This window comes from Triticum urartu, chromosome 7A, assembly GCF_056163025.1.
Source record: "Triticum urartu cultivar PI428250 chromosome 7A, HENAU_Tu73, whole genome shotgun sequence".
Lineage (NCBI taxonomy): Eukaryota > Viridiplantae > Streptophyta > Magnoliopsida > Poales > Poaceae > Triticum > Triticum urartu.
Window position 1 is genome coordinate 91,630,624 of NC_141879.1, and position 72,089 is coordinate 91,702,712.

Below are 72,089 nucleotides of genomic sequence, written 5' to 3' on the forward strand. Positions count from 1 at the left end.
GGCTATAGAGCTAGTTCAACTCTAGTGTAAAATTATTTTAACTAGCTTATAGAGCTAGTTCAACTCTAGTGTAAAATGATTTGTACTAGGCTATAGAGCTAGTTCAACTCTAGTGTAAAATTATTTGAACTAGCTTATAGAGCTAGCTCAACTGTAGTGTAAAATTATTTCAACTAGCTTATAGAGATAGTTCAACTCTAGTGTAAAATTATTTGAACTAGCTAATAGAGCTAGCTCAACTCTAGTGTAAAATTATTTCAACTAGCTTAAAGAGCTAGTTCAATTGTAGTGTAAAATTATTTGTACTTGGCTATAGAGCTAGTTCAACTGTAGTGTAAAATTATTTGAACTAGCTTATATAGCTAGTTCAACTCTAGTGTAAAATTATTTGTACTAGGCTATAGAGCTAGTTCAACTCTAATGTAAAATTATTTGAACTAGCTTATAGAGCTAGTTCAACTCTAGTGTAAAATTATTTGTATTAGGCTATAGAGCTAGTTCAACTCTAGTGTAAAATTATTTGTACTTGGCTATAGAGCTTGTTCAACTCTAGTGTAAAATTATTTGAACTAGCTTAAAGAGCTAGTTCAACTCTAGTGTAAAATTATTTGTACTAGGCTAAAGAGCTAGTTCAACTCTAGTGTGAAATTATTTGAACTAGCCTATAGAGCTAGTTCAACTCTAGTGGAAAATTATTTGTACTAGGCTGTAGAGCTAGTTCAACTCCAGTGTGAAATTATTTGAACTAGCTTATAGAACTAGTTAAACTCTAGCATAAAATTATTTGTACTGGGCTATATAGCTAGTTTATCTCTGGTGTAAAATTATTTTAACTAGCTCATAGAGCTAGTACAACTCTAGTGTAAAATTATTTGAACTAGCTTATAGAGCTAGTACAACTCTTGTGTAAAATTATTTGTACTAGGCTATAGAGCTAGTTCAACTCTAGTGTAAAATTATTTGAACTAGCTTATAGAGCTAGCTCAACTCTAGTGTAAAATTATTTTAACTAGCTTATAGAGCTAGTTCAACTCTATTGTAAAATTATTCGTACTAGGCTATAGAGCTAGTTCAACTCTGGTGTAAAATTATTTGAACTAGCTTATAGAGCTAGTTCAACTGTAGTGTAAAATTATTTAAACTAGCTTATAGAGCTAGATCAACTCTAGTGTAAAATTATTTGTACTAGGCTATAGAGCTAGTTCAACTCTAGTGTAAAGTTATGTGAACTAGCTTATGGAGCTAGTTCAACTCTAGTGTAAAATTATTTATACTAGGCTATAGAGCTAGTTCAACACTAGTGTAAAATTATTTGAACGAGCTTATGGAGCTAGTTCAAATCTAGTGTAAAATTATTTATACCAGGCTATAGAACTAGTTCAACACTAGTGTAAAATTATTTGTACTAGGCTATTGAGCTAGTTCTACTCTAGTGTAAAATTCTTTGTACTAGGCTATAGAGCTAGTTCAACTCTAGTGTAAAATTATTTTAACTAGCTTATAGAGCAAGTTCAACTCTAGTGTAAAATGATTTGTACTAGGCTATAGAGCTAGTTCAACTCTAGTGTGAAATTATTTGTACTAGGCTATAGAGCTAGTTCAACTCTAATGTAAAATTATTTGTTTTAGGCTATAGAGCTAGTTCAACTCTAGTATAAAATTATTTGTACTTGGCTATAGAGCTTGTTCAACTCTAGTGTAAAATTATTTGAACTAGCTTATAGAGCTAGCTCAACTCTAGTGTAAAATTATTATAACTAGCTTATAGAGCTAGTTCAACTCTATTGTAAAATTATTTGTACTAGGGTATAGAGCTAGTTCAACTCTGGTGTGAAATTATTTGAACTAGCTTATAGAGCTAGTTCAACTGTAGGGTAAATTTATTTGAACTAGCTTATAGAGCTAGATCAACTCTAGTGTAAAATTATTTGTACTAGGCTATAGAGCTAGTTCAACTCTAGTGTGAAATTATTTGAACTAGCCTATAGAGCTAGTTCAACTCTAGTGTAAAATTATTTGTACTAGGCTGTAGAGCTAGTTCAACTCCAGTGTGAAATTATTTGAACTAGCTTATAGAACTAGTTAAACTCTAGCATGAAATTATTTGTACTAGGCTATATAGCTAGTTTAACTCTAGTGTAAAATTATTTCAACTAGCTTATAGAGCTAGTACAACTCTAGTGTAAAATTATTTGAACTAGCTTATAGAGCTAGTTTAACTCTAGTGTAAAATTATTTGTACTAGGCTATAGAGCTAGTTCAACTCTAGTGACAAATTATTTGAACTAGCTTATAGAGCTAGCTCAACTCTATTGTAAAATTATTTGTACTAGGCTATAGAGCTAGTTCAACTCTGGTGTGAAAGTATTTGAACTAGCTTATAGAGCTAGTTCAACTGTAGTGTAAAATTATTTGAACTAGCTTATAGAGCTAGATCAACTCTAGTGTAAAATTATTTGTACTAGGCTATAGAGCTAGTTCAACTCTAGTGTAAAATTATTTTAACTAGCCTATAGAGCTAGTTCAACTCTAGTGTAAAATGATTTGTACTAGGCTATAGAGCTAGTTCAACTCTAGTGTAAAATTATTTGAACTAGCTTATAGAACTAGTTAAACTCTAGCATGAAATTATTTGTACTAGGCTATAGAGCTAGTTCAACACTAGTGTAAAATTATTTCAACTAGCTTATCGAGCTAGGTCTACTCTAGTGTAAAATTCTTTGTACTAGGCTATAGAGCTAGTTCAAGTCTAGTGTAAAATTATTTTAACTAGCTTATAGAGCTAGTTCAACTCTAGTGTAAAATGATTTGTACTAGGCTATAGAGCTAGTTCAACGCTAGTGTAAAATTATTTGAACTAGCTTATAGAGCTAGCTCAACTCTAGTGTAAAATTATTTCAACTAGCTTATAGAGATAGTTCAACTCTAGTGTAAAATTATTTGAACTTGCTAATAGAGCTAGCTCAACTCTAGTGTAAAATTATTTCAACTAGCTTATAGAGATAGTTCAACTCTAGTGTAAAATTATTTGAACTAGCTAATAGAGCTAGCTCAACTCTAGTGTAAAATTATTTCAACTAGCTTAAAGAGCTAGTTCAATTGTAGTGTAAAATTATTTGTACTAGGCTATAGAGCTAGTTCAACTCTAGTGTAAAATTATTTGAACTAGCTTATATAGCTAGTTCAACTCTAGTGTAAAATTATTTATACTAGGCTATAGAGCTAGTTCAACTCTAATGTAAAATTATTTGAACTAGCTTATAGAGCTAGTTCAACTCTAGTGTAAAATTATTTGTATTAGGCTATAGAGCTAGTTCAAGTCTAGTGTAAAATTATTTGTACTTGGCTATAGAGCTTGTTCAACTCTAGCATAAAATTATTTGAACTAGCTTAAAGAGCTAGTTCAACTCTAGTGTAAAATTATTTGTACTAGGCTGTAGAGCTAGTTCAACTCCAGTGTGAAATTATTTGAACTAGCTTATAGAAGTAGTTAAACTCTAGCATAAAATTATTTGTACTAGGCTATATAGCTAGTTTAACTCTAGTGTAAAATTATTTCAACTAGCTTATAGAGCTAGTACAACTCTAGTGTAAAATTATTTGAATTAGCTTATAGAGCTAGTTTAACTCTAGTGTAAAATTATTTGTACTAGGCTATAGAGCTAGTTCAACTCTAGTGTAAAATTATTTGAACTAGCTTATAGAGCTAGCTCAACTCTAGTGTAAAATTATTATAACTAGCTTATAGAGCTAGTTCAACTCTATTGTAAAATTATTTGTACTAGGCTATAGAGCTAGTTCAACTCTGGTGTGAAATTATTTGAACTAGGTTATAGAGCTAGTTCAACTGTAGTGTAAAATTATTTAAACTAGCTTATAGAGCTACATCAACTCTAGTGTAAAATAATTTCTACTAGGCTATAGAGCTAGTTCAACTCTAGTGTAAAATTATTTGAACTAGCTTATGGAGCTAGTTCAACTCTAGTGTAAAATTATTTATACTAGGCTATAGAGCTAGTTCAACACCAGTGTAAAATTATTTGAACGGGCTTATGGAGCTAGTTCAAATCTAGTGTAAAATTATTTATACCAGGCTATAGAGCTAGTTCAACACTAGTGTAAAATTATTTGTACTAGGCTATTGAGCTAGTTCTACTCTAGTGTAAAATTCTTTGTACTAGGCTATAGAGCTAGTTCAACTCTAGTGTAAAATTATTTTAACTAGCTTATAGAGCAAGTTCAACTCTAGTGTAAAATGATTTGTACTAGGCCATAGAGCTAGTTTAACTCTAGTGTAAAATTATTTGTACTGGGCTATAGAGCTAGTTCAACTCTAATGTAAAATTATTTGAACTAGCTTATAGAGCTAGATCAACTCTAGTGTAAAATTATTTGTACTAGGCTATAGAGCTAGTTCAACTCTAGTGTAAAATTATTTTAACTAGCTTATAGAGCTAGTTCAACTCTAGTGTAAAATGATTTGTACTAGGCTATAGAGCTAGTTCAACTCTAGTGTAAAATTATTTGAACTAGCTTATAGAGCTAGCTCAACTCTAGTGTAAAATTATTTATACTAGTCTATAGAGCTAGTTCAACAGTAGTGTAAAATTATTTGTACTAGGCTATCGAGCTAGTTCTACTCTAGTGTAAAATTCTTTGTACTAGGCTATAGAGCTAGTTCAACTCTAGTGTAAAATTATTTTAACTAGCTTATAGAGCAAGTTCAACTCTAGTGTAAAATGATTTGTACTAGGCTATAGAGCTAGTTCAACTCTAGTGTAAAATTATTTGAACTAGCTTATAGAGCTAGCTCAACTCTAGTGTAAAATTATTTGAACTAGCTTATAGAGATAGTTCAACTCTAGTGTAAAATTATTTGAACTTGCTAATAGAGCTAGCTCAACTCTACTGTAAAATTATTTCAACTAGATTATAGAGATAGTTCAACTCTAGTGTAAAATTATTTGAACTAGCTAATAGAGCTAGCTCAACTCTAGTGTAAAATTATTTCAACTAGCTTAAAGAGCTAGTTCAATTGTAGTGTAAAATTATTTGTACTAGGCTATAGAGCTAGTTCAACTCTAGTGTAAAATTATTTGAACTAGCTTATATAGCTAGTTCAACTCTAGTGTAAAATTATTTATACTAGGCTATAGAGCTAGTTCAACTCTAATGTAAAATTATTTGAACTAGTTTATAGAGCTAGTTCAACTCTAGTGTAAAATTATTTGTGTTAGGCTATAGAGCTAGTTCAAGTCTAGTGTAAAATTATTTGTACTTGGCTATAGAGCTTGTTCAACTCTAGCGTAAAATTATTTGAACTAGCTTAACGAGCTAGTTCAACTCTAGTGTAAAATTATTTGTACTAGGCTGTAGAGCTAGTTCAACTCCAGTGTGAAATTATTTGAACTAGCTTATAGAACTAGTTAAACTCTAGCATAAAATTATTTGTACTAGGCTATATAGCTAGTTTAACTCTAGTGTAAAATTATTTCAACTAGCTTATAGAGCTAGTACAACTCTAGTGTAAAATTATTTGAATTAGCTTATAGAGCTAGTTTAACTCTAGTGTAAAATTATTTGTACTAGGCAATAGAGCTAGTTCAACTCTAGTGTAAAATTATTTGAACTAGCTTATAGAGCTAGCTCAACTCTAGTGTAAAATTATTATAACTAGCTTATAGAGCCAGTTCAACTCTATTGTAAAATTATTTGTACTAGGCTATAGAGCTAGTTCAACTCTGGTGTGAAATTATTTGAACTAGCTTATAGAGCTAGTTCAACTGTAGTGTAAAATTATTTAAACTAGCTTATAGAGCTAGATCAACTCTAGTGTAAAATTATTTCTACTAGGCTATAGAGCTAGTTCAACTCTAGTGTAAAATTATTTGAACGGGCTTATGGAGCTAGTTCAAATCTAGTGTAAAATTATTTATACCAGGCTATAGAGCTAGTTCAACACTAGTGTAAAATTATTTGTACTAGGCTATTGAGCTAGTTCTACTCTAGTGTAAAATTCTTTGTACTAGGCTATAGAGCTAGTTCAACTCTAGTGTAAAATTATTTTAACTAGCTTATAGAGCAAGTTCAACTCTAGTGTAAAATGATTTGTACTAGGCCATAGAGCTAGTTTAACTCTAGTGTAAAATTATTTGTACTGGGCTATAGAGCTAGTTCAACTCTAATGTAAAATTATTTGAACTAGCTTATAGAGCTAGATCAACTCTAGTGTAAAATTATTTGTACTAGGCTATAGAGCTAGTTCAACTCTAGTGTAAAATTATTTTAACTAGCTTATAGAGCTAGTTCAACTCTAGTGTAAAATGATTTGTACTAGGCTATAGAGCTAGTTCAACTCTAGTGTAAAATTATTTGAACTAGCTTATAGAGCTAGCTCAACTCTAGTGTAAAATTATTTATACTAGTCTATAGAGCTAGTTCAACAGTAGTGTAAAATTATTTGTACTAGGCTATCGAGCTAGTTCTACTCTAGTGTAAAATTCTTTGTACTAGGCTATAGAGCTAGTTCAACTCTAGTGTAAAATTATTTTAACTAGCTTATAGAGCAAGTTCAACTCTAGTGTAAAATGATTTGTACTAGGCTATAGAGCTAGTTCAACTCTAGTGTAAAATTATTTGAACTAGCTTATAGAGCTAGCTCAACTCTAGTGTAAAATTATTTGAACTAGCTTATAGAGATAGTTCAACTCTAGTGTAAAATTATTTGAACTTGCTAATAGAGCTAGCTCAACTCTACTGTAAAATTATTTCAACTAGATTATAGAGATAGTTCAACTCTAGTGTAAAATTATTTGAACTAGCTAGTAGAGCTAGCTCAACTCTAGTGTAAAATTATTTCAACTAGCTTAAAGAGCTAGTTCAATTGTAGTGTAAAATTATTTGTACTAGGCTATAGAGCTAGTTCAACTCTAGTGTAAAATTATTTGAACTAGCTTATATAGCTAGTTCAACTCTAGTGTAAAATTATTTATACTAGGCTATAGAGCTAGTTCAACTCTAATGTAAAATTATTTGAACTAGTTTATAGAGCTAGTTCAACTCTAGTGTAAAATTATTTGTGTTAGGCTATAGAGCTAGTTCAAGTCTAGTGTAAAATTATTTGTACTTGGCTATAGAGCTTGTTCAACTCTAGCGTAAAATTATTTGAACTAGCTTAACGAGCTAGTTCAACTCTAGTGTAAAATTATTTGTACTAGGCTGTAGAGCTAGTTCAACTCCAGTGTGAAATTATTTGAACTAGCTTATAGAACTAGTTAAACTCTAGCATAAAATTATTTGTACTAGGCTATATAGCTAGTTTAACTCTAGTGTAAAATTATTTCAACTAGCTTATAGAGCTAGTACAACTCTAGTGTAAAATTATTTGAATTAGCTTATAGAGCTAGTTTAACTCTAGTGTAAAATTATTTGTACTAGGCAATAGAGCTAGTTCAACTCTAGTGTAAAATTATTTGAACTAGCTTATAGAGCTAGCTCAACTCTAGTGTAAAATTATTATAACTAGCTTATAGAGCTAGTTCAACTCTATTGTAAAATTATTTGTACTAGGCTATAGAGCTAGTTCAACTCTGGTGTGAAATTATTTGAACTAGCTTATAGAGCTAGTTCAACTGTAGTGTAAAATTATTTAAACTAGCTTATAGAGCTAGATCAACTCTAGTGTAAAATTATTTCTACTAGGCTATAGAGCTAGTTCAACTCTAGTGTAAAATTATTTGAACGGGCTTATGGAGCTAGTTCAAATCTAGTGTAAAATTATTTATACCAGGCTATAGAGCTAGTTCAACACTAGTGTAAAATTATTTGTACTAGGCTATTGAGCTAGTTCTACTCTAGTGTAAAATTCTTTGTACTAGGCTATAGAGCTAGTTCAACTCTAGTGTAAAATTATTTTAACTAGCTTATAGAGCAAGTTCAACTCTAGTGTAAAATGATTTGTACTAGGCCATAGAGCTAGTTTAACTCTAGTGTAAAATTATTTGTACTAGGCTATAGAGCTAGTTCAACTCTAATGTAAAATTATTTGAACTAGCTTATAGAGCTAGTTCAACTCTAGTGTAAAATTATTTGTATTAGGCTATAGAGCTAGTTCAACTCTAGTATAAAATTATTTGTACATGGCTATAGAGCTTGTTCAACTCTAGTGTAAAATTATTTGAACTAGCTTAAAGAGCTAGTTCAACTCTAGTGTAAAATTATTTGAACTAGCTTATAGAGCTAGCTCAACTCTAGTGTAAAATTATTATAACTAGCTTATAGAGCTAGTTCAACTCTATTGTAAAATTATTTGTACTAGGCTATAGAGCTAGTTCAACTCTGGTGTGAAATTATTTGAACTAGCTTATAGAGCTAGTTCAACTGTAGTGTAAAATTATTTAAACTAGCTTATAGAGCTAGATCAACTCTAGTGTAAAATTATTTCTACTAGGCTATAGAGCTAGTTCAACTCTAGTGTAAAATTATTTGAACTAGCTTATGGAGCTAGTTCAACTCTAGTGTAAAATTATTTATACTAGGCTATAGAGCTAGTTCAACACTAGTGTAAAATTATTTGAACGGGCTTATGGAGCTAGTTCAAATCTAGTGTAAAATTATTTATACCAGGCTATAGAGCTAGTTCAACACTAGTGTAAAATTATTTGTACTAGGCTATTGAGCTAGTTCTACTCTAGTGTAAAATTCTTTGTACTAGGCTATAGAGCTAGTTCAACTCTAGTGTAAAATTATTTTAACTAGCTTATAGAGCAAGTTCAACTCTAGTGTAAAATGATTTGTACTAGGCCATAGAGCTAGTTTAACTCTAGTGTAAAATTATTTGTACTAGGCTATAGAGCTAGTTCAACTCTAATGTAAAATTATTTGAACTAGCTTATAGAGCTAGTTCAACTCTAGTGTAAAATTATTTGTATTAGGCTATAGAGCTAGTTCAACTCTAGTATAAAATTATTTGTACTTGGCCATAGAGCTTGTTCAACTCTAGTGTAAAATTATTTGAACTAGCTTAAAGAGCTAGTTCAACTCTAGTGTAAAATTATTTTAACTAGCTTATAAAGCTAGTTCAACTCTAGTGTAAAATGATTTGTACTAGGCTATAGAGCTAGTTCAACTCTAGTGTAAAATTATTTGAACTAGCTTATAGAGATAGCTCAACTCTAGTGTAAAATTATTTATACTAGTCTATAGAGCTAGTTCAACACTAGTGTAAAATAATTTGTACTAGGCTATCGAGCTAGTTCTACTCTAGTGTAAAATTCTTTGTACTAGGCTATAGAGCTAGTTCAACTCTAGTGTAAAATTATTTTAACTAGCTTATAGAGCTAGTTCAACTCTAGTGTAAAATGATTTGTACTAGGCTATAGAGCTAGTTCAACTCTAGTGTAAAATTATTTGAACTAGCTTATAGAGCTAGCTCAACTCTAGTGTAAAATTATTTCAACTAGCTTATAGAGATAGTTCAACTCTAGTGTAAAATTATTTGAACTTGCTAATAGAGCTAGCTCAACTCTAGTGTAAAATTATTTCAACTAGCTTATAGAGATAGTTCAACTCTAGTGTAAAATTATTTGAACTAGCTAATAGAGCTAGCTCAACTCTAGTGTAAAATTATTTCAACTAGCTTAAAGAGCTAGTTCAATTGTAGTGTAAAATTATTTGTACTAGGCTATAGAGCTAGTTCAACTCTAGTGTAAAATTATTTGAACTAGCTTATATAGCTAGTTCAACTCTAGTGTAAAATTATTTATACTAGGCTATAGAGCTAGTTCAACTCTAATGTAAAATTATTTGAACTAGCTTATAGAGCTAGTTCAACTCTAGTGTAAAATTATTTGTATTAGGCTATAGAGCTAGTTCAAGTCTAGTGTAAAATTATTTGTACTTGGCTATAGAGCTTGTTCAACTCTAGCGTAAAATTATTTGAACTAGCTTAGAGAGCTAGTTCAACTCTAGTGTAAAATTATTTGTACTAGGCTGTAGAGCTAGTTCAACTCCAGTGTGAAATTATTTGAACTAGCTTATAGAACTAGTTAAACTCTAGCATAAAATTATTTGTACTAGGCTATATAGCTAGTTTAACTCTAGTGTAAAATTATTTCAACTAGCTTATAGAGCTAGTACAACTCTAGTGTAAAATTATTTGAATTAGCTTATAGAGCTAGTTTAACTCTAGTGTAAAATTATTTGAACTAGGCTATAGAGCTAGTTCAACTCTAGTGTAAAATTATTTGAACTAGCTTATAGAGCTAGCTCAACTCTAGTGTAAAATTATTATAACTAGCTTATAGAGCTAGTTCAACTCTATTGTAAAATTATTTGTACTAGGCTATAGAGCTAGTTCAACTCTGGTGTGAAATTATTTGAACTAGCTTATAGAGCTAGTTCAACTGTAGTGTAAAATTATTTAAACTAGCTTATAGAGCTAGATCAACTCTAGTGTAAAATTATTTCTACTAGGCTATAGAGCTAGTTCAACTCTAGTGTAAAATTATTTGAACTAGCTTATGGAGCTAGTTCAACTCTACTGTAAAATTATTTATACTAGGCTATAGAGCTAGTTCAACACTAGTGTAAAATTATTTGAACGGGCTTATGGAGCTAGTTCAAATCTAGTGTAAAATTATTTATACCAGGCTATAGAGCTAGTTCAACACTAGTGTAAAATTATTTGTACTAGGCTATTGAGCTAGTTCTACTCTAGTGTAAAATTCTTTGTACTAGGCTATAGAGCTAGTTCAACTCTAGTGTAAAATTATTTTAACTAGCTTATAGAGCAAGTTCAACTCTAGTGTAAAATGATTTGTACTAGGCCATAGAGCTAGTTTAACTCTAGTGTAAAATTATTTGTACTAGGCTATAGAGCTAGTTCAACTCTAATGTAAAATTATTTGAACTAGCTTATAGAGCTAGTTCAACTCTAGTGTAAAATTATTTGTATTAGGCTCTTGCCATGTAAATATTTGATGGAGATGGAAGCATCTCATAGGAGGAAATGCTATCTCTGGTGGTGTCACCTCCTCTCTTGGTCACCAGCTTTGGCCTGATGGGAAAGCTAGAGCGCTTTCCTCGGTGGGTAGCCTCACTTAGAAACGTCTCGACGCTTCCCCTTAGCAACAAATGGGCTGCGCGCCGATGCCATAGACGTCCTTGGAGACCTGCCAAGTCTACTCTCCCTCAAGGTGTATCACAAATCATATGCCCTGCCTCATATTCCTGCGGGGTAAAATTTTTAAAAGTCAAGCTATTGGTTATTGACAACCTAGAGAGCATTGACAAGATGTGCTTCGAGGATGGTTTAGTGTTGTGTCTTGAGAGCCTTACATTTTCATCCCTACGGGAACCCGAGCACGGGATCTCTGGCCTTGAAAAACTTCTGAAGCTAAGTGAGATAGAGTTCTTTGGTAATATCATACTATTTGTGGTGAATAAAGTGTGGAATCCTCCATGAAGACACATCCAAAGCATCCATGAGTAATAGGTGACAAATGGAACATTGTGACCTAGTATTATTAGGAAGCAAATAAAGTGTGGTGTATCTTGCTAGGGCATTGAAAGGTTATGTTTTGGTACTCAATCAAGACTCTTCACTTCACAGGCTAATAATTATGTAGGAGGTAGCCCGCAGTGCAGCATATTTTGAGCATGTACATATACTCTTCTGATTTGAAGAGAGTCGCAGTGTTTCCAGTTTCATCTGCACATTATGATTACTTTTCCAAATCTTTGTGTATTAATCGAACAAAACCAGTGTGAGTTTTTGTATATTGATTATCTAGTGTATGACGTGAAGTGGGCTGCAGTGCGGTGCACTCCTGTTCGTTTCATCTGTACTTCCTGACCATGCTTCCTACAGTTTTGTCTAACATGGTTGTGATTCTGTGTTTTGAGTTTTGACTAGGAACCATTTTTTAGTCATGCACACTACAATTTTAGCAATTTTGTCGATAGCTTAGATCGGCAGCGATCACGCGCCTTTACGACTTTACATTCACAATAACCTGTTTGACTACAACCCAAGCGGCAGAACAGCTACAGTGTGGACCAACCTCGATGGTGGGGCATCTTTCAGGATGTTGTTTTGTGGGCGTGAGGCGGGGGTGTTGTGGTTTGCACTCTGATGAAGCTGCTCTTTTGCCTCTGCTGTAGGTAGCTCTTTGAGGGTGCTCTGTTTCTTTGTGTGTGTGCGTGTTTTGTTTGATACTGGAGGGTGTGTATGCTCTGACTTTGTATGGGGTTCTTTCCCCCTTTTCTTCTATCTGTTTGATGGTTCAAAAAACCAGCAGCGAATCTAGAAAGGAAATGAAGGGTGGGATCAAAATTTACGCCGAGAAAACTAAAATGCTCCCATCAAACAGATATTACTGGGAACATGTACTGTTTATTATCTCCAAATCCATTTGTCCAAATAAGCTCAAACTTTCCCAGATTACTACCGGGAACATGTACTATTTAACTGAATTTTTTCTGATTTTCTGAAAAAAATCAATTTTTGAACAAAAACTTGAATCTGTTTAGCAAAAATAGCCCTTATCTCATAATCCCGTCCAAATATGCTCACACTTTCCCCAAATCCATAGATCAAATACAGTTCACACACCCATAAACTAGTAGCATGATTGACAAAGTTTCGTACAGTTCACACACCCATAGATCAAGTACTAGAGAAGCAAAAGAAAAGACAAAAACAATGATATTGGTGTTGCGTGCAAAAGTGCTTTTTGCTCCCGAGCTCAAATGAGCTTGATGAACAGTAAAATATAAATTCGAAAAAGTTCCAAATTTTTTTTTTGGGAGAAACATTGACAAAAGTTCTAAGAGCGTGCAAAAAATCGTCATGAAATCACATTCCTGTAAGGCGTGGCAAAACAAAAAAAATTCAGTGCTCCAAAATGCTTTTGAAAGTAGGAGTACTAATTTTTTTCACACCTTATAGGAATGTGATTTCATGACAAATTTTTGCAAGCACTAAAAACTTTTGTCAATGTTTCTCCCAAAAAACATTTGGAATTTTTTGATTTTGTTTTGATTTTACTATTCATCCGAGCTCATTTGAGCTTGGGTGCAGAAACTCTGTGTCCGTGTTGCGTGTTGCTTCTTGGTTCATACTAGTAGTTGCAGAACACCTCCACACCAAAATCCAAGAGACAAACTACAAGCCATCTGTCAAATGAGAACAATTGTTAGTGATATAGTAAGGCATCCTCAAGTGACTATCAACACTAGTAGAAAACCAGAGACATACCTCTAAGAAATCACATTATACTCAGGAGGCAAATGTCCTTTTTGATCTTTCTTTTTCTAGAATCGTATCATAATTTGATCATCCGTATACATCTGAATGGTCCTTTTCTCACAATAGCAAATGATTAAATCATTGAGCCAATCATCTGATATCTTATTGCGCAAATCAGTTTTGATGATCTTCATTGCTGAAAATATCCGCTCGACCAATGAAGTTGCCACTGGAAGAATCAATGTCAACTTGATGAGGCGATATACCAATTGGAAAGTTCTATGTTTTGTTGTTTGAACCATCAACCGAGCAAGGATAGAAACATCTGGACATGCATTAAATTCCCCACTTCTCCTAATTAATATTTTTAAGGAATGTTGGAAGCTCATATCTTAGCAACAACCGTTCAGCTTGTGTAAAATGCTCAGCATAAATTTTAGCAAGCCAAATAAGTTTGTCAATGTTAAAACTTTGAGAAGTTGTTTCCCGGATTAAGACAAGACATGCAATCCACTAACTCGGTGTTAGCTTCATTGAATCAGTGATTCATGTCAGTGAGAGTTGCATCAATAGCAATATTGAATATGCTAACCTTGAAATAATGATGTCGAGTCACCTTATTCTTGGAATGAACAGATTGCTCCATAGCTCCAACAAGACCATCCATATTTGGCACGTCAATGCCATGTTCCTCACAAAAGTTTTTTGCTTGGTCACATAATGACTCATACCCATTGTCCCTCATATTTTGCAAAGTTTCTTTCACATCCAAGATCAAACGCAGGGCTTCAACAACATCTTGATTCTTCCTTTGCAAAGTTTGTGATAGCATATTTGTGATGTTCAACAAGTTAATTAAGAATAGCATGATGAACACAAATTGAAAACATTCCATTTGTACAATCAAACCCGAAGCTCCACCTTGAGAAGAGTGTTCCCGGGCACTGTCCACCAAAATTGCTAGCACATCCACCACTGCATTCCACATTGTGTAGATACGAAGCAAGGTTCTAAGATGTGAGCCCCATGGAGTAGCTCCTGGTCTAGCAAGGTTAGTTTCTTGATTCAAACCAGTTTCAGATGATATCTTACCATTCTCCATCAATTCTATCAAGTTGTCATGATGCTTTGCAAGCAATGCATGTTTTCTTTTGCAAGATGAACCTACTTGAGTCACTATCAAGGGAAGATAGTTAAAAAAATCAACAATAACCGAACAACACTGTGGCAACCACCAATTGCAACTGATGAGCAAAACAATGAACAAAGAAAGCATATGGACACTCATCACGAATTAGCTTTTGCAAACCATTGAATTCTCCTCTCATATTGGAAGCCCCATCATAACCATGCCCATGTATCATATTAATAGGCAAGCCATGGTACTTTAACACATCAAGCAATGCTTCTTTAACACATGCAGATGTACAATTTGTGATGTGCTTAATAGCAAGAAATCTCTCCTGAAGCTCCCCGTGATCATCCAAAAATCTGCACATTTGATAAGCTAATTGAAAGAAGAGAAATGAACAACAATGTCAAATGAAAGACTATGCAAATTCGTATGCTTTACCTCAAAATTATTGCCATTTTCTCCTTTATTGAGCAATCTCTAGCCTCATCAACAAGTATCGAAAATTTCTTATCTCCAAGCTCATTCTTGATGACTTTGGTTAGCTCCATTGCACAACATGTAGCAAAATCCTTTTGAAAATCTGGACATATCATTAGTGCATTACCTTGCCCCTTATCAAATGCATCTTTCACATCTTTATTCTTGTCTCTTGTACCAATCCAAGAACTGGCTGAAATTGCCTTTATTGATGGAATTGGAGGACTCATCATGTCCACAAAAAAAGCTTCCCCTTGAGCTATGAGATACCTTGCACAATCCAATGATGCAGTTAAGCGGATTTTATATTTTATTTCAGCCTCTTTATTGTAAACTCGGAGTTCGGTAGCCACATTGGCCCTTTGATTGTTGAAATCATCACTCAAGCCCCTAGCGATGTTGTGGTAACTAGATGGACCACCAACATGTTTCTGAAAATTTGCCAAAGTTGTTTTCCAACATTTGTATCCATCTACTGTAAATACATCATTGCCAAATCTAGTGGCCTATGATGGATTCTTGAAAAGAAAGCAAGGGAAACAAAAGGTAGCCTCCTTTTTTCCACTATATTCCAACCAATTGAACCTATCTAGACATTGGGGTTGAAAAGATCTCCAAATTTTGCCTTCCAATCCCACTTCAAATTTTTCCTGCTAGCTTTGTTTCTTCCTTTCAACACATAAGCACTTCTCACTTCACTTCGAATTTCAGGGACATAATCTTCTATTGGTATTCGATCAGTCGGATCACCAAAAATCTGACTCGGATGGAATTCTAGTATATGATGCCTTAGTGGTTGGTTTGTGCACTCGTTAGTTAGGGGATTGGTACTCTCATTTGTGTGAGGGGTAGTGGTCTCGTCCGTTAGGGGATTGGTACTTTCATTTGTTGTAGGTGGGATAATGCTCTCATTGACATCATTTGAGGGATTAATGCTCTCATTTGTTGGAGTTGGTGAATTATGTTCTCAACTGGGGTTGGTTGAACAACAACATCAATTGGGGAGTATTGGGTTTAGGAACAAAGGGGGATTGATACGTCTCCAACGTATCTATAATTTTTGATTGCTCCATGCTATATTATCTACTGATTTGGACTATATTGGGATTTATTTTCCACTTTTATATTATTTTTGGGACTAACCTATTAACCGGAGGCCCAGCCCAGAATTGTTGTTTTTAGTCTATTTCAGTATTTCGGAGAAACAGAATATCAAATGGAGTCCAAACGGAATAAAACCTTCGGGAACATGATTTTCTCACCGAACGTGATCCAAGAGACTTGGACCCTACTCCAAGGAGTCAAAGAGGCGGTCACGAGGGGGGGCGCCCCCCTAGGGCGCGCCCCCTGCCTCGTGGGTCCCTCAGTGCTCCACCGACGTAATCCTTCCTCCTATATATACCTACGTACCCCCAAACGATCAGAACAGGAGCCAAAAACCTAATTCCACCGCCGCAACTTTCTGTATCCACGAGATCCCATCTTGGGGCCTGTTCCGGAGCTCCGCCGGAGAGGGCCGTCATCACGGAGGGCTTCTACATCATCATAGCCTCTCCGATGAAGTGTGAGTAGTTTACCTCAGACCTTCGGGTCCATAGTTAGTAGCTAGATGGCTTCTTCTCTCTTTTTGGATCTCAATACAAAGTTCTCCCCCTCTCTTGTGGAGATCTATTCGATGTAATCTTCTTCTTTTTGCGGTGTGTTTGTTGAGACCGATGAATTGTGGGTTTATGATCAAGTCTATCTATGAATAATATTTGAATCTTCTCTGAATTCTTTTATGTATGATTGGTTATCTTTGCAAGTCTCTTCGAATTATCCGTTTGGTTTGGCCAACTAGATTGGTAGTTCTTGCCATGGGAGAAGTGCTTAGCTTTGGGTTCGATCTTGCGGTGTCCTTTCCCAGTGACAGAAGGGGCAGCAAGGCACGTATTGTATCATTGCCATCGAGGATAACAAGATGAGGTCTATTTCATATTGCATGAATTTATCTCTCTACATCATGTCATCTTGCTTAAGGCATTACTCTGTTTTTAACTTAATACTCTAGATGCATGCTGGATAACGGTCGATGAGTGGAGTAATAGTAGTAGATGCAGAATTGTTTCGGTCTACTTGGCACGGACGTGATGCCTATATACATGATCATGCCTAGATATTCTCATAACGATGCTCAATTCTGTCAATTGCTCAACAGTAATTTGTTCACCCACCGTAGAATACTTATGCTCTTGAGAGAAGCCACTAGTGAAACCTATGGCCCCCGGGTCTATTCTCATCATATCAATCTCCATCACTTTAATCTTGCTTTGCTTTTTTACTTTGCCTGTACTTTTTACTTTGCATCTCTATACCAAAAATACCAAAAATATTATATCTATCAGATCTCACTCTCGTAAGTGACCGTGAAGGGATTGAAAACACCTAATCGCGTTGGTTGCGAGTAGCTATCGTTTTGTGCAGGTACGAGGGACTTGAGAGTGGCCTCCTACTGGATTGATACCTTGGTTCTCAAAAACTGAGGGAAATACTTACGCTACTCTGCTGCATCATCCCTTCCTCTTCGGGTAAATTCAACGCAAGCTCAAGAGGTAGCAAGAAGTATTTCTGGCGCCGTTGCCGGGGAGTCTACGCAAAAAGTCAACATACCAAGTACCCATCACAATCCCTATCTCTCGCATTACATTATTTTCCATTTGCCTCTTGTTTTCCTCTCCCCCACTTCACCCTTGCCGTTTTTTTCGCCCTATCTTTCCCAATCTCCTTCTCCTTCTCCTTCCTTTTTTTTCCGCTCGCCTTTTGTTTGCTCGTGTGTTGGATTGCTTGTTTGTCGCGATGGCTCAAGATACTACCAAATTGTGTGACTTCACCAATAACAATAATAATGATTTCCTTAGCACTCCGATTGCTTCTCTTGCTAATACTGAATCTTGTGAAATCAATACTGCTTTGTTGAATCTTGTTATGAAAGATCAATTCACCGGCCTTCCTAGTGAAGATGCCGCTACTCATCTGAATAGCTTCGTTGATTTATGTGATATGCAAAAGAAAAAAGATGTCGATAATGATGTCGTTAAACTGAAGCTATTTCCTTTTTCTCTTAGAGATCGTGCTAAAGCTTGGTTTCCGTCTTTGCCTAAAAATAGTATTGATTCTTGGAACAAGTGCAAAGATGCTTTTATCTCTAAGTATTTCCCTCCCGCTAAGATCATCTCTCTTAGAAACGATATTATGAACTTTAAGCAACTTGATCATGAACATGTTGCACAAGCTTGGGATAGAATGAAATTAATGATACGTAATTGCCCTACTCATGGTTTGAATTTGTGGATAATTATACAAAAAATTTATGCCGGATTGAATTTTGCTTCTAGAAATTTTTTAGATTCGGCCGCGGGAGGCACTTTTATGGAAATCACTTTAGGAGATGCTACTAAACTCCTAGATAATATTATGGTTAATTATTCTCAATGGCATACTGAAAGATCTTTTAATAAAAAAAGTGCATGCGATAGAAGAAATCAATGTTTTGAGTGGAAAGATGGATGAACTTATGAAATTATTTGCTACTAAGAGTGTTTCTTCTGATCCTAATGATATGCCTTTGTCTACTTTGATTGAGAATAGCAATGAATCTATGGATGTGAATTTTGTTGGTAGGAATAATTTTGGTAACAACGCTTATAGAGGGAATTTTAATCCTAGGCCATATCCTAGTAATCCTTCTAATAATTATGGGAATTCCTACAACAACTCTTATGGAAATTATAATAATATGCCCTCTGAATTTGAGAATAGTGTTAAAGAGTTTATGAATTCACGAAAGAATTTTAATGCTTTGCTTGAAGAGAAATTGCTTAAAGTTGATGATTTGGCTAGGAATGTTGATAGAATTTCTCTTGAAGTTGATTCTTTAAAGCTTAGATATATTCCTCCTAAGCATGATATCAATGAGTCTCTCAAAGCCATGAGAATTTCCATTGATGAGTGCAAGGAAAGAACCGCTAGGATGCGTGCTTCCAAAGATGCCTTTATTAAAGCGTGTTCTTCCAATTCCTATGAAAATCAAGATGAAGATCTAAAAGTTATTGATGTGTCTCCTATTAAATCTTTGTTTTGCAATATGAATCTTGATGAAACTGAATATGATCTTCCTTTACCTAGAAGGCGTTCTAAAAATTCGGAGTATTTAGATCTTTATGATGAAATTGATGAAAGTGGGATTGGAAGAAATAAAAATCTAGATGTTGCTAAACCCACTATATTGGATTTCAAGGAATTTAATTATGAAAGTTGCTCTTTAATTTATTGTATTTCCTTGTTGCAATCCATGCTAAATTCTCCACATGCATATAGTCAAAAGAAAGCCTTCACCGAACATATTGTTGATGCCTTGATGCAATCTTATGAAGAAAAACTTGAGTTGAAAGTTTCTATCCCTAGAAAACTCTATGATGAGTGGGAACCAACTATTAGAATTAAAATTAAATATCATGAGTTTTATGCTTCGTGTGATTTGGGTGCTAGTGTCTCTACTATTCCCAAGACTTTGTGTGAATTTCTAGATTTCCGTAATTTTGATGATTGCTCTCTAAACTTGCATCTTGCGGATTCTACTATTAAGAAACCTATGGGAATGATTAATGATGTTCCTTTTGTTGCAAATAGGAATTATGTGCCCGTAGATTTCATTGTTCTTGATATAGATTGCAATCCTTCTTTCCATATTATTCTTGGTAGACCTTTCCTTAGAATGGTTGGTGCGATTATTGATATGAAGGAAGGGAATATTAGATTTCAATTTTCATTAAAAAAGGGCATGGAACACTTTCCTAGAAAGAAAATAAAATTGCCATATGAAACTATCATGAGAGCCACTTATGGATTGCCTACCAAAGATGACAATACCTAGATATATCCTCGCTTTTATGCCTAGCTAGGGGCGTTAAACGATAGCGCTTGTTGGGACGCAACCTAATTTTATTTTTATTCCTTGCTTTTTGCTCCTGTTTAGTAATAAATAATATATTTATCCTCTGTTTTGGTTGTTTTTTTTGTGTTTAATTAGTGTTTGTGCCACGTAGAACCGTTGGGAAGACTTGGGAAAAGTCTTGTTGAACTTGCTGTAAAAAAACAGAAACTTTAGCGCTCATGAGAACTGCTGTCATTTTTATTTGAAGAGTGCTATTTAGTTAATTCTTTTTGCATATTATTAATAGATAAATTCCTCACGTCCAGAAATTTATTTCAGAATTTTTGGGTTCCAGATCTTGCGCTAGCTACAGATTACTACAGACTGTTCTGTTTTTGACAGATTCTGTTTTTCGTGTGTTGTTTGCTTATTTTGATGAATCTATGACTAGTAAAATAGTTTATAATCCATAGAGAAGTTGGAATACAGTAGGTTTAACATCAATATAAATAAAGAATGAGTTCATTACAGTACCTTGAAGTGGTCTTTTGTTTTCTTTTGCTAACGGAGCTCACGAGTTCTCTACTTTAAGTTTTGTGTTGTGAAGTTTTCAAGTTTTGGGTGAATTCTTTTGATGGATTATGGAACAAGGAGTGACAAGAGCCTAAGCTTGGGGATGCCCATGGCACACCCAAGATAATCCAAGGACACCAAAAAGTCAAAGCTTGGGGATGCCCCGAAAGGCATCCCCTCTTTCGTCCACTTCCATCGGTAATTTACTTGGAGTTATATTTTTATTCACCAACATGATATGTGTTTTTCTTGGAGCATCTTATATTATTTGTGTCTTCGTGTTTTAGTATGCCACAATCATCCTTGTTGTACACACCTTTTGAGAGAGCCATGCATGAATTAAAATTTGATAGAATACTCTATGTGCTTCACTTATATCTTTTGAGCTATGTAGTTTTGCTCTATGTGCTTCACTTATATCTTTTGAGCTATGTAATTTTTCTCTATGTGCTTCACTTATATCTTTTGATCTATGAAGTTTTGCTCTATGCGCTTCACTTATATCTTTTGAGCTATGTAGTTTTGCTCTATGTGCTTCACTTAGATCTTTTAGAGCACGGTGGTGGATTCGTTTTAAAGAAACTATTGATCTCTCATGCTTCACTTAAATTATTTTGAGAGTCTCTTAATAGCATGGTAATTTGCTTAATGATAATATGCTTGGTATTCAAGATTTGTGAAACTTTCTTTTGAGTGTGTTGAATACTAAGAAAAGATTGAAGCATGATAATTGTTTTGAGATATGGAGGTGATAATATTAGAGTCATGCTAGTTGAGTAGTTGTGAATTTAAAGAATACTTGTGTTAAAGTTTGTGATTCCCGTAGCATGCACGTATGGTGAACCGTTATGTGATGAAGTCGGAGCATGATTTATTTATTGATTGTCTTCCTTATGAGTGGCGGTCGGGGACGAGCGATGGCCTTTTCCTACCAATCTATCCCCCTAGGAGCATGCGCGTAATACTTTGCTTTGATAACTTCTAGATTTTTGCAATAAGTATATGAGTTCTTTATGACTAATGTTGAGTCCATGGATTATACGCACTCTCACCCTTCCACCTTTGCTAGCCTCTCTAATACCGCGCACCTTTCACCGGTATCATACACCCACCATATACCTTCCTCAAAACAGCCACCATACCTACCTATTATGGCATTTCCATAGCCATTCCGAGATATATTGCCATGCAACTTTCCATCGTTCCGTTTATTATGACACATTCATCATTGTCATATTGCATATCCCGGTACACTGCCGGAGGCATTCATATAGAGTCATATTTTGTTCTAAGTATCGAGTTGTAATTGTTGAGTTGTAAGAAAAATAAAAGTGTGATGATCATCATTTTTAGAGCATTATCCCAAGTGAGGAAAGAATGATGGAGACTATGATTCCCCCATAAGTCGGGATGAGACTCCGGACAAAAAATAAATAAAAGAGGCCAAAGAAGCCCGAATAAAAAGAGAAAGAAAAGAGGCCATAAAAAAGAAGAAAAGGCCCAAATAAAAAAATGAGAGAAAAAGATAGAAGGGACAATGTTACTATCCTTTTACCACACTTGTGCTTCAAAGTAGCACCATGATCTTCATAGTAGAGAGTCCCTCATTATTCACTTTCATATACTAATGGGAATCTTTCATTATAGAACTTGGCTTGTATATTCCAATGACGGGCTTCCTCAAATTGCCCTCGGTCTTCATGAGCAAGCAAGTTGGATGCACACCCACTTAGTTTCTTTTTGAGCTTTCATATACTTATAGCTCTAGTGCATCCGTTGCATGGCAATCCCTACTCACTCACATTAATATCTATTGATGGGCATCTCCATAGCCCGTTGATACGCCTAGTTGATGTGAGACTATCTTCTCCTTTTTGTCTTCTCCACAACCACCATTCTATTCCACCTATAGTGCTATATCCATGGCTCACGCTCATGTATTGCATGAAGATTGACAAAGTTTTGAAAAAGTTAGAGTATGAAACAATTGCTTGGTTTGTCATCGGGGTTGTGCATGATTTAAATACTTTGTGTGGTGAAGATAGAGCATAGCCAGACTATATGATTTTGTAGGGATAACTTTCTTTGGCCATGATATTTTGAGAAGACATAACTGCTTTGTTAGTATGCTTGAAGTATTATTATTTTTATGTCAATATAAACTTTTGTCTTGAATCTTTCGAATCTGAATATTCATATCACAATTAAGAACATTTGCATTGAAATTATGCCAAGTAGCACTCCGCATCCAAAATTCTCTTTTTATCATTTACCTACTCGAGGACGAGCACGAATTAAGCTTGGGGATGCCTGATACGTCTCCAACGTATCTATAATTTTTGATTGCTCCATGCTATATTATCTACTGTTTTGGACTATATTGGGCATTATTTTCCACTTTTATATTATTTTTGGGACTAACCTATTAACCGGAGGCCCAGCCCAGAATTGCTGTTTTTTGCCTATTTCAGTATTTCGGAGAAACAAAATATCAAACGGAGTCCAAACGGAATAAAACCTTCGGGAACGTGATTTTCTCACCGAACGTGATCCAGGAGACTTGGACCCTACTCCAAGGAGTAAAAGAGGCGGTCACGAGGGTGGGGGCGCCCCCCCTAGGGCGCGCCCCCTGCCTCGTGGGCCCCTCGGTGCTCCACCGACGTACTCCTTCCTCCTATATATACCTACGTACCCCCAAACAATCAGAACAGGAGCCAAAAACCTAATTCCACCGCCGCAACTTTCTGTATCCACGAGATCCCATCTTGGAGCCTGTTCCGGAGCTCCGCCGGAGAGGGCCGTCATCACGGAGGGCTTCTACATCATCATAGCCTCTCCGATGAAGTGTGAGTAGTTTACCTCAGACCTTCGGGTCCATAGTTAGTAGCTAGATGGCTTCTTCTCTCTTTTTGGATCTCAATACAAAGTTCTCCCCCTCTCTTGTGGAGATCTATTCGATGTAATCTTCTTCTTTTTGCGGTGTGTTTGTTGAGACCGATGAATTGTGGGTTTATGATCAAGTCTATTTATGAATAATATTTGAATCTTCTCTGAATTCTTTTATGTATGATTGGTTATCTTTGCAAGTCTCTTCGAATTATCCGTTTGGTTTGGCCAACTAGATTGGTAGTTCTTGCCATGGGAGAAGTGCTTAGCTTTGGGTTCGATCTTGCGGTGTCCTTTCCCAGTGATAGAAGGGGCAGCAAGGCACGTATTGTATCATTGCCATCGAGGATAACAAGATGAGGTCTATTTCATATTGCATGAATTTATCTCTCTACATCATGTCATCTTGCTTAAGGCATTACTCTGTTTTTAACTTAATACTCTAGATGCATGCTGGATAACGGTCGATGAGTGGAGTAATAGTAGTAGATGCAGAATTGTTTCGGTCTACTTGGCACGGACGTGATGCCTATATACATGATCATGCCTAGATATTCTCATAACTATGCTCAATTCTGTGAATTGCTAAACAGTAATTTGTTCACCCACCGTAGAATACTTATGTTCTTGAGAGAAGCCACTAGTGAAACCTATGGCCCCCGGGTCTATTCTCATCATATCAATCTCCATCACTTTAATCTTGCTTTTCTTTTTTACTTTGCCTTTACTTTTTACTTTGCATCTCTATACCAAAAATATTATATCTATCAGATCTCACTCTCGTAAGTGACCGTGAAGGGATTGACAACCCCTAATCGCGTTGGTTGCGAGTAGCTATCGTTTTGTGCAGGTACGAGGGACTTGAGCGTGGCCTCCTACTGGATTGATACCTTGGTTCTCAAAAACTAAGGGAAATACTTACGCTACTTTGCTGCATCATCCCTTCCTCTTCGGGGAAATTCAACGCAAGCTCAAGAGGTAGCAGGGATGCGTTTGAATTGCTTACATACCAACTGTGCAAAGTCCTCTTTCTCTTCATTTCAAAAAGCAAGAATAAATATGGATACATGGATTAATTTTTGGATGTTACAATCACCAATAACAGCCATTGTACATCTAGCTACTATGAATCATTAATCAATTGGTAGTTAAACAATTTACTACAGTATATAGCTAGGCAGCTACCTAAGTCTAAAAATCTGGAAAAAAAACTGAAACTAAATCAAGTGAATCAACCTTCAGACTTGCAGAGCAGAGCAGCGACGGTGGCACCGGCTGAACTACGCCGGAGCCTGGACATGTTGACCAGATGTTGGTCGCTGGCGAGCAAGAGGCCGACCAAGCCCCCAAATCCACGGCCTCGCCGTTGCCGCCGGATCAGACGGGCATGACACTGGGTGCGGTGTTGGGGGGTGATGAGCAGCCGTTGGTAGGACTGGACACGAGCCGAGCCGAGCCGAGCTTGATCCGAGCCTGGCTTTGGCTCGCTCTGGAGCGGCTCGGCTCGGCTCGGCTCGCTCAGCCAATGAGCCGACTTCAGGCGGCTCGGCTCGCTTCAGCTATGGCTCGGCTCAAACCGAGCCGGCTCGAAAGCCATTTGCCCCCAGGAGTACAGAACCTCTGTATATAGTCCAGTCTTGATTTTTTTGTAGCAATTAAACCCATATTTTGAAAAACAAACAGTTTATATTGCTAAAAGTGGAACATTCAGCAGTCTATTGTTTTAACAAAAGGTCATAGTAATGAAAAATAAGCTTTCGTCTATGAATTCTTCTACCAAAATTGTAATAATGGAATAGATATGAGAGAAAGAATTCACCAGCATTTCTATTTTTGGACAACACTTGCTTTGAACTTTACACAGCAAAGCATCAAATATTGACAGCCACACGAAGAAATTTTGCATAGCACAAAACTTACCACTTTGACATAAAAACTGAGAAAATGTTGACAGCGAAACAATGACTAGCGAAAACTACATAATACCAAGTTCATAGTTCATCACTAGTTCACAACAACATCGTTAAAAGTGCATGGTTCAATGCAACATCATTCAAGGACCGTAGTTCATCACAACAAACACATAATCCAAACTTCATCACAACAAACACATAATTCGAAGTTCATGACAACAAAAGAAATGGCTCGAGACGATCACGTTGCCCTCAACAATCCACATGACAAGATCATGTAGACATCCATCTTCAAAGTAGCAAGAGCAACACCAACATGACGATTATCTACATGTAACACAAATTTGGAAACATATTGGGATCATGTAAAGATATGAAAACTGAAACATGTCAAAAGAATAGTTACCAATTGTTGTTATCCCCCACATCAACAATCTTGGGCAACTTGATATTCTCAACATCGTCCTCCTCATCTTCATCTCTCTCCTAATTATTTGGAAGTTAGCCACATACAAGAAATAGACAGAAACCATAGAAGAAAAGATAGGAGTCATACCACCACATTGAAGTCCTTGTGAGAACCTTTGATATAACTAGCACCGCACACCAAGGCTTCCACCATTTCTGGTTTCAGAGAACTCCTGTAGTCATCTAAAACCACACAAGTAGACATATCTAAGTTCAAGGATAGGATGACAAGTTAACATCCAATGTAACAAGTAGACATACCATGACATTGTTCGGCTCATCCCAATACTTGTCAAATTTATCCATCATTGCATCACCCATTTTCTTGTAGCATTCATCATCATGAGCCATGGTTTTTCTCAAAGCAATCTTGATGCTGACAATGTGAGGGTAGAATATGTTGGAGGTGGGATATAATTGCCCTGAAAACGCAGTTGTCACACGAGATAAAGAGAGGAGCAATGGCTTAATAACTTCAAACTTGTCCCATTCTTCTTTTTCCGGCTCCCATTGATAGTTGGCATTTGAAGCTGCATAAGAGGACAAGGCTTCCCTATACGGGCAGGCTGTATCAAGCATCTGGTACGTTGAACTCCACCGCGTGACACAATCAAGATGCAAATGGTTGCCAACCTCAACACCCAATATTTTGCAAGTCTCAACAAACTTGTGGAGGCGACTCGGTGACTTCTTGAAATACTTAACCGTCTCTCTCAAATTCTCTATCAAAGGGGCCATGATGGTTGTCCCATCTTGCACCACCAAGTTGATAATGTGTGCACAACAACGGACATGGAAATATTTGGCTTCAAAGTCCGTACCTACAAAAAAACAGCAAGCATATGACAATATATTCAACCAAAACAGCACACATATGAGCATGTGTTAAACCAAAATATCATTATTTGTACAAACAAAGCATATGTACTACAAAAACAACAAGAATATGACCATATATTCAACCAAAACAGCAAGTATATGAACATATGTACAACAAAAACAGCAAGCATATAACCATATATTTCAAGCATTGTCTAGTGTGATGGACAAACAAAGCATATGTACTACAAAAACAGCAAGAATATGACCATATATTCAACCAAAACAGCAAGTATATGAACATATGTACAACAAAAACAGCAAGTATATACCTCTCCGAACAGCAAACTTTGCCTTCAAACCTCTGACCGCAACATCATTGTTTGAAGCATTGTCTAGTGTGATGGATATAATTTTCTTCTCTATCTTCCATTCAGTCACACACTCATAGATAGCATCTGAAATCACATGCCCGGAGTGAGGAGGATCCAAATCTATGAAAGAAAGAACACGTGTTTGCATCTTCCAATCCTTATCTATAAAGTGTGCAACCACACACATATATGATATGGTCTGGTTGCTAGTCCACAAGTCGGTTGTCAGACTAATGAAGTCCACATCCTTTAGTGAAACTTGAAGCAACTCCCTTTCTTTCTTGAAAACCCTCATGCATTCAGCTCTTATTGCCTTCCTTCCAATGGGTTGATAGTTTGGATTCAAGCACTTCATGAGAATATTGAACCATTTATGTTCAACCATTCTAAATGAGTACTCATGGACGCAAATCATCTTTGCCATGACCTCCTTTATGAGGTCCTTATCATACTCAATGAATTGGACATCTGGACCACTTGTTGTTGCATTGGTTTTTCTAAAAAATAGAGTAGCTTGGATGAGATCCCTATTAACCTTGTCCTTGTAATTCTTACATGTGTCCATATGTATTCCCATGGATGAGGTGCTTCCACCTTGGACATATGCATATTGATTGTCACAATAATTACATTGTGCCTTCAACTCCATCAAACCTTCTTTCGATGGCACCTCTACCTTATGAAAGAAGGTCCAAACCGCCGACCTCAACCTCGAAGGAGCTTGACCTTTTCGCGTCTTGGCATTCTTTCATTGCACTTTTCTTGCTTCATCCTCACTCGAACTAAGAAGTACGGTTTCTTGCTCTTGAGGCGTAGGACCAAGGCCTAGACCATCCTCGGACATGTCATCACCTTCGAAGGCTTCTTCTTCACTATCCACAAACCCATCCGAATCTGATTTGTCACCAGCCCCGGGCGGCACCTCAAACAAAGTATCTTGCTCTTCCTTGTCCTCCTCCTCATCCTCTTCCATCTCTTCATGATCCTCCTCCGCTTGCTTATCATGCTCCATTGCCTAGCACACAAAAACAACACACACATGAGCTTGGACACACATATATTTGACTTTTGTATAACAAAAACAGCACACCCATGAGCTTGCACAAACATATATTTGACTTTTAGATAGCAAAAACAGCACACACATGAGCTTGCACAAACATATATTTGACATTTGGATACCAAAAAGAGCACATACATGAGCTTGCACAAACATATATTTGACATTTGGGTACCAAAAACAACACATATGAGCATGGGCACACATAAATTTGACTTTCAAAAAGCAAAAACAGCACATACATGAGATTGCACAAATATATATTTAGCATATACATACCTGGGAAGATGTAGCCTCCCTCTCATAGTAGTTTGCGGAGCCGGAGGCAGCGGTGATTGCGGCACGCACACCAACGTCGGTGGGGTCAGGGAGACGTCGAGGGGGAGGTTTCTTTTTTACCCTATACAACAACTCAGCGATTGGGGTATTGCTGCAATCATTTGCGAGCTTCCTCGGCAGCCGCATAGTAGCTGTTGCATTGCCCTTCCCATTCCCCTTCTGCATCCGCGAGACCAGCACCTTGCTCTTCATAATGGAGTCCAAGGTCTTCTCTTTCTCCTTCTCTTTCCCATTCGCCTTCCCCTTTTCCTTGTCCATTGTTGCGACGATAGGCGTCTGCACACATGAGCAAAAAACAAACAGTCAATCATCAACAACAGTAAACTAATTACATATGGAGTCAATGTAATTTTCCAAGCAAGTAGATTTTTTTTCAAGCTGCTATGCTACATCAAGTAGATCATCAACAGCAGAAAACTAATTACACATGGAATCAATGAAAATTTTGATCTATCCATCCATTCTACCCTACAACTCCATCCATCCATGATCCATCCATCCGGATCTGCTACATCTAGCTCTACAGGCTATAATACATCCATCCATGATCCATCCATCTAGCCCTACATCTACATGACTACATCCATCGATCCATCCATGCATCCATGCATCCAGCTTTGCGGCGCAGGGGAGAGAAAGGGGCGAGGGGAAGGCAGAGCAGAGAAAGCGGCGAGGCGGCGCTGTCTCTTCGTCTCTCGTGCCCTAATGCGTGCGAGGCTGCGAGCGATGGAGATTGAGGATGGATTGGGCTGGGCTGCAAGCGAGTCACCGAGCTGGACCGGCCGAAACTCGGCTCGGCTCGCTCGCGAATCGGGCCTGTTTTCAGAACTGGGCCCGCTCATTTAACCTGTCGAGCCGAGCTGTAATGGGCCGAGCTGTAGCGAGTTTCGGGCCGAGCCGGAAAGCTCGCTCGTACGTCCAGTCCTAGGCGTTGGGAATGAGCACCATCGTTGGAGACTGGGGTTGGTTGGGATGAGCACGCGATGAAGAGATTCTGGCGTCCGGCGGTGGCTAGGGCACAAGAGACATGGCGGGTGGGGGCGGCTCGCGAACGTGTGGTCTTTGCCTTTGTCTCGCTCTGGAACGAGGGGATGGAACGAGCTTGCTTGGTGCGGGCGGACATGTGGTGTCGGGCTGGGCTAAAGTGTAATATTTAGCTAGGCTAGGCTGGGCCCTTAAGGGTGGTGGTAAAAAAATTGCATCGCTGGAGGGGGGGGGGGGGGGGGGGGGGTCGAGCCTGTTAAATCCCCCTAGTAGATTCGCCGTTGAATAAAACCATTATATTTGACCTACATAGAATTCAACTAATACAATACCAACCAAGTGATAAAGGTTGCTGCCTTGTCTTTGATGCAGTAACACTTCTCATGACCTAGCATGCCCTGTAATTTGTAATTAGTTTCACCCTCGAAAAAATATTTGTGACCAAGGATCTTGCTTATTTGATGATAAGATCTTCTAGGCTTGGATATCCATATTTATGAAGAAATTGTGTGCAGAAATTCCTCGTGCCGATATAAATGTCTCTGGTAGCCACATCATGTGTCGTTAACCCTTCATATAAATATGGCCACCAATGAAGTGTGTTCTCTCCCTACTTCATGAGTCTTCATATGTCACTGAGTTTTAGCACCTTTCCTTCATAGTACCAGCCTTTGGCAAAACCAATGCAAGAAAAAACTAAGGGAGATCAGCTTGAGAGTAGGAGACATCAGAATTTTAATGCTTAGCATGTCGCAAATATAGTTTACAGCACTGTGTGGTAGCAGTAATCTATTCTCTGTTTTCCAAGGTTGACAATGAAATTTGCACAATCTAGGCAAGATTGTGATAGGGAAAATCGAGAACTCCCTTCCCGTCAGGGTCGCTCCAAGCGGGCAATAGGGGCGGAGCCCAACATTCTTGTTGTCGGTCTCTCCCTTGCCTGCTGATAGTGGTCGCTGGCGGGCAAATCCCGTGTGGCAGATGGCGCCGGCAGGAGACCTCCGCTTTCATCTCGTGGAGCGGTGGTTGAAAGGGGGCGGTGTTGGGGCCTCGGGGCGAGCAGGTCCGCGCAGATCAATGAATCTCTGGGTCGGCCTGCTGGCATGGCAGTCATGCTTCAAATAGTGCGGGTGCATTTCTGGCTTTGGATTTCTGTATCTAGTCGAGTTCATTTCAAAACCGCGTCTCTTAGTGACTGTCCCTCTTGGTTCGGCAACATGTACTGGCCACGGCGTGGTCAGGTCACTTGTAGATGAGATTGGTTCCAGCCTTGTAGGTACGTTGTGTTCCCACGTCGATGCAAAGCGTTAGAGTGCTTGACACTGACGCATCGGTGCATTCGATGGTAGATCTAGAGATTAAACAATGTTTGATGCATGGGTTTAATCTTGTTTTACAGTGCCTCATGCGGTCGATCTAGGTCAGCTCGGTAATGAGTTTGCACTCAGTGACTGAGGGAACCAAGATATCCGTCGTGGTTGTGACTATAGGCTTTGCTTGGTTGCGTGTTCGGTCGGACGTGGTTTTTCTTTGCATGACGACGTTCATGCAAGAATCGTGCACAAACAATGCATAGGATCAGAGATTCCAGATTTTTGGGTCTATGGTGCACACGTGCCCATCTCGGCCATTGAGGCACTGGACTTCTTCTTAAAGCATGGTTAATAGTATAGTCAGCTGCTAGTTATATAATGTTGTCACGTTATCTATAGCCAATCATATAGTCGGTAAGTACAATAGTTAGATACAAATATGTAGTATGTTACTGATACATGGCCCGCCTCACTCTTTCACATTATGTCTAGAAGCAGCTGCAGTGGGCAGTTAATCTATAGCCCGCTTCTTTTCTCTTTCCTCCAACTAAGTAAAAATATACTATTTTAAATCTTACAACCTATCTGCATCACCTTATTGTACTTGCTCTTAGTCGGCGCTGGGAGGGGTGATTTTGATTTTGGTGGTGATCTTCAAGTAATGAGGCGGTCTTACTTGTCCTTCCTTTGTTGGATGCATTATCCGGCAATTGCCTACATCGGGTGTTGCCAACGGCAAGGTTGATTTTGGTGTTACATTGTTGTAGGTCATTGATTGCTTTGACATGATATTCAGTATGCCATATAGAGAAAAAAAAGGACCTATGAGTGTTCCAAGAGATAAGCTCATTAAGAAATCTAAAGAAACTGAAGATCCAGATCTCAACCGCCACCGCCGCCCCCAACCCCTCCACCTCTGTTCCCTGCCGCTGCCGGTGGAAGTCACCTGCGTGGCTGACAACGGCGGTCGGCCTTCATCTCCTCGCACGGCGGGTGGCGGCACAGGCCTTTCATCCCCACGTGGCGGGATCTCCGGCTACTGTAGATCAGCGGCCCTTGATGTCGAGGTGCACACGACGGAGAAAGATGCCGAGGTGGTGGTCCTGGTCTTCTTCAGCAAGCTTGGCGAGACTCGGCGTGGCTAAGCCCATCATCTCCGTGTGGTGCGGGTGGTGACGGTGGTGTCTGCTCAGATCTCCGTCCTGCTGTTGAGAGCCGGTGGGCGACGGCGTGGGGGATGTTGTTCTGCCTAATAAAGGCGACGGTCCTAGGGTTCCTCTCACGCCAAGACAAAGATATGATTGCTGCTTGTCCTCCTTGATCTGGCCAGAGTGTCAAGCTCCAGAAGGCTCCACCGGTGCACTCCCTTGGGCGCCTCATGCCTGGAGATTGCTAGATCGGATGGGATTCGTTCATGCGCACCCATAATTTATTCCGACCGTTTGGTTTCTGGAGGGGGCGGCACGAAGCTATGCTATTTTTTGCCATCATGGGGCATGTCTTTTTCATTCCATGGTAAAGTTAGAGGTAGAGAATGTCATGGAAGTTGTGATCTGAAGCCTACTAATGGTCTTCCGGGACTCGTATCAATGGCATGCAAGTGGGGGCGACAACACATGAGAAGTTCAAGGTCTTACCTTTCAGGGTGAAAATCCAAGGTCTGGCCTTAATTGGTTGTGTCTGGAAATGGCCTTTTTGAAGGCATTGTTTTGAGAGCGTGGAGTTTCTTCAGGATGAGAACCTATGATCTATGATCGAGCGACAACGACGCTTGTGCACTGTTTCTTTTTTTGGAGGCGTCGCTGTTGGAGAATTTGGACTTCAGGTGTTGTCTTGGTGGTCTTTATACTACTGCTTCAAGGACTAGATCACTATAGTGGGACTTCTCTTTTTTTAGCTTCTTCTTCTTTTGGATGTGTGCATTCATAATGCCATTAGGGTATTGTGTTGTTGCAGAAGCTGAGTGTAATTGGTATCTATGCGATAGTAATATATTCCCCTTGTCAAAAAAAGGAAAATCTAAAGAAACTGAATGTTATCTTCCATGTGGTAGACAAAAACTGGAAACCTTGTTCGGAATCGTTCAGCAATCGGTCGGACTCTGTGCGCTTGCTTTCCATTCAACTATTTTATGGAGATGGAAGCATCTCATGGGAGGAAATGCTATCTTCGGTGGAGTCACCTCCTCGCTAGGTTATTTGGCCCGACGGGCGAGCTGTAGCGCTTGCCTCGGTGGGTAGCATCGCTCTGAAACGTCTTGAAGTTTACTCTTCGCAACAACGGGCTCCCTGGCACTACACCCCTCTTCACCTGAAAGGAGTAGTGCACTCCATTGTTTCATCATTTGTACTTCCTCGTCATGCTTCCTACAGTTTTGTCTAACATGCTTGTGATGTGTTCCGACTTTCGACTAGGAACCCTTTTGAAAGTAATTGCGCAACACTATTTAAGCAATTTTATCGATAGTTTTGATGTGACCTTGATGCATCCTAATGTTCACACTAACTTGTTTGACTAGAAGGACATGTTCCGCCAGTTACTATTGCTTATTTATCCATGCATCTTAGGATTTTTTTTCTTTGGATTGCATGAATTTGAAAACCTTCTTTTGGCTTTGGTACATGAATTTGAAAACCTAGGGATAAAAAACCCGTAGAATTGAGATGTCGCGTATCGTGGAATAATTAATGATTCCGAAGCACGGGAATTGTCCCATAAAAAACACATCGGAATTCTTTGGTTGGTGAACAGGAAACAGACACAAGAATGTTAGAGGATTGATGAAGGGAAGAGAGATAGAGTGTATGTGTATTGTACTTCTCAAAGGAAAATGAAAACGAGGTTTGAGCTCATATTGAAATTACTATGAAATGCAAGGCATATGAAAAGATTCCGTATAAATGTGGTAACCTCAATCCCACAATCCAAAGGGCTTTCGGAGAAAAAATATCCTTAGAATTGAAATCCTCTCAAATTCCGACAAAAACAATACTGATCAAAGAGGTCATTAAGAGATTTGCACATGGAAAGATCATGCAAGACGTTACACCGTGTCTAGTTACTCATCGTTGTGCAAATAAAATCTATATCAGCAAACACTTGTGTCTAATTAATCTTAATTGTTTCTTACAAATACTTAATCTCACTACTAAACAGTGTTTTGTTTGCAGTGTAGATCATATGATCACTAGCAGCCTAAGCTATATAAATGTAGTGCCTTGCACTAACGCTCTATAAGGGCTGGCACCGAAACTTCACAGGAGAAAATAAAAGTGGCCCTAGAGGAGCTGCGTGCTCCCTTGCTCCCTGCTCATAGCCACGAGGAATAATAAATACGGTAGCATTCATTTAGTGAAATATTGTAGCTTCAGAAAACATATAATAAAAACCGTCGAATTATGTGCATCTCCCTCCAACGAACCCATGTTATAAAATGTGGATGGGGTAGCATAGAGCAACATGATACTACCACCTCCCATCGTTCTTTCGTAGTGGAAGGGAAGGAGAGACAAATACTGGTCTTTGGATAGGCTGCAAAGAGCAACTCATGGGACTGGGTGACATGGGGACATACCTACATGCGACCTCGGACTGCTGATCTTCTTCTTTGTCGTTGTTGTGATGAGCTAGTCTCAAAGCATCAACATAGTGCCCTGAACATGGAGGAGACCTACGGATGTGTGGTTATTTGTCTGTTGGGTACCGGGGTGAACCGAAAAAGAGCGTGGTACAGGGACAACCATGCTGTGTGTGACCCTAGTAGCAAGTAGAGGTCTTGCACACAAGACGAGAGCGATTTGAACATGGGCATCCAAGAGACGAAAGTGATCCTCCATTTTCTTATAGCTTGTAGGTGTAGCGTCCTCCATGCCAGGAACAGTCCAACAGCAGTGGACGTCGCGAAACATGCATGGCAGTAGGCCACAAATAGAGCCAGAGTCACCCCGTCGCCGGCAAGTCAAGGGTCAAGGTTTGATTCCAGAAAACGTAGCCTATGCTCTGCCCACTCTGCTATGATGGCTGATAAAAATTGATAAGTGTTGATCAGTATTTTTTATACATTGTTGAAATAAGGCATTGATAATTGACAAATTGGCAAATATTTGGTGATATTTTTTTACGTCTTCATTTGTTGATTCAAACATGATCGATCATAAGGTCTTTTATCACTTTGATCTCACATCTATATATGGAGTAATATATTGGTCAAAACTAGTGCAGTTACCGGAGTACAAATGAAGTGTGACTAACCGCGAGCTCTGCTCCAACCATTTAGCCTAGTCACTACTCACTAACTAGTGTAGAATCGTGCTATTAAGTCCCCTTGTTAGACACCCTAGTCACTAATGTAGGACCCACATACGTTTGTAGTTTGCTCAGTTGTACTATATATATCATCATTTTATCGTTTTTCAATAAGTTTGAGTGTCTTTTTTTATCTAAGATGATTCCTTCAACGTAGCTTTCCAGTGTTCAAAGGTCCTCAAACTATGTTGGGCGCATATGTGCACGATGATTTTGGAGAAAAGAGTAGTGTAGGTTATATTTGTTGGTCTCTTTTTCATTTGTATCTTAGCCAATACCAGCTCTTCTGAATGAGTAATAAGTATAATTAATTGGCACTAAAGTTCCATAAACAATAGCATGTGTGAACTTCACTCCTACTCGGCTACAAGAAATGTGATCCTCAATAGGAATCATACCCTCCTTGCCCATGGGCACTATAAATAATTAATACATAGCCTTTCGTTGAAGGACAATATTGTTGTTTAAAAAATGCATCCAGCCAAACTATGTTATAAAGGGTCGATCAAGTGGCATAGAGGAAAGATAATATAACAAAAAAGGGTTTCCCCTCGCTTTATATTATAAAGTAAACATCATCCCATACATCTGAGCGAGCCGAACAAAAATACGCCACCACGACACACATCGAACACACCCAAGGCTAGATACAAAGGTGCCGAGCACCACACACCACTTGACTCGGACACAACCAAGCGAACATAATATGAGCTACGAAGAACCACTTGGAGCCACCGAGGGGGTGAGATGGACCATGACGAAGCAAGGACTCCAAGACGGTGCCTCCCAGAAGGGTACAACCACGAATAGCCGTCACCATCCGATCCGCAGATCAAGTTTTCACCCGGAGCGACACAGGTGGTGGGAGCACCGCAACGGAGCCTTCAAGAAGGATATGACGTCCACGGACGCCGCCACCGACGGCCAAAAACTGGGCAAGTGATGAACCCCGGTGCTCGCACCCCACCGACACACCCCTGCTCCGCCAACCACCCGCAGCCACGTCCCCCGCGAAACCATGGCTGCTCTCCCGCACCTGAGACGCAGGCTCCGCCCCCGAACGCCACGCCTCCCGCCGCCAGGGCCGCCACACAACATCCAGACACCCCTAAGACCATCCAAGGAGATCAACTTTGCACCAAAGGGACACCACTGACCGATGAACCGCAACATACATCCTGCCTTGAACATCGCCGGAGCTGCGACAGCCAACACGCGGCCGGGGAAAGGGGGAGGTGGGGGAGCGGACACATCCGGACCGGCACACCCCTGTGCCAGTGACGGGGGCCCGAGCACGTCGGCGCCACCCATCCCTCCAGCCAGCCTCCCCACCGGACACACGCTTGTGCCGCCCCACCTCGGCGGCCGACGCAGCACGGCGCAAGGCCACCGAGCAGACCCGACCACCGGCAAGGGGGGCCCCAAGTACAGCCGCCGAACACCAAGGATACTCACCGGGGAGCCCATCTGCCCTACCGTCGTCGTCCAGCCGGCGGGACGACTGAATCCCGACCAGCACGCCCACCAGCCACCGCCGCTGCGCCTCCACCACCACCAGCCGAGGCCACAGTAGGGGCGGACGCCCGCAGCCCACGCCGTCCGCGGCCCTCGGCGGCAGGGCCCATATCTGGCCGAACGCCGCCACCGGAGCCCTCTGCGCACCACCTCCGCTGCAGCCCCTTCAAGCCGCCGCCCACAACTCGCGTCGCCGCCGCCAGCTACTGCCGCCGCGGCGCCGCCCGACCCGGAAGCCCGCGCCTGCCGGACCGAGTGGGGGAAGGAGAGGGCCCTGCCGCCGCCAGCACTGGTCGGGCTTTGCCCGCCAGTACGTCGAGGCGGAGGCGAGGGGAGGAAGGCACGGGTAAGGGGGCGCTGGAGGCAGCGCTAGGGTTTTCCCCCCGGGCGCTCGCGGGATGGGTTGTATTTTGAAAGATAATATATACTCCCTCCGTCCGAAAATACTTGTCATCAAAATGAATAAAAAGGATGTATCTAGAACTAAAATACGTCTAGATACATCTCCTTTTATCCATTTTGATGACAAGCATTTCCAGACGGAGGGAGTAATAGTTTATGTAAATTGGAAGAGTGGAAGGAAAAAATATAGAAGAATTGTTTTAGACCTCAGTTTGATTGGGAGCAAAATGTTAGCAACTTAAAATCATGGGATTGAGAGAGACCGGGAAGAGATGGTTAAGTTCCTAGATTATGTGACCTTCAACGAGCATTCTTCCCTCGCCATGTTGGTCGTATACAACTACATAAAGTAGACTCTCACTCCAACAATTTCTCTAAGCCCTGGCTATTACCTCATTCTAGCTTATTGCGCTTTACCTTTTGTCTGGTTAGTATATGGTGTTGCTCTCCCACACCAAGAGGGGATGCTAAGTTTTGTTTCACATCCTCTCACTAGTAGAAAAAGAGCCATTTGTCCTGGTTCTAGAGGGCCTTTAGTCCCGGTTCGTGTAAGAACCGGGACTAAAGGGTCGTTACGTCCATGTGACCATGTCTGGAGCTCCACCTTTAGTCCCGGTTGGTAACACCAACCGGTACTAAAAGTATTTTTATGGAGAAAAATTTGATTTTTTTTTTATTTTTTTTATTTTTAAATTTCTGAATTATTTTCCAATTTAATATCTAATCACCCCTCATCACTGCTCTATTTAATCTCTAATCTCTAATCACCCACATCATTCCAAATCATCTGACTTCCCGGCCGGTCACCCATTCTCTAACTATTCTAGCCTGAGCACGCTTAACTTTCGGGTTCTATTCCCCTTCGTTTTCAAGTCTGCACTTGTTGTTTTCCTGATAATAGTAAGATGTCAATCCTATTAACCCACAGGAGTTTAGCTTGAGCATGAAGTCACACGTTTCACTGTTTGAGTTTGAAACTATTATTCTAAAAAACAATAATTATTTAGTAACACTAATATTTCTCAAATAAGTAGTTTGCCCAGAGTTTGACCAGTTTGACCAAAATTCAAAAAATTAAAATAATTATTTAGTAACACTAATATTCTTGAATAATTATGTAGTAACACTAATATTTCTTGAATAAGTAGTTTCACCATAGTTTGACCAGATTTGACCAAAACTCAAAAAAACTGTAATAATTATTTAGTAACACTAATACTTCTTGAAAAAGTAGTTTGACCAAAGTTTGACCTGATTTAACCAAAATTCAAACAAAAAAACTAAAATTTGAGCATAACTTTTTTTCCTTTTAGAATTTGAGGATTCTAAAAATTTGCAAATAGGTCGTAGGCGGTCAAAATCGGATGCGGATTTTCGTGTTGAACATTTTGATATATTATACGTTTTTTTCGGCATCGTATGCAAAAGTTATAGCCGTTTTACTTTTTCATGACACTTTTTTACAAAACATGTCCAAATTTAAGTTTTTTAATTTTCCTAACTAGTAGATGTAGTAATATAACTACATCTCGAAGAATTTTATTTTTTGAAGTTTTTATCATTTTCTTTTGCTTTTTACAAAAGTGAAAAGGCGATCCATGGGGGGGGGGGGGGTAGAGTTTGAAAATGGGACCTTTAGTACCGGTTTGAGACACGAACTGGGACTAAAGGGCATTGCACCCTTTAGTCCCGGTTCGTGTCTCAAACCGGGACTAAAGGTCTAATCTTTAGTCCCGGTTTGAGATACAAACCGGGACTAAAGGGCATCGCACCCTTTAGTCCCGGCTCGTGTGTCAAACCGGGACTAAAGGGCTCATTTGAACCCGGACTAATGCCTTTAGCCGCACGAACCGGGACCAATGCTCACATTAGTCCCGGTTCGTGACTGAACCTGGACTAATGGGCTTATCTGGCCCGAATGAAAGCCCTGTTTTCTACTAGTGTCTAGACATAATGAGCATACCTCGCCGGAGGGTGAAGGAGCTCAAGTAATAAAGCAAAAGGTAAACTGCATTTTGGGATAGTTTTTTAATGTAGTTGCAATTAGTATCATGTGGGTTTCAGTGTTAGAACTTTACACTACAAGAACCCCCGCACGATATTTCAGTTTGCACCTGATTTTGATGGTACATAAAACCGTACGTCATGCTTGATGCACCTTGGCTAGTTTATTAGGTGGCAAATCGGCATGTCATGGTTCTTCTTTATCTACTTTGGATTGGAGAGTTCTTTCTATCTCACCCCCTCTATCAAACTAGAAAATATTACTATGAGTTGTCGAAGCGGATGTGGATATTGTTGTTCTCATACATGCAGAACAATTTGAAATTGTAAGGATTTTCATTTCTACTTATGTCTACATATAATCATTGGATGAGATCACGGTAGAATAGTACACCATCTAGAATGCAAGTATTGATATACACTAGCCTACTAAGCTTGATAAGACCCCGATAGGTGGTAACCTTGTTGCTTAGAGTCTAACCTTCATAAAGATGAGCACCAAAAGTTCACAAGAGAAAATACCTGGATAGGAATAACATGATCCCTCTTCATGGCCACCATAAGCATATAAACAATTAATATCATTCAATGGAACATTGTAGTGTACAGAAATTCTTGAAATGCATTCATGCATTTGTACCTAGCCAAACTATATATTATAAAAGCTGAACAGAGTAGCATAACGCAAACATGGTACTAGCACCTACATTTCTTGTAAAGAGAGAGAGAGAGAGAGAGAGAGAGAGAGAGCAAAATTGATTAGCATGGTTTCGATCAGACCATTGGGTGGAAGCCAAATAGTAACTTGTGGGACTGTCATGAGGAACTGCTCATGTGTGTGGTCATATTTGTAGCCTTCTCTTTTGCCATTACTTTTTTAGTCATACTAAGTAGCTTGCCTCTCGAGCTTTTTTAAAAGAATTTTATGAACTCAACCAAACCTTTCGATTTGACAGTTGTTCGTATTTCACTGCCATGGCATGTATACATTTAGCATAAGATTCTCAACATGCTGATAGAGTCCCATGTCAAGGTTGTTCAATTAAACATTTGCTTAGAATTGCCTCATCAGGTACCTGACACCATGCCTGGTAGAAATGGAAATTGTAATCTTTAGAATTTTCTAAACTTTCCATAGAAGAAGGGAATATTTGAGAAACGATACATTATGTTAACCTACATTGGATTCAACTGATACAATACCAGCCTAGTGTAAGGCTGGCGTCTCATCTTGGAAGGAGTACTTCTCCTGACGACCTAGGGTGCCCCTGTAATTTTAATTTGTAACAGTTTCACCCCTGGAAAAAATGTATGTGAGCAAGGACCTACAAACTTGATGCAAAATGTTATGGGCTTTTTGGGGGAAACAAGATCTTGTGAGTTGTATTGTTCTTATATCTAGATGTCCCATCTTGATGTATCTCTGTTGTATGTGCTCATTTCATATTTGCGTTAAGTAGCTCTAGATAAAGATTATGGACCAATTAATTGAACTTCAGTTTCCTATCCCTAGGGTCCATCACCTCATCATTGGACACTTGTGAGTTGAACATACATTGTGATTCTTGATGACAGATGTACTTTGTCAACACGGGAGAAGATCAATTGTCCCTTTGATGTTACATGTTTTTTGAGTACGAGTACGTGTATAGTCTTCACCCGCTTCTTGATGACACAACAGTCACTTTCCTTTCATCGGTTTCGGTGTCCATCTGTTACTTGTTACAGACTTATTACAACAAACACAACAAAAACAGTCATGACAGCAACCCCAAGACCAACTGCAGTGACTCTCCAGGTTGAGCAGACCTTATCCAATAATGGAGACTATCACGGCGAAAAAAAATAAGAGTTTTCTTTTTTAGATACAATAATGTTTTCTTGAAATGTGTGACAGCTTTTCTAAAGCTACAGGGATTTTTCTAAAGTCATGAACAGTTTTAGAAAACTACAAGAACGTAAAATGCCTGAACCTTCTTTAATTAGATGGCTTTTTTTATAAATGCTTGAACACTTTAAAATTGCACAACATCCTTTTCACATCTACGTAAACATCTACTCTTATAAAAAGCAGAGTTGGTAATGATGGTGTGCCTTCCCTCGTTCATCCTTTTCTCCCATAAGATCTTGACGTTCCGTGCAACACACGGGCATCTTGCTAGTTATTTTAAAAATGAATGTGCACTTCTTAAATTATACGGATATTTTTTTAATGTGTGAACACTTATCGATTTACACGGATATTTTTTTAAAACCATAAGCACTTCTTAAAATATTCGCTACTGTAGTGCAAACTCTTGTCAGCCTTCGGACTGCTTGCGATCTAAAGTACTGCCGATGCACAGGAAAATGCAGCAAGTTGAGAGGTTTCAGTCAAAATAGAAACTCATTTTCTGCTATAGTACTGAAACTTTAGGCGGCACAGCTAAACTGAAGTGCTCAACTCATATGTGTACAATGCTTCATATAAGAGAAACGAAGCTGGCAACGTTGAAGTAGTGGCCAGAATAAGAGCGCAAACATTACAGAATAACGTCATCGCATCAAACATTACAGAGCTCAAACAGTTTCTCAATACTATAACCGTGATGCCAACGCAACTAGGTTTTCTACTGTCAGGAGAACAAACATTACAGAGCTAGCAGGAACACAGGAACTGCTGGGTTTCCCTGAACCCTGTCTAACTGCAAAAAAGTTCCGGATTCACATGCCGTCGTGACCGAGGTGGCGACACTCTGAAGAAGTGAACTGTGAAGCGACGGTCAGGAGTCCTGCTCTGGTCTTTCTCTACACTGCATCGACATCCGGGCACCGCAGCTCCGCGTGGGCTGAACAGAATTTAGAAGAAACAGTGAGGATTCACAATAAATCTTATATTGCTAAAACAGGTTCAAGTGACAAGATCTAATAAATCTTATATTGCTAAAACAGGTTCAGGGAACAGTGAGGAGGTCAAGGTTAGGCATAATCATGTCACAAACTCACAATAAATCTTATATTGCTAACACATGTCAAGTAACCTGAAACAATGTAATGTGCATGCAGAAACTAATTAATTTCCATGTAGTGTTTTGTGGGATACAGCCTGAATCTTCTTTCTGAACTACAATTGGCTAAATCCTATAGATATCAGTATCTTCTATCTATGTGAAGCTCAACTGATTTTGGCTTTACAAGTTCCAAGAGTGTGAATATGTAACAACAAACTAAGCTTCAGACTACACAGGCAGATTAGTCCAACAGCCACAATGCAAATACAACAGTTCTAACTACAGCCGATTCGCAGCAGTTTTAGTAAACTGTTTTTCTTTCTGAATTACAATTGGTTTTCAAGTTCCAAAGTGTGAATATGCAACAACCAACTAAGCTTCAGACCACAATGTAAATACAACAGTTCTAACTGAAGCAGATTGGCAGATTAGTCCTAACTGAAGCAGATTAGCAGCAGTACTAACTGAAGCAAATTAGTCCTAACTGAAGCTTCAGACCACAATGTAAATACAACAGTTCTAACTGAAGCAGATTAACAGCAGTTTCAGGAAACTGTTTTTCAGACTCTAACAATTTCAGTACGAGCAGCAGTTCTAACCGAAGACAAGTAAGAAGTTGGGGACATGGAGAGGGCCTCTCACCTGGCGTCCCGGCCTCGATGACGACGATGTGGAGGTTGTGGCGGCTGCGGGGCAGGTCGACGACGAGTAGGGTAAGCCGCCCGAAAGCACCTGCTTCGACGCACACGACGAGTTTGGAGACGTCCATGACGGCACGCAGCCGGCGGATCAGCTTCTTTCTCAGGCGGAACACGGACCTCCCCCTGAACTTGAACGAGCCACGGGTGATGCGGCTCCCGTCGGCGAGCTCCCGCACGTACAGGATCATCCGCGGCGGCAACACGGCGGTGACTATTCCGGTTCCGGGGAAGGGATGCTGCAGTTGAGTCGCAAAGGAGAGGACCATCATCAGATCAAAGAACTCGAGAATGCGATCAGGAATTGGAGATGCCAAAGAATTGCTCCCAGGCGAATGAAATTCCGACGCATGTTAACAACATCCAAGAACCCAATTCGCGCAAATTCGGGGAGAATCAAGAAGCGGGCATGGCGGACTCACCCAAATCGGACGTGGAAGGGGAGGCAAGCCATCCCTGGCGGGGATGAGCTCAACGAACCAGTGCAAGTGCATCATCGTGCTGACGTTGTTGATGTCGTCGATGCCGTCGACGCTGACGCCGTTGTTCCGGCTGAGGTACCTCTTGTTGGCGCGGAGGCAGCGGCCGGCGACGTCGCGGAGCACGACGTAGTTCTCGGACTCGGCCCAAACGGCATGCCACTTGATGGCCTCCATGTGCCGACGGTCGTAGTCGCACTGCACAGCGCGGAAGCCGCGCTGGCCGGGCGGCGCCCGCGCGTGCGTGGCGGCGAGGTAGCGGCCGTAGGCGGCGCTGTAGAGGAGCAGCTGCGGGCCGTCGCGGTGGTAGATGTGCACGGACCATACCGCGTTCATCGACGCGCCGCGCCTGGGGAGGGAGACGCCATGGCCGTCCTCGTCGGCGTGCAGGTACGTGCCGTGCACGCGACTCCGCAGCCGCACGTGCTCGCCGTCCTGAAACCAGTCCATCGCTCGCCGACGCTGGAGCGCGGGAGAGCGGAGGCGCTGGGTGCTGCTCGGTGGAGAGAGGCGGGGATGATGGGTTCTTGGTTTCTTGGAGCTCCGGCGAGGGGAAGTGAAAGCTGTTGGTCGCGACGGTTACGTCGGGCGCCAAGGCCGAGTATTTCAAGGTGGTCTGACGCCGTCGCCGTGCTCAGCTTTCGGCAGTAGGTGGGCTATTGGGCCGTGGCCTAAGGAAATACGATTGGCACAGTCCAATCGTCCACAACCACAACGCAACGCTTTCTTTGTCTCAAAAAACAAAACACTGCTCTGTTTCGCCCTAAAAAAACACTGCTCTGTTTCAAAAAAAGCATGTAGAGTATGTGTTCTCAATGTCAAATCTGTCATGGCGTTGTGGTGATTGATGATGCAGAGCCAGTGATGTTTTGGACTAATGACTTATGTTCGATGGATGGTCAGTGATGCTTGTCGTAGTGGCAATGACACCATTGGTTCTGCCAAGTTTGTCTTGGTGTCTAATGTCATCTTCGATCATTTAGTGGAATTAACCTTCTTTCTCCTAGCTCAATGACGAATGAGCATTTTGGTGGCTTACCTTGCAAAGAGAGCTTCCTAGCATCTAGATTTTTTCACCTTTTGTAGTGGGTTACTTGTGAGGACCCTCGGAGACATTTCAAGTTAGTCAAACATGCACATATTTGATCTTCTACTCTATCAAAATGCAGTGAGTTGCACAAAACCATCACATTAGCGTATAGATTTGCAGAAAACACTCTTTTATGAATTTAGGCCAGAAACCACTAATTTTTGGTCTAATCTTTTGCAAAAAATACTGATCAGTCTATTTGGACATTTTAACTGCGATTATGACATGTGGGGCCATCATTTGCTGACGTGGCGTAGCATTCATTAGACAAGGTACTTTTTGCTAAAAACTCCACCCTCTCTGGAAAAATCGCCCTAAGAAACTCCCTCACTCCTGAGATCTAGGGCGTGCTCGTCCTCGCCGTCGTGGTCCACGGGATCCAGGGCACCGGGGAAAGCAGTGGCGCGGCGACGCAGCACGGCCCCTCGTCGCCGGCAAGCCCAAGCCAGCAGCGCACCCGCGCGTACGATCCAGCCCCTGCATCCTCCTCTGGTGGCCGTCCTACCACCGCCCGATGAGGACGCGACATCACCGGCCGACGGCGACACGCCGCCCCCTTCCCCCTCCATGCGCGGTGGCCATGGCTGACGACGACGGAAACCACAGGATTGGCGGCGCCCTTGGCGCAGTAGCCACTAGATTCGTCGTCGGAACTGGCGGGGCTGTACTGCCCATGGGCGTCCCTGGGACTGCAGGAGTGGACCGCGAGGGCTAACCTGTGCACGGCCTGGGCGCAGGGTCGCGAGCACCACTGCCTCTTCGACAGACCCGTGCATGGCCTGGGAGGTGGCCGGCGACCCCGTGCTCGCGTTCCAGGTGTGTGACCGCGGGTGACCCCGACAGATCCATGTGGGTGCCCGGGATGGACGAGGAACTCCAGGCCACAGAGCTTCATCGCGTGGGGGAGGCCGGTCCTGAGAGGCAGGCGGATGCGTTCTTCCACCGGCGACTTAAGTGTAATTTCACTTAAGTGTAATTTTCTTAGTTAAATCTATAAAGTGAATTGGATCGTTCTCTAAGACTTTTGTTTCATTCTGGAGCGTCTTAGCAATGAACTTCTAGAGGGTTACGATCTAACGAATTCTTGTAGTTGCAAGATATCCATCATGTCCTCGTTGTTGGAGCATATGGAAGGACATGAGAAAAGTCATCTTTGATAATCAGATTAGTTGTTGGAGCATATGGAAGGACATGAGAAGAAAAGTCATCTTTGATAATCAGATTAGAGACATGGATCTATATATGTCTCTTAGTTTTCAAAAAGCATTTGTCCTTGATCGGGAGGAAGGATAAGCCTAGTCTTACAGAGGCTTTGCTGTCTTAGCTAGATCATCTATAAATTGTCCCTGCCCCTTTGTGCATTTCCATAAAAAGATTAGCATACTAGGGCCTCCCCTATTATGTCAACAAAAGTTATCCAGTAGGTAGATGCTGTTCAAGTATCTTGTGGTTTGTAGGCCAACAAATTTGAGCATCGAGCTCGTTGAAGCACCATTGAATGGTGCTGTTCTCTTAAGTTTAAAATTGCTATGTTTCCAAAACACATTCATGTGTTTCTGTGCTCAAGAAAAAAAGCGCTTGTTTCATGCTTTGCTAAAAATAAATTTGACGTACCATTCTGAAAAAGTAGTTTAATGTGCATCAAAGTGTATAAGATGTATTGTATCATGAGCGGGGGACCTTACCCACCATGGGAGAAAAAGAGAGTAACCGATCATCGTCTATTTTTTGTGTTTCAAACCCTTGTCTCCAAATGATCGTTGGTGTGTAGATTATGTGCTCTGAACGTTAATTACGTGTATCCTTTGGGAAAATGTCTACCGGGTCCGTACATCACCTGGTATGGAGCTATGGTGATCGAAAATGCGGAGCCAATGGTCGTTAACATGGTGTGGCAGATTAACGACTTATGTTCAGTGGGTGGTCAACGCTGCCTACTTGCCATAGCTGTAGCGACGTCGTTGGCGGTGCCAGGTTTGCTATGATGTCTTCTAATCAGGTTTCATCATTTGTTGTTCTTGGTTTTCTTCCTTGCTTGCTCGGTGAGGAAGGAGCATTTGGGTGGCTTACCTCGCAAAGAGAGTTTCCCAGCATGTAGGTTTACACATTTCGGGGGTGAATGACTTAAGTAAACTCTTCATAATAACTGAAGTTATAGTCAAACATTCACATGTTTGACCTTTTGCTCTACCAACATAGAAGAATGTTAATGCAAGAATTAAGAGTAGAGACTAGAGATCTCTCGATCATGTATACTAAGAATGTTTATATTTATATTTATGAGGTAATCCAAAACACACACTAGAAAAAGACCTTAAGGGCATCTCCAGCGCCGACCCTCATACCACCCGCAACCATCCGGACCGTGCGATCTGAACGTATTTTGCCATCCCACGCGGTTCTGTATCGATCCGCTTGGTGGTTCAGACGCACTTTTTCTCGTAAACCGGTGACAAAGTGGGGGGTGTGGGGGCTTTGCAGACGTCTGGACCGTTGTCACGTCCGCTTCTGACTGCACTGCAAATGTCAGACTCATGATTCCAGATCTGCCCATGGGTCTCTTCCCGTGGTGGAGGGGCTTCCGCCTCGGCTCGCCGGACTAGCCCCTGACCCAGGAGCCAACGAAGAGCGGGAGGCGCGACGACCTAGGTGGCAGCCGGACACAACGATCTTCGCGTGCTTGAGGGTTTCCCGCCATGGATCGCCGGAGTGCCTTAAAATTGATTACTGTGGGTCGCTACAACGAAAGATGATAAACTGATTATTTTTTTGGTTGAATTGATAAAAATTACACGGGCATGTTGATTTGATGTATTTGTGAAAAAAAAACTGCTAAGTTGGGCCACCCTGATTCAAAATCCGAGCTCCGCCAATGCCTAACATACTAGTGAATCTATGAGCTGAGATTATCCCCGAGCACACGATCTGGATCAACCCACCTTGCATATTCTAGTTTGGTTGTGTGCATCATGCATCTCATAGTTTTGTTCACATGTTATTCAGATGATAAGTGCACATTAGCCTCTTCAGTTTCAGTTTCTGCTTTCAGTTGAGTTGAGTAAGCATAGGTGCATTAGCATCGCCATGTTCAGAATTATAGGTGCTAATGAAAATGGACTGAAACTTATAGGCAGAGTGTCCCAGCGCATTAGGGTCGTCATGTTCAGAATTAGATCGTTGTTGAATCAGAAACTTATTTTCTCCTCATGAACTGAAACTTTCAGCAGAATAACAAAACTCAAGTGCTCAACTCACTGTAAGAACCACCACATCTGTGTCAACACAACACCTAAGAGAAATGCAGCTAGCAACGTTGAAGTAGTGGCCATTGTCAAACGCAATACATACTAATGTCACCACACCGTTGTTCAAACAGTTTCGGAATTTTTAAACCGTGATGCCAACGCAAATAGGTTTCCTACTGTCAGGGAGAACAAATCAAGTTTAGCTAGCAGGAAAACAAGAACTGCTAGGTTCTCCTGAAGATCTGAACCCATATCTCAACAGCAGGCGGCTGACGCTTCTGAAGAGGTGAACAGTACGCCTAGGAGCCCTGGCTCTGGTATCTCTCTACTCTGCATCGACATCGGGGTACCGCAGCGTCGCATGGACTGAAATTAGCAGAAAAATAGTTAATCAGTCAGGCATCATGTGTGACAGGTACTGCAACAAGTTTAAATAAGAATATCAAAAGGAAAGCTGCTGTACAAAACCTCAAAACAATGTAATGTGCTGTGGGTGAATTTTTCCACACGTTATTTGAAACAATTTACAGTAGGCTAAAAGATAGTAGAAATCAATATCTTCTCTGTGAAGCTGAACTCGCCAGACTGAATCATCTGAATCAAAGCCCAAAGTTTCTTTCTATATCAGTGTTCAGTGTGGATTCTTGACATACCAAAATTGAAAACTAGCATATGTCCATAAATCCAACAGGTTCAGTGTGGATTTGATTCAGTAACTTTTACTGATGTCTATAATCCTACAGCATGCAGTTAAGGATATTTCCAAGTCCTAAATCCTAACTGAAACAGACCGCACCAGTTTCAGTAAACTGTTTTGAGACTTGCAACAGGTTCGAACGCTTTTCAAAGCACAAGGCAGATTAACACTGAAACCTAAAACATCTGGACAACTTCAAGACTAGGAAGAAGAGTAGGAAGTTGAGGGCCTCGATCTAACCAGGCGTCCCCACGATGACGACGGCGATGACGAGGGTCTCATGGTTTCTCGGCAGGTCGACGAGGAGTGGGGTAACCCGGCCAGCATCTGTGCGGAAGCACATGACGAGGTCGGAGACGTCGATGGCCAGCCGCCTGGCCAGCTCGTCCCTTAGGTGGAACACGGACCTCCCCCAAAACAAGAATGAGCCGCGGTCGACGACGTTCGGCCACACGTACTGGATCACCCGCCACCTCCACATGGCGGCGGCGAAGGGAAGCTGCAGTATGGTTGAATCGCAAAGAACCATCTCTTGTCAGGAGATCAAATGCGAATTTGTGATGCGGAGGCGCAAGAAGCCAAAGAAATTAACACGATTTGGCTCCGAGAAGAATGAAATTAGCACGATTTGCAATCTTTGCGGTCTTCCTAACAACATCCAAGAACCCAATTCGTGCAAATTCGGGAGAAATCAAGAAGCGGGCATGGCGGACTCACCCCAGTCGGAGGTGGAAGGGGAGGCATGCCCTCCCTGGCGGGGATGTGCTCCACGACCCAGTGCATCATCGTGGTGACGTTTCCGGTGTCGTCGACGCTGACGCTGTTGGTCCAGCGGAGGTACGGGTACGTCGTGTTGGCGCGGAGGCTGCCGCCGTGGAAGTGGTGGAGGCAGACTTCGTCCCCGGATTCTGACAGGGCGGCATACCAAAACATTGCCTCGAACTCCGGATGGTCGTGGTTGCGCTGCACGACGCGGCGCCGGCGCGTCCGTGGCGGCGAGGTAGCGCCCGTAGGCGGCGCTGTAGAGGAGCAGAAAGTCATCCTCCCACACCGCGTCGTGGTGCCAATGCACCGCCCACGCCGCGTTCATCAACGCCCGACGGTGGTCGAGTGAGACGCCAAGCCCATCGTTGTCGGCGTGCAGGTACGTGCCGAGCTGGCTGCTGCGCAGCCGCACGTGGTGGCTGTCATGGAACTGCTCCATCGGTCGCTTGGGCTCTGCGCGGTGGAGATGGAGAGAAGAGGAGGTTCTTGGTTTCTTGGTGCTCGGGCGACGGGGAGAAGATGGGAAGCAAAAAGCTGTTCGGTTGGTTGAGACGGTTACCTTCGGGCGCCAAGGCGGAGTATTTCAAGGTGCCTGAGAAGCCATCGCCTTTCGGCACCAGCCGGGTTTGCGGGCTTATGGGCCTAGAAAATCTGTCCATCGGTCCGTAGAAGCTACCAGCACGCCTAATCATCAACTTGCTGTCGGCGCTCAAAAAAAAAAATCGCCATGCTGTCTCGAAGGGAAAAAATATCGTGTTTTTCTTTCTCGGGAAAACATCCTTTTTTCAGGGGATCTTATATTTTTTCCGGAAACGATCAGATCTATTATAAAAATTCATTGAAAGTATAAAGTATATCAAACACAATAAAATTACATCGAGATTCGAACACCACCGAACGACCACTACTGACGTTAGAACGAACCGTTTACGCACCGCTGTCACCGCTCCCCTGCTGGAGCCGGCTTGATCTTGTCGTCATTGAACCCTTGCATAGATCTCAAGCACCTGACACCAAATCTCGCCACATGACGAGAAACCACAGGTTACTAAGCTCCCATGAAACGAAGGCTCCTGGTGTGCTGGGACTCTGGGTATTGCTCGGGACCCCATTGGTAAGCCGTTGGCCCGTTGGTGTGTCTGGCTACTATCTGTGCTCTCAGCATTAGACGGTCATTGCCCAAGTCTCTAGGTCTTTCTTTTCGGCCAGCCTTCCTCTTTGCCCATTATTTCATGTCACCGTTGTCTCCCCTCAAATACTGAAATCCCTTCGCGTGCGCATAGCCCCACTTGGCGGTGATGAAGGTCTATAGCAATGTGACTCCTCCACGACATGGACTATCAAAGCAATCCTAAGCTTTGGGCTAGCTCTTCGAGGTGACAGCCCTCAGGCAACACATGAGGAGGCGCTCTAAGAGGTACCCAGCACGCCTAATCAGCCAAACCTTATTTGACGCTTTATTGTATTAAAAATGTTTGCACGTCGCACATGATAATGACCCAAGCGACCAGACATGGCTCGATCCAGTTTGAGCATATTACACACTAACCAGTTTAGGGAACCTTATAGATGGTTCATACATCGGTTTTCTTTTTCTGTTTTTTCTTGTTTTTTCCTTTTTGTCTTTTTTTTGAAAATTCACATTTTTAGAAAAAAAAACAATATTCTATAGAGAAAGTTAACAATTTCAAAAAATGTTCCTACTTTCAAAAAAAAAAATTTGAACAAATATATGCGTTTAAAAAAGTGTTCAAAAATTAAAAAATATCATGCTTAAAAAACACATATATAAATTATCTGCAAATTTCAACGAATGTTAGGAAATTTTAAAAATATTTCACTTCTAAATAAATTTGAAAAATTTGACAAAATGTTCATGTAAAAAACAGTTTTCTAAAAACAGAGTGAGCATTTTTCGAAAGCTTGAATTTTAAAAAATGAACATTTTTTGGTAAACATGAACTATTTCTAGATTAGCAATTATTTTTTATATATGAAAATATTTTGAAAACATGAATACTTTTAAAAATACCAAAAAATAAAATTTTGAACATTTCTCATAAACGCAAACATTTTTAAAATTTAATTTTTTTGGAAAAAAAATAAAATAAATTTTGTGAACAATTTTTGAAAGACACAAACATCTTTTCAAAGCCCATTTTGCTAGACGAAATCCTGTTTCACTATGGTAGCCGGTCGCTAAAGTTATCTGCTACGCTAAAACACCTGTCGTTTCAGTGGAGGACGTATATGGTAGAGATTAATGTGCTACCAATGCACCCAAAGCCAAACACTCATTCAAAAACTTCAAAAAAATTCTTAAAATAATTGACTACAGGAACATAATATATATCTATCATGTCACAGAATTTTAGCTACAAATTAACTCACAACTTGAGAAATAAAGAAGACAAATCGTGACTTGGATGTTGTTCATTTAAACTGGCTGTGAATTGGGTCTATTTGCACTAACACATCACAACAGAATTTGTTAATTTTGTTTCTCTTGCTGTGAGCTAAATTTATGACTGAAATTTTGCAACATGTTAGAAGTATGCTATTACTTTACACTCAAATAGTTCTGAAAATTTTAGAACTCATAGTACAAGCTTTTGATGTTTGGTGCACCAGTAGCATGGAAACTATGGGTGCACAGGATACACTCTCCGTTGCAGCGATCCGGTTTTGCTACAGGAAAACAGCTCGGTACAGAATATCGGCCCAGCCGGACGCACCCCTATGTGATTGCATGGCATCTTGACGCATAGAGCGTTATATGGGGACCGCCTGCCTAATCATCGACGCTGCTCTGTCTCAAAGGTAGGAGAGCTAGAGCCCATCTCCAGTCCCTCGCCTCTCAGCTGATGCGTGACGCAAGAGGTCACTTAGAGCTTTGACGACCCATCAAGGGCGGATTTGAGTGACAAGGCTAGCTTTGGCCAGCGCAACGGACGGGGGCCAAGCGCGACGAGCTAGCGGCCCCTTTTCAGGACCTCAGCGCAGGTTTGCACCAGCTACCAATGGGAAGTTCCCCAACATAAAATTTGACAAGTGACTAGATAGCTTGAGAATGGAATTTGCTCCTCCGACGATTGAGAGTTATTCTTAGGGCCCTCTTCCTGTAATGGCATCCATCATCGTCTGGTCAGACACAGGTGACTTCGTCACAAGGATGCCGGAACACAATAACGAGAAAGAAGAACAAAACCGGTAACGAGGATAACGGTATAGTGAGCATAGTGAGGACTCTGGAGAATACCGATGCATCCCAGGTTTTGTGAAGTATCGCGAAGCAAAGGGAACATCACATGATAACCAAAGGTGCACTAAATATCATTCATGTATTAATAGGGATCGATATGGACGTCCACGGTTTCATTGTCGGTCATTGAACGAATGGTTTCGTTTATGTCAATGAGTTACCGAACCTACGGGGTCACAAGCTTAAGGCAATCACGATCTGCTAAGTGTTAATAGAACGGAAGTCATGAGAATATATTTATGGAATTGTTTCAATAGTATTCAAAATAGTTCCGAGAGGATCCGGAAGTGTTTCGGGGTCACTGAAAGGGTTTCGGAGAGTATATGTATATATATATATATGTGAAAAATGTTTCCGGGAATGTTAAATTATGTATAAAATGGTCTAAAAGTATTTAGAATAATTTTATATTTAATTAAATATCAACGGGACTTAAAAGCTGGAGAAACAGACACCCACTAGCCACCTGTATGCGAAGCACGCCGGTAGAATCAGTCTCGCGTAAGCGTACGCGTAATGTCGGTCTCGGCTGCTTCATCCAACAATGCCACTGAATCAGGAATCAACTAGTGACGACAAGCAATATGTATATACCTACGCCCACAACTCCTTTGTATTCTACTCGTGCATAGAACATCTACGCATAGACCTGGCTCGGATGCCACTGTTGGGGAACACAGTAATTTTAAAAAATTTCCTACGCACACGCAAGATCATGGTGATGCATAGCAACGAGAGGGGAGAGTATCATCTACGTACCCTCGTAGACCGTAAGCGGAAGCGTTATGACAACGCGGTTGATGTAGTCGTACGTCTTCACGACCGACCGATCTAGCACCAAAGGTACGACACCTCCGCGATCTGCACACGTTCGGCTCGATGACGTCCCGTGAACTCACGATCCAGTAGAGCTTCGAGGGAGAGTTTCGTCAGCATGACGGCGTGATGACGGTGATGATGTTGCTACCGGAACAGGGCTTGGCCTAAGCACCGCTACGATATAACCGAGGTGGATTATTGTAACGCCTCGGACACACCCGCCGGTGGTCGTTACTCCTGGCGGGATCTAGACTGGCCCCATAGATCAATACTAGTCTTTTCTGCGCACTTTGTCCTCACTCGTGCGCACCCGGGAGTAACTCCCCGGTCGGTCACCCATCCTGAAATTACTCCAAGCTGAGCATGCTTAACTTTGGAGTTCTTTCCGAATGGGCTCCCGTAAAAGAAGGAATTCCTTATTGATATGAGTAGTCTATCATCCCTAATAAGCCAGGCTATCACAATTATGGTGGAGGGGGGCACCGCACACGGCTAAAAGATCAATGATCAATTTGTATGTCCATGGGGTCCCCCTCCCCCGTATATAAAGGAGTGGAGGAGGGGGAGGGCCGACCCTCTCTATGGCGCGCCCTAGGGGAGTCCTACTCCCTCCGGGAGTAGGATTCCCCCCTTCCAAGTAGGAGTAGGAGAGGAAGGAAGGAGGAGAGAGGGAGGAAGGAAAGGGGGGCCGGCCCTGCTACTTCTTGAGCACTGCGTTGGTTTTCCCTTGAAGAGGAAAGGGTGATGCAGTAAAGCAGCGTAAGTATTTCCCTCAGTTTTTTAGAACCAAGGTATCAATCCAGTAGGAGACCATGCACGAGTCACCTTGTACCTACACAAACAAATAAGAACCTCGCAACCAACGCGATAAAGGGGTTGTCAATCCCTTCACGGCCATTTGCAAGAGTGAGATCTGATAGAGATGATAATAATAAGATAAATATTTTTGGTATTTTTATGATATAGATTGAAAGTAAAGATTGCAAAATAAAGTAGATGGAAACTTATATGATGGAGAATAGACCCGGGGCCATAGGTTTCACTAGTGGCTTCTCTCAAGATAGCATAAGTATTACGATGGGTGAACAAATTACTGTCGAGCAATTGATAGAAAAGCGAATAATTATGAGAATATCTAGGTATGATCATGTATATAGGCATCACGTCTGAGACAAGTAGACTGAAACGATTCTGCATCTACTACTATTACTCCACACATCGACCGCTATCCAGCATGCATCTAGAGTATTAAATTCATAAGAACAGAGTAATGCCTTAAGCAAGATGACATGATGTAGAGGGATAAACTCATGCAATATGATGTAAACCCCATCTTTTTATCGCCGATGGCAACAATACAATAAGTGTCGGTTCCCTTTCTGTCACTGGGATTGAGCATCGCAAGATTGAACTCAAAGCTAAGCACTTCTCCCATTGCAAGAAAGATCAATCTAGTAGGCCAAACCAAACTGATAATTCAAAGAGACTTGCAAAGATAAACCAATCATACATAAAAGAATTCAGAGGAGATTCAAATATTGTTCATAGATAACGTGTGCCAAAGTTCCTACCAGAGAGTCAAGACGAAAACGTGTGCCAACCCCTATGCATAGGTTCATGGGCAGAAACCGCAAGTTGATCACCAAAACATACATCAAGTGGATCAATAGAATACCCCATTGTCACCACGGGTATGCCACGCAAGACATACATCAAGTGTTCTCAAATCCTTAAAGACTCACTCCGATAAGATAACTTTAAAGGGAAAACTCAATCCATTACAAGAGAGTAGAGGGGGAGAAACATCATAAGATCCAACTATAATAGCAAAGCTCGCGATACATAAAGATCATACCACCTCAAGAACACGAGGGAGAGATATCAAACACATAGCTACTGGTACATACCCTTAGCCCAGAGGGAGAACTACTCCCTCCTCGTCATGGAGAGCACCGGGATGATGAAGATGGCCACCGGAGAAGGATTCCCCTCTGGCAGGGTGCCAGAACGGGTCTAGATTGGCTTTCGGTGGCTACGGAGGCTTCTAGCGGCGGAACTCCCGATCTATTGTGCTCCCCGAAGTTTTTAGGGTATATGGGCCTATATGGGAGGAAGAAGTACGTCGGTGGACCTCCGGGCTGTCCACGAGGCAGGGAGCGCGCCTAAGGGGGTGGGCGCGCCCCCACCCTCGTGGGCAGCCCGGGACTCTCCTGGTCCAACTCCGATACTCCGTGGGCTTCTTCTGGTCCAAAAATAAGTTCCGTGAAGTTTCAGGTCAATTAGACTCCGTCTGATTTTCCTTTTCTGTGATACTCTAAAACAAGGAAAAAATAGAAACTGGCACTGGGCTCTGGAAATAGGTTAGTCCCAGAAATAATATAAAAGTGTATAATAAAGCCCATAATCATCCAAAATAGATAATATAATAGCATGGAACAATCAAAAATTATAGATACGTTGGAGACGTATCGGCATCCCCAAGCTTAATTCCTGCTCGTCCTCGAGTAGGTAAATGATAAAAACAGAATTTTTGATGTGGAATGCTACCTAACATATTTCTCCAAGTAATTCTCTTTACTGTGGCAAGAATATTCAGATCCATAAGATTCAAGACAAAAGTTTAATATTGACATAAAAATAATAATACTTCAAGCATACTAACAAAGCAATTATGTCTTCTCAAAATAACATGGCCAAAGAAAGTTATCCCTACAAAATCATATAGTCTGGCTATGCTCCATCTTCACCAAACAAAATATTTAAATCATGCACAACCTCGATGACAAGCCAAGCAATTGTTTCATACTTTTGGTGTTCTCAAACTTTTTCAATCTTCACGCAGTACATGAGCGTGAGCCATGGACATAACACTATAGGTGGAATAGAATGGTGGTTGTGGAGAAGACAAAAAGGGAGAAGATAGTCTCACACCAACTAGGCATATCAACGGGCTATGGAGATGCCCATCAATAGATATCAATGTGAGTGAGTAGGGATTGCCATGCAACGGATGCACTAGAGCTATAAATGTATGAAAGCTCAACAAAAGAAACTAGTGGGTGTGCATCCAACTCGCTTGCTCATGAAGACCTAGGGAATTTTGAGGAAGCCCATCATTGGAATATATAAGCCAAGTTCTATAATGTTAAATTTCCACTAGTATATGAACGTGACAACATAGGAGACTCTCTATCATGAAGACCATGGTGCTACTTTGAAGCACAAGTGTGGTAAAAGGATAGTAGCATTGCCCCTTCTCTCTTTTTCTCTCATTTTTTATTTTTTTATTTTTTTGGGCCTTCTCTCTTTTTTATGGCATCTTTTTTGGGCCTTTTCTCTTTTTTTATGGCCTCTTTTTTTGGGCTTCTTTGGCCTCTTTTTTTTCGTCCGGAGTCTCATCCCGACTTGTGGGGGAATCACAGTCTCCATCATCCTTTCCTCACTGGGACAATGCTCTAATAATGATGATCATCACACTTTTATTTTCTTACAACTCAAGAATTAGAACTCGATACTTAGGACAAGATATGACTCTATATGAATGCCTCCGGCGGTGTACCGGGATGTGCAATGACTCATGAGTAACATGTATGAAAGAATTATGAATGGTGGATTTGCCACAAATACGATGTCAACTACATGATCATGCAAAGCAATATGACAATGATGAAGTGTGTCATAATAATGGAACGGTGGAAAGTTGCATGGCAATATATCTCGGAATGGCTATGGAAATGCCATAATAGGTAGGTATGGTGGCTGTTTTGAGGAAGGTATATGGTGGGTTTAAGGTACCGGCGAAAGTTGCGCGGTACTGGAGAGGCTAGCAATAGTGGAAGGGTGAGAGTGCGTATAATCCATGGACTCAACATTAGTCATAAAAAACTCACATACTTATTGCAAAAATCTATTAGTTATCGAAACAAAGTACTACGCACATGCTCCTAGGGGGATAGATTGGTAGGAAAAGACCATCACTCGTTCCCGACCGCCACTCATAAGGAAGACAATCAATAAATAAATCATGCTCCGACTTCATCACATAACGGCTCACCATACGTGCATGCTACGAGAATCACAAACTTCAACACAAGTATCTCTCAAATTCACAACTACTCAACTAGAATGACTCTAATATCACCATCTTCATATCTCAAAACAATTATCAAGTATCAAACTTCTCATAGTATTCAATGCACTTTATATGAAAGTTTTTATTATATCCCTCTTGGATGCCCATCATACTAGGACTAATTTCATAACCAAAGCAAATTACCATGCTGTTCTAAAAGAATCTCAAAATAATATAAGTGAAGCACAAGATTTCATCTATTTCTTCAAAATAAAACCACCATCATGCTCTAAAAGGATATAAGTGAAGCACTAGAGCAACGACAAACTACTCCGAAAGATATAAGTGAAGATCAATGAGTAGTCGAATAATCATGCAACTATGTGAAGACTCTCTAACATTTAATAATTTCATATCTTGGTATTTTATTCAAACAGCAAGCAAAAAAAATGATGCTCCAAGCAAAACACATATCATGTGGTGAATAAAAATATAGCTCCAAGTAAAGTTACCGATGAACGAAGACGAAAGAGGGGATGCCTTCCGGGGCATCCCCAAGCTTAGGCTCTTGGTTGTCCTTGAATATTATCTTGGGGTGCCTTAGGCATACCCAAGCTTAGGCTCTTGCCACTCCTTATTCCATAGCCCATCCAATCTTTACCCAAAACTTGAAAACTTCACAACACAAAACTTAACAGAAAACTCGTAAGCTCCGTTAGCGAAAGAAAACAAAACACCACCTCAAGGTACTGTAATGAACTCATTATTTATTTATATTGGTGTTAAACCTACTGTATTCCAACTTCTCTATGGTTTATAAACTCTTTTACTAGCCATAGATTCATCAAAATAAGTAAACAACACATGAAAAACAGAATCTGTCAAAAACAGAACAGTCTGTAGTAATCTGTAACTAACGCAAACTTCTGAAACCTCAAAAATTCTAAAAGAAATTGCTGGACGTGAGGAATTTGTCTACTAATCATCTGCAAAAATAATTAACTAAATATAACTCTCCAATAAAAATGGCAGCAATTCTCGTGAGCGCTAAACTTTCTGTTTTTTACAGCATGATCAACAAGACTATCCCCAAGTCTTCCCAACGGTTCTAATTGGCACAAACACTAAATAAAACATAAAAACTCAATAATAACAGAGGCTAGATAAATTATTTATTTCTAAGCAGGAGCAAAAAGCAAGGAACAAAAATAAAGTTGGGTTGCCTCCCAACAAGCGCTATCGTTTGACGCCCCTAGCTAGGCATGATGATTTCAATGAAGCTCATATAAAAGATAAGAATTGAAACATAAAGAGAGCATCATGAAGAATATGAATAGCACATTTAAGTCCAACCCACTTCCTATGCATAGGTATTTTGTGAGCGAACAACTTATGGGAACAATAATCAACTAGCATAGGAAGGCAAAACAAGCATAACTTCAAAACTTTAAGCACATAGAGAGAAAACTTGATATTATTGCAATTCCTACAAGCATATATTCCTCCCTCATAATAATTTTCAGTAGAATCACGAATGAATTCAACAATATAACCAGAACCTAAAGCATTCTTTTCATGATCTACGAGCATAGAATTTTTATTACTCTCCACATAAGCAAAATTCTTCTCATTCAGAATAGTGGGAGTATCATAAGAGACTCGAATACTATAAATTGTTTCCACATTAAAAGAGTAATGTTCAGAAAAGGGGTAATCATAATCATGAAAAGTTTTATAAATATAATCACTACTTTTTATAGCATAAGTATCATCACAATAATCATCATAGGTAGGAGGCATGCTATCATCATTATAAATTTGCATATCAAAACTTGGGAGACTAAAAATATCATCTTCATTAAACGTAGCATCCCCAAGCTTGGGACAAACATTAATTGCAGCAAATATATTCTCAAAAACATCATCTTCATCAAACATAGCATCCCCAAGCTTGGGCCTTTTCATATCATAAGCATAATCACTCTCATCATTAATAGTATGGATAGCACCAATAGTATAGCAATTATCATATTCTTCCAAGCAAGTGCCAAAAAGATTTTCAAGATCATAAGAAGTATCATTATCTACCACAATTATATTTTCATCAGGAACAATAGTAATAGGAGCAGCATTATTTGGGGGAGATATCTTTTTACATCTCTTCCTTTTTCTTTTCTTCTTCTTCACCACATCATGTGTGGGTTCAATCCTCTTTTTGGAGCTCCTAATTAATGAGATTGGTTGAATAGGAGGCTGCTCCTCGTTACCTGATTCATCATGAGAAATAATAGGATGGTATTGGGAAGTCTCTTCCCTTTCATTAGTATTCTTTTCATCTTCTATTTGTTTTCTTTTCTTTATGTAGTTGGCTGTAACATCCCAAATTTTCAATTTGGAATGTTATACATAGATCATCCATGCATATCATGATTTATTGCATTTCCGTTCCGCAATCCTCGAAATCCTAAGCAACTCAAGGACCCACAGAGAGAGTTGGGGATTTTCCGGTTTTCATATTTGATTTTTATCAAATAATGAAACAAGGATTTTGATTTTAATAATTTTTTTCTCCGAAAAATATTTCATATTAAATCAAAGGAGTGGAGATAATATGACCTCTCCAAAATAATTGAAATATTGGAGGAAAAATATTAAAATCATTTATGGGATTTTATTTGGTTTTATTCAGATTTTATTTGCATTAGAAAAATAGCACGTTTTCAAAATTTCATTTTAGAGCCAAGAAAATGTTCACCTCGTCCTAAATATTTTTATTTAGGCGGTGAAAATTTGTTTTGGCACTTTTAGATTTTTATTTATTTTTCTAGGATTTTATTTATGTCGGCGGAATAATTTTTTTTTAAAAAAACTACGCGCCCGAGTGGGCCGAAGCCCAGCCCAGCCAGGCCGGCCCGCCCATGCCACCGCCTCCCCAGCCGGATCGGGACCGGAGTCCCGATCGGAGCTACCGCCGCCGCCGTGTCCGGGGTGGACACGCCTCCCGAGGCCGCCCTCTTCCCCAAGTTGGCCGCCCCCCCTCTTTATAACCCCGCCGGAGCCCTCCTGGAGCCCCAGCCACCGCCGCCCCGCAGCCGCCCGCCCCGCCGCCTGCAGCCGCCGCGCCGCCGCCGCTTGCCGCTGCCCGCGCCGCGCCGGAGCCGCCGCCGCAGCCCCGCACCCCATGCCGCCCCGCCGCAGCGCCGGAGTCCCGCCGGAGCCGAGCCGAGGTAGCCGCCCAGGTTTTCCAAAGAAAACCGTTCGGTTTTTTTAGAAAACCCTAGTTTTCGTTTTTTGTTTCGGTTTTTCTCCGGTTTATTTAATTAGCGAGTGTTCGCTCAATCGTTCGTTTTAACGAACGTGTTCTTCGTCTAGATCCAGATAACGAACATTCGTTCGTTAACCTGTTCTTCGTTTACTTTTCTCGAATTTATTCCGCGATTTTTCTGATCGCGATTTCTTATCCGATCTTAGTTTCTGTTTATCTTTTCGCTCGTTTATCGTAATTAGGCGATCCAAGCGCCTGGAGTTTCGTCTCGAAACCCTCTTTCTGGTTAATCAACTCAAACAAGTTTTTGCTACTGTAAAAGTTTGACCTAAGTTCATATTAGTAAACAAAGTTTCTTTCGTTCGCCGGTTGAGTTTTGTTGCTTTGTTCGATTTGATTGTTTTTGCAAACCAGAGTTCTTAAGTTGAATTTTCTGGTCAACCTCTCTTATTTGAGTTTTGCTTGTGCATCATTGGTTGTTACTTATGTATGTTATTGTTTGCTTGCGATAGAATTTCCGGAGTGCGAAGCGTGTTACTATGAGTCTCTAGGATTCGCGGATCGTCAGCAAGGCAAGTAACACATTGATCATACTCTTTCCAAACCCAGTTTTTGTGCATTAGTTCCAATCCTCAAACATTGCATGATTAGGATGTCATTAACTTGTGGGTTGGGAAGTAGTTGCTGAGGTAGAACCTATTGCCCTGTTATATTCAAACCCTTGGGAGTTACTTCTACGTATTGCTTATATTGCCATGCTATGCTCGTAGACGTGGTTCGGGTTTGAGTGAAATCCACGATAGATGTGAGATTCTTAATTAATGGTTCAACTAAAGGTGGCAACTTAATCAAACAACTGGGTGGATTGAGGCACATGGGGAACCCAGTGTTGTCTGTTTTTATTTTTGGAAATCCCGGGGTACCCGTGTGATCTTCCTAGCTCAAAGGGAAATGAGATGATTCATGCTAGAAACTTCTGTGTGCAGCCACAAGCTATTATGGGCTCTAGCATAGTTGAGTAAGTTACGTGAAGCTCTTGAAGAGGTGGATCAGCAGGTAGTGGGTTTTGTAGGTTTGGTATGGTCTGCCCGGAGTAGAGAGTTAATGTTTCTGAAAGACTGTGTCTCGGTCATCCGTTTCTCAAACACCATGTAGTGCGAGAAATCCAACGGAGGTGATCGAGTCTTGTGGGGAAAAGTGCACAAACCTCTGCAGAGTGTACAATCTAATCATGGTTAGCCGTGTCCCCGGTTATTGATAATTCTTGAGTATCTAGTGCTTGAGTTATCGCATGTATCTCACCATGTTTAATTAATATTGTTGGGTTGTTAATCACTTTAATTGGTATTGAGTTGGGGTTACCTTCTCAATGATGTTTCAACCACCATGATAGTTAAATTAAAATCTATTCCTTTGTTGTAGGGAAAAATTGGCTTTTCACAAAAACTATAACCATACAGCTTTCCACCAGCCATATATGCATGTAGTGATAGAATTATTCTGTTCTTTCTCTACTATATTATATTGCCAGCATATTCCATGTGCTGACTCGTTTTCGGGCTGCAATGTATTATGTTGCAGACTTTTCAGACGAGGAGTAAGGTTCGTTTGGTCGTTGCCGTGCAGCTCAGCTATGCCGTTGGAGTTGATGGACTCACTTTATCTTCCAAGCCTTCCACTGTTATCGCATTAGATGGCCTTAAGCCATGTTATTGTAATAAGTTCTCTTTTGAGACATTCGATGTAATAAGTGTGTGATTGCTACTCTGTTATAAATCCTTCAAGTACTGTGTGGTGTCAGCATTACTGATCCAGGGATGACACCTGAGCACAGAGATTGGACCGTCTGAGGTCTGGTCGCTACAAGATGGTATCAGAGCACACGCTGAGTGTAGGACATGACCACTAAGATAAACCCTAGGTCACACTTCTCTACTCATTTCTGACTCCTCTCCGCTTTCTACTCTTTAGGATGGCGGAGATGAAGAACAAGTTTGCACAACCGGATGAAGACACACCTTTTGGACGTCACCTGAAGGAAGTCACTAGGTACTTGAACATTGAAATACCAAGCTTCACCGGGACGTACAACGCCACTTTACCTGAAGAGGAGCACTGGACGATTCAAGTACAAGTTCCAGGAAGGACATTCTCGCCAACTTCTAAACCCATAGAGTTTTCTTTCGAAGCACCTACCTGGAGTCTAGGCAAGAGCATGGCAGCCCACATTACAATGGGACGCATTGGAGAAGTTTACAACAGGGAACTTAAGGACACAATCTACCAAATATGTGGGCTCCGCGACGAGCAATGGGAAGTAATCAGCACCAGGAAGGATAGATCCATTGCAGCTTTCATCCAGGAGTTAAACCAGCACATCCGACGTCAGGAGAACCAGATGTGCGCGAACATGATGGACTTGAAGAAGGCAAAGACTAGGATCATCGAGCTAGAGGAATAACTCAATTTTACACGTGATGGATATGAGGAGGAAATCAAGACCCTACTGGAGAAAAATGACGACCTAGTCAAGAAGATCAGAGTATTCATGGGAGGACCAGCACCAATAGAAGAAGAAGAAGAACCCAAGGAAATACGCCCCAAGGACTACATCATCATCGACGACACCGACTCCGACCCTAGTGATGATGACTTTGAAGACGAAGCTGGAGCAGACATCATGGAGTCTTCCACCGATAAAAATTTCTAGATGACCACCAACTATTATTAGTATTTCCCCCATGTATATAGTAGTAGTGAGCACTTTTGCGATAGTTCTAGACCCTTTGTATGCCCTTGCTTGATTGATTGAGTGAAATGATTGTGTTTGTCTCATGTGCATATGGGTAGTGTTTTCTCATTAGACCCCTTTTCTATTCTAATCTCTTCCATCTAAACCCATCAGATGCCTCCGATGCGTGACACCAGTTTTGCTTTCCCACCGGAACTCACCCAGTTGATCCAGCAGCAGAATGCCTTGATGCAATTACTAGTTCAGAACCAGGGCAACAACAACAACAACAGCAACAACCCACCGCCAGTGGACAACCTAGCCCGTTTTCTAAGGTTACAGCCGCCGGTGTTTTCTAGTGGCACCGAGCCTATAGTTGCTGATGATTGGCTACGCCGTATTGGAAGGGAGTTGACCACCGCAGGTTGCACAGATGCTGAGAGGGTGCGCTTTGCCGCACATCAATTGGATGGACCAGCAACCTCATGGTGGGAGAATTACACAGCCACTTTTCCTGTAGCCAATGTCACTTGGGACCAGTTTCAGCAAGCTTTCCGCACAGTCCATGTCTCAACGGGAGCTATGCAGATGAAGAAGCGGGAGTTCCGCAACCTATGCCAGGGGAACCATACTGTGGCTCAGTACGTGGATGAGTTTAGCAAGTTATCACGCTATGCCCCTGATGATGTGGCCAGATGCCGCGAAGCAGGAGAAGTTTATGGAAGGGCTGAATGATGAGATGAGTATGCAGTTGATGGTAGCAACCTTCAAAAACTACCAGGAGTTGGTAGACAAGGCTCTTACGATTGAAGGGAAGAAGTAGCAGATTGAGAGCCGCAAGAGGAAGTATGGACAAGGGAAGTATAATTCAGGAGCTCAGCAGAAGCCTCGCCTAACCCCGAACTCGAGAGGACTTGTTCATAACCATGGAGTTCACAACCACACTGGAGGAGGATCACATAACCACAGTGGTGCTAAGAATGGGAATGGGAACGGAGCTAACAACAATCAGAACCGCTCCAACCCGTCCACACCCGCCAAAAGAGACCTAAGTCAGGTTACCTGCTTTAAGTGCGGGAAGATAGGGCACTATGCCAATGATTGCCCTGAAGGAAGGAATGGAAACGGAAATGGAAGCACTGGGAAGAAGCCTAATCCATTCAACAAAGGACAAGTGAACCACTTTAATGTGGAGGAGGTTGAAGAGCAGCCGGACGCGGTAATAGGTAAGTTTTTGGTTAAGTCATCTACCGCTCTTGTACTTTTCGATACTGGTGCATCGCATTCATACATATCAAGGGGATTCGTGGATAAGTTTAAACTACCAACCCAAACCCTTAGGACCCCTCTTTTAGTGAGTTCACCCGGAGCAGAGTATATGGCTAGCCGATGGTGTGACCAGATACCCTTAACCATTGGCACACATGTGTTTCCATCCGACCTAATTATTTTGGAGTCGCAAGGATTGGATGTGATATTGGGTATGGACTGGATGTCAAAATATGGAGGAAGCATTGACTGTGCTAGTAAGTCGATTTATCTCACCACCCCGGAGGGAAAAAGGATTAAGTATGTGTCTAGGCATGTGCCTAGGAGGAGCCAAGTGAATGCCCTTACGGGAGTTGTTCAGGAGGAAGTGCCGGTAGTAAAGGATTACCCGGATGTTTTCCCAGAGGAATTACCAGGCATGCCACCAGACAGAGACATTGAGTTTTTGACAGAACTGTTGCCAAGGACAGGACCAATATCCAAGAGACCCTATCGGATGCCTGCAAATGACCTGGAGGAAATTAAGAAACAGATCAAGGAGTTATTGGAGAAAGGATACATCCGAAGAAGTTCATCACCTTGGGGAGCCCCGGTACTTTTGGTTGAGAAGAAGGATAAATCCCTAAGGATGGTTGTTGATTATCGAGCCTTGAATGAAGTGACGATAAAGAACAAGTACCCACTGCCGATGATCAACGATCTGTTTGATCAATTGCAAGGAGCTAAAGTTTTCTCAAAGATCGATTTACCATCGGGGTATCATCAGTTGAAGATACGAGAGAAGGACATACCAAAGACGGTGTTCACAACGCGATATGGATTATACGAGTGTACGGTCATGTCGTTTGGACTGACTAACGCCCCTGCCTATTTCATGAGCATGATGAACAAGGTGTTCATGGAGTATTTGGACAAGTTTGTTGTGGTATTTATTGATGATATCATGGTATACTCGAAGAACGAAGAGGAGCACAAGGAGCATTTGCGTTTAGTTCTCGAGAAGCTCAGGGAACACCAGTTGTATGCTCAGTTTAGCAAATGCGAGTTTTGGCTGAAGGAAGTCGGATTCCTTGGACATGTTATATCAGGAGAAGGTATAGCAGTAGACCCCAGCAAGGTTCAGTCAGTCACTGAATGGTTGGCACCCACCTCAGTTAGCGAGATCCGCAGTTTTCTTGGACTCGCAGGATACTACCGGATATTCATTGAGAATTTTTCCAAGCCAATGACTGAACTGTTAAAGAAGGATACCAAGTTTAAATGGACGGAAGATTGTGAAGCAAGTTTCCAGGAGTTGAAGAAACGTTTGACTACAGCCCCAGTGCTAGTACTGCAAGATATACATAAGGAGTTCCAAGTGTATTGCGACGCCTCTCGCTTAGGACTTGGATGTGTGCTTATGCAGGACGGAAAAGTTGTTTCGTATGCCTCACGACAACTAAAACCTCATGAGCTGAATTATGCCAGGCATGATTTGGAGCTAGCAGCTGTAGTGCATGCATTGAAGACTTGGAGACACTATCTTATTTGAAACCATTGTGATGTGTACACGGATCACAAGAGTTTGAAGTACATCTTCACCCAGAAGGAGCTGAACCTTAGACAGAGGAGATGGTTGGAGCTTATAAAGGATTATGACATGAAGCTACACTATCATCCGAGAAAGGCCAATGTCGTAGCAGACGCCTCGAGTCGGAAAAGTTATGCTAACATCCTCGAAAGTAAAGGACTGCCGAAGGAGTTAGCAGAGGACATCATGGAACTTCGATTAGAGATTGTACCTAGAGGGTTCATTGCCACAATGGAGGTTCAGTCGACATTGTTGGACAAGATTCGGGAAGCTCAGAAGGATGACAAAGAGATTGCCGAGATAAAGGAGAAGATGGGCAAAGGAAAGGCCAAAGGTTTTCGTGAGGATGAGCACGATACCCTATGGTTTGAGGACCGAATTTACGTGCCCAATAATCAGGAGGTCAGAAAGTTAATACTTCAAGAGGCTCATGACTCACCATACTCGATACACCCCGGAAACACCAAGATGTATTTGGATTTGAAGGAACGTTTCTGGTGGATTGGTATGAAGAAGGATATTGCCGAATATGTAGCCGTATGTGATGTTTGTCAGAGAGTCAAGTCAGAGCAATAGAAGCCAGCAGGACTGTTACAGCCTATGCCGATACCCGAATGGAAGTGGGATAAACTTGGCATGGACTTTATCACCGGATTACCTAGGACTAAAGTAGGATATGATTCCATATGGGTAGTAGTTGATCGTTTGACCAAAGTAGCTCACTTCATCCCAGTGAAAACCACCTATACAAGTGCAAAGTTGGCCAAGATCTATATGTCCAGGATCGTATGTCTGCATGGAGTTCCGAGGACCATCGTATCAGATCGAGGAACACAGTTTACTTGAAAGTTTTGGCATCAGTTACACCAGACTTTGGGAACGAGATTGGAGTTCAGTACAGCGTTTCACCCGCAGACAGATGGACAGACCAAGAGAGTCAATCAAATTTTGGAGGACATGTTGAGAGCCTGTGCGCTAGATTATGGATCTAGTTGGGATGACAATTTGCCGTATGCAAAGTTCTCATACAACAATAGCTACCAAGCCAGTTTGAAGATGGCACCGTTTGAAGCCCTGTATGGACGCAGGTGCAGGACACCGTTGATGTGGGACGAGGTAGGAGACCGACAGTTGTTTGGACCAGACTTGATCAAGGAGTCTGAGGAGAAGGTAAAACTGATTCGAGACCGACTGAAGATTGCCCAGTCCAGGCAGAAGAGTTATGCAGACTCAAAATGCAGGGAGGTAACCTACGAGATTGGAGATAGAACATATCTGCGAGTATCGCCCTTGCGTGGAGTGAAACGTTTTGGAGTTAAAGGAAAGTTAGCCCCGAGATTTGTAGGACCGTATCGCATTTTGGAACGGATGGGAGAAGTTTCCTACAAGTTGGAGCTACCTGAGGGATTGTCAGGAGTCCACGATGTGTTCCATGTTTCACAGCTAAAGAAGTGTCATGCTGAGATGGCTGATATACCATTAAGAGATACAGTACCCTTGGAGGTGATTCAGTTGGACAGTGATTTGACTTACGAGGAGAAGCCAGTTAAGATTCTTGAGTTTGCCAGCAGAGTCACCCGCAGTAAGGTTATCAAGTTTTGCAAAGTTCAGTCGAGCCACCATACTGAAGATGAAGCCACCTAGGAACGAGAGGATGATCTCCGCAAGGACCACCCATACCTATTTTCTAGCCAACCCGAATCTTGAGGGCGAGATTCATCTTAAGGGGGGGGGGGTAGGTTTGTAACATCCCAAATTTTCAATTTGGAATGTTATACATAGATCATCCATGCATATCATGATTTATTGCATTTCCGTTCTGCAATCCTCGAAATCCTAAGCAACTCAAGGACCCACAGAGAGAGTTGGGGATTTTTCCAGTTTTCATATTTGATTTTTAACAAATAATGAAACGAGGATTTTGATTTTAATATTTTTTCTCTCCGAAAAATATTTAATATTAAATCAAAGGAGTGGAGATAATATGACTTCTCCAAAATAATTGAAATATTGGAGGAAAAATATTAAAATCATTTATTGGATTTTATTTGGTTTTACTCGGATTTTATTTGCATTAGAAAAATTGCACGTTTTCAAAATTTCATTTTAGAGACAAGAAAATGTTCACCTCGTCCTAAATATTTTTATTTAGGCGGTGAAAATTTGTTTTGGCACTTTTAGATTTTTATTTATTTTTCTAGGATTTTATTTATGTCGGCGGAATTATTTAAAAAAAAACTGCGCGCCCGACTGGGCCGAAGCCCAGCCCAGCCAGGCCGGCCCGCCCGCGCCACCACCTCCCCAGCCGGATCGGGACCGGAGTCCCGATCGGAGCCGCCGCCGCCGCCGTGTCCGGGGCGGCCACGCCTCCCGAGGCTGCCCGCTTCCCCAAGTTGGCCGCCCCCCTCTTTATAACCCCGCTGGAGCCCCCCTGGAGCCCCAGCCACCGCCGCCCGCAGCCGCCCGCCCCGCCGCCTGTAGCCGCCCACCCCGCCGCCTGCAGCCGCCGCGCCACCGCCGCTTGCCGCCGCCCGCGCCGCGCCGGAGCCCCGCCGCCCGCCGCCGCAGCCCCGCACCCCACGCCGCCCCACCGTAGCGCCGGAGTTCCGTCGGAGCCGAGGCGAGGTAGCCGCCCCGGTTTTAACGAACGTGTTCTTCGTCTAGCTCCAGATAATGAACGTTCGTTCGTTAACCTGTTCTTCGTTTTTTTCTCGGATTTATTCCGCGATTTTTCTGATCGGGATTTCTGATCCGATCTTAGTTTCTGTTTAACTTTTCGCTCGTTTATCGGAATCAGGCGATTCAAGCGCCTGGAGTTTTGCCTCGAAACCCTATTTCCGGTTAATCAACTCAAACAAGTTTTTGCTACTGTAAAAATTTGACCTAAGTTCAGATTAGTAAACGAAGTTTCTTTCGTTCGCCGGTTGAGTTTTGTTGCTTTGTTTGATTTGATTCTTTTTGCAAACCAGAGTTCTTAAGTTGAACTTTCTGGTCAACCTCTCTTATTTGAGTTTTGCTTGTGCATCGTTGATTGTTACTTATGTATGTTATTGTTTTCTTGCGATAGAATTTCCGGAGTGCGAAGCGTGTTACTACGAGTCTCTAGGATTCGCGGATCGTCAGCAAGGCAAGTAACACATTGATCATACTCTTTCCAAACCCAGTTTTTGTGCATTAGTTCCAATCCTCAAACATTGCATGATTAGGATGTCATTAACTTGTGGGTTGGGAAGTAGTTGCTGAGGTAGAACCTATTGCCCTGTTATATTCAAACCCTTGGGAGTTACTTCTACGTATTGCTTATATTGCCATGCTATGCTTGTAGATGTGGTTCGGGTTTGAGTGAAATCCACGACAGATGTGAGATTCTTAATTAATGGTTCAACTAAAGGTGGCAACTTAATCAAACAACTGGGTGGATTGAGGCACCTGGGGAACCCAGTGTTGTCTGTTTTTATTTTTGGAAATCCCAGGGTACCCGTGTGATCTTCCTATGGACCGCCACCCAGGCTCAAAGGGAACTGAGATGATTCATGCTAGAAACTTCCGTGTGCAGCCACAAGCTATTATGGGCTCTAGCATAGTTGAGTAAGTTACGTGAAGCTCTTGAAGAGGTGGATCAGCAGGTAGTGGGTTTTGTAGGTTTGGTATGGTCTGCCCGAAGTAGAGAGTTAATGTTTGTGAAAGACTGTGTCTCGGTCATCCGTTTCTCAAACACCATGTAGTGCGAGAAATCCAACAGAGGCGATCGAGTCTTGTGGGGAAAAGTGCGCAAACCTCTGCAGAGTGTACAATCTAATCATGGTTAGCCGTGTCCCCGGTTATGGACAATTCTTGAGTATCTAGTGCTTGAGTTATCGCATGTATCTCACCATGTTTAATTAATATTGTTGGGTTGTTAATCACTTTAATTGGGATTGAGTTGGGGTTACCTTCTCAATGATGTTTCAACCACCATGATAGTTAAATTAAAATCTATTCCTTTGTTGTAGGGAAAAATTGGCTTTTCGCAAAAACTATAACCATACAGCTTTCCACCAGCCATATATGCATGTAGTGATAGAATTATTCTGTTCTTGCTCTACTGTGTTATATTGCCAGCATATTCCATGTGCTGACCCGTTTTTGAGCTGCAACATATTATGTTGCAGACTTTTCAGACGAGGAGTAAGGTTCGTTAGGTCGTTGCCGTGCAACTCAGCTATGCTGTTGGAGTTGATGGACTCACTTTATCTTCCAAGCCTTCCGCTGTTATCGCATTAGATGGCCTTAAGCCATGTTATTGTAATAAGTTCTCTTTTGAGACATTCGATGTAATAAGTGTGTGATTGCTACTCTGTTATAAATCCTTCAAGTACTGTGTGGTGTCAGCATTACTGATCCAGGGATGACACCTGAGCACAGAGATTGGACCGTCTGAGGTCTGGTCGCTACATTGGCAATACAAGGATTTTCAATACAATTCACCGCACGATACATATAAATTTCCTCTAGATCAAAGCCAAGAAGTTTATCACGGGCAAATACTGGAAGATAGTTAGTTATACGTTTCATTTCTTCATAACCCATAAGAAAACTAAGTTCATTATGATGTGCAAGCGAAATCAAGACATCAAATTTTTTGGAAACGATTAGATCATGAAACAATTTGCATCGGATGGTTAAATGACCACGTTCATTGCAAAGCTCACAAGTATGGCCAAGAAAATTTAAATTTTCAGCATAAACATCTAGCCTTTCTTGCAACAATTTAGTTTCTAAGTACTTATGCCTCTTTCAAAATCTATCGTCCCTAATTGGTGTGTACTTGCAAACCCAATGCACTCCACAAAAATTGACATGTTTATAGGAGACATTTTCATCATAAGTAGTGCAATCATCATTAGTATTATGGATATTCAAGGAGTTCATACTAACAACATTGGAATCATGCTCATCATTCAAAGATTTAGTGCCAAACATTTTAATGCATTCTTCTTCTAACACTTTGGCACAATTTTCCTTTCCATCATACTCACGGAAGATATTAAAAAGATGAAGCGTATGAGGCAAACTTAATTCCATTTTTTTGTAATTTTCTTTTATAAACTAAACTAGTGATAAAACAAGAAACTAAAAGACTCGATTGCAAGATCTAAAGATATACCTTCAAGCACTCACCTCCCCGGCAACGGCGCCAGAAAAGAGCTTGATGTCTACTACACAACCTTCTTCTTATAGAAGTTGTTGGGCCTCCAAGTGCAGAGGTTTGTAGGACAGTAGCACATTTCCCTCAAGTGGATGACCTAAGGTTTATCAATCCGTAGGAGGCGTAGGATGAAGGTGGTCTCTCTCAAGCAACCCTGCAACCAAATAACAAAGAGTCTCTTGTGTCCCCAACACACCCAATACAATGGTAAATTGTATAGGTGCACTAGTTCGGTGAAGAGATGGTGATACAAGTGTTATATGGATGGTAGATAAAGGTTTTTGTAATATGAAAATATAAAAACAGCAAGGTAACTAATGATAAAAGTGAGCACAAACGGTTTTGCAATGCGTTGAAACAAGGCCTAGGGTTCATACTTTCACTAGTGCAAGTTCCCTCAACAATAATAACATAATTGGATCATATAACTATCCCTCAACATGCAACAAAGAGTCACTCCAAAGTCACTAATAGCGGAGAACAAACGAAGAGATTATGGTAGGGTACGCAACCACCTCAAAGTTATTCTTTCCAATCAATCCGATGGGCTATTCCTATAAGTGTCACAAACAGCCCTAGAATTCGTACTAGAATAACACCTTAAGACACAAATCAACCAAAACCCTAATGTCACCTAGATACTCCAATGCCACCTCAAGTATCCGTGGGTATGATTATACGATATGTATCACACAATCTTAGATTCATCTATTCAAACCAACACAAAGTACTTCAAAGAGTGCCCCAAAGTTCCTTCCGGAGAGTCAAGACAAAAGCGTGTGCCAACCCCTATGCATAGGTTCATGGGTGGAACCCGCAAGTTGATCACCAAAACATACATCAAGTGGATCAATAGAATACCCCATTCTCACCACGGGTATCCCACGCAAGACATACATCAAGTGTTCTCAAATCCTTAAAGACTCAATCCGATAAGATAACTTCAAAGGGAAAACTCAATCCATTACAAGAGAGTAGAGGGGGAGAAACATCATAAGATCCAACTATAATAGCAAAGCTCGCGATACATCAAGATCATACCACCTCAAGAACATGAGAGAGAGAGAGAGAGGTCAAACACATAGCTACTGGTACATACCCTTAGCCCAGAGGGATAACTACTCCCTCCTCGTCATGGAGAGCACTGGGATGATGAAGATGGCCACCGGAGAAGGATTCCCCCTCCGGCAGGGTGCCAGAACGGGTCTAGATTGGCTTTCG

General features: G+C 41.2%; 3 protein-coding genes, 1 long non-coding RNA gene and 2 pseudogenes across 5 annotated transcripts; all 6 read right to left on the reverse strand.

Annotated features, from left to right (window-relative positions):
* Positions 1-13,260: 13,260 nt before the first annotated feature.
* Positions 13,261-14,447, reverse strand: LOC147958148 (uncharacterized; annotated as a pseudogene).
* Positions 14,448-25,101: 10,654 nt separating this feature from the next.
* Positions 25,102-25,803, reverse strand: LOC147958149 (uncharacterized). Its single transcript, XR_015611424.1, has 3 exons — positions 25,702-25,803; positions 25,552-25,631; positions 25,102-25,472 (listed from the first exon to the last, which is right to left on the reverse strand). It is a non-coding gene; the product is annotated as an uncharacterized LOC147958149 (long non-coding RNA).
* Positions 25,804-25,826: 23 nt separating this feature from the next.
* LOC147958150 (zinc finger BED domain-containing protein RICESLEEPER 2-like) lies at positions 25,827-27,533 on the reverse strand. Its single transcript, XM_087531975.1, has 2 exons — positions 26,765-27,533; positions 25,827-26,434 (listed from the first exon to the last, which is right to left on the reverse strand). The coding sequence occupies exons 1-2, from the start codon at positions 27,453-27,455 to the stop codon at positions 25,827-25,829; spliced, it is 1,299 nt and encodes a 432-aa protein (XP_087388101.1). The 5' UTR covers positions 27,456-27,533.
* Positions 27,534-27,554: 21 nt separating this feature from the next.
* On the reverse strand, positions 27,555-28,463 carry LOC147958151 (uncharacterized). Its single transcript, XM_087531976.1, has 2 exons — positions 28,146-28,463; positions 27,555-27,821 (listed from the first exon to the last, which is right to left on the reverse strand). Exons 1-2 carry the CDS (start codon positions 28,461-28,463, stop codon positions 27,555-27,557), a joined length of 585 nt encoding a protein of 194 aa, XP_087388102.1.
* Positions 28,464-41,215: 12,752 nt separating this feature from the next.
* LOC147958152 (uncharacterized) lies at positions 41,216-43,360 on the reverse strand. The gene is made up of 3 exons (XM_087534797.1): positions 42,839-43,360; positions 42,361-42,655; positions 41,216-41,556 (listed from the first exon to the last, which is right to left on the reverse strand). The coding sequence occupies exons 1-3, from the start codon at positions 43,343-43,345 to the stop codon at positions 41,516-41,518; spliced, it is 843 nt and encodes a 280-aa protein (XP_087390923.1). The 5' UTR covers positions 43,346-43,360; the 3' UTR covers positions 41,216-41,515.
* A 3,549-nt stretch (positions 43,361-46,909) lies between these two features.
* Positions 46,910-49,164, reverse strand: LOC147958153 (uncharacterized; annotated as a pseudogene). The gene is made up of 3 exons (XR_015610418.1): positions 48,645-49,164; positions 48,168-48,426; positions 46,910-47,596 (listed from the first exon to the last, which is right to left on the reverse strand). The product of XR_015610418.1 is annotated as an uncharacterized LOC147958153 (transcript).
* Between the last annotated feature and the right edge of the window lie 22,925 nt (positions 49,165-72,089).

Coding starts and splice junctions, on each gene's coding strand:
- LOC147958152 (XM_087534797.1), bottom strand. CDS start 43,345: ATGGACTGGTTTCAGGACGGCGAGCACGTGCGGCTGCGGAGTCGCGTG. Junction 42,656..42,838: donor CCCTTCCACGTCCGATTTGG/GTGAGTCCGCCA, acceptor ACTCAACTGCAG/CATCCCTTCCCCGGAACCGG. Junction 41,557..42,360: donor CATCGAGGCCGGGACGCCAG/GTGAGAGGCCCT, acceptor AATTCTGTTCAG/CCCACGCGGAGCTGCGGTGC.
- LOC147958150 (XM_087531975.1), bottom strand. CDS start 27,455: ATGGAGTTGAAGGCACAATGTAATTATTGTGACAATCAATATGCATAT. Junction 26,435..26,764: donor AAAGTTTGCTGTTCGGAGAG/GTATATACTTGC, acceptor GTTTTTTTGTAG/GTACGGACTTTGAAGCCAAA.
- LOC147958151 (XM_087531976.1), bottom strand. CDS start 28,463: ATGGACAAGGAAAAGGGGAAGGCGAATGGGAAAGAGAAGGAGAAAGAG. Junction 27,822..28,145: donor GGGAGGCTACATCTTCCCAG/GTATGTATATGC, acceptor TTTGTGTGCTAG/GCAATGGAGCATGATAAGCA.